The sequence below is a fragment of the Nansenia antarctica genome (genome assembly GCF_963989245.1).
Source record: "Nansenia antarctica genome assembly, chromosome: 17".
NCBI lineage: Eukaryota > Metazoa > Chordata > Actinopteri > Argentiniformes > Microstomatidae > Nansenia > Nansenia antarctica.
In genome coordinates this window covers 1,018,898-1,081,397 of record NC_137687.1, presented here as the reverse complement: position 1 = coordinate 1,081,397, position 62,500 = coordinate 1,018,898, and the positions used below count along the sequence as shown (strand labels likewise).

Here is a 62,500-nt window from a genome sequence, read left to right as displayed (position 1 = left end):
CTAAAATACGTTAGTTAAAAGAAAAATGTGCCAAAAAAATGTGCATCTAGTCTAGAGTTCGTCAATCCAGACCTGCACAAGGTGTGTGTGATAGCGTTTGTTCCAGATCTACACATCACACACACATCACACATCTGATTCAACTGATCACAGACTCATACATCCTCATCATCGATTGGTAGAATCAAGTGTGTTAGTGGTGGGCTGGACCAAAAACTAAGTCTCTAAATATCAGTAGGACCCCATCAATAGGGCCAGGATTGAAGAACCTTGAAATAGTACATCATTATCATCCACAGGAATAGACTAACAACCAGACCCAAACCAGCCTAAATCTGCCACATTAGAACTGTGACGATCAGATGCAAAAGCAGGATGACATTTGAGAGGTGACACCTTGACGTTTTGTGTGGATATTCTCAGATCATAGTTCAGAATGACATACTACATACATATCACAAGGAGATAAAGTCAATCGATAATTAAAATCAATATGTTTAAAAGCAGAATTTGGGACCAATTATGGTGGGTTACTGAGTTACATCGTTACCTAAATATGTTGTTAGGGAATTTCTGTTTTATTGGGATACAGTAGAGATTGACAGGAAGGAAGGGTGGGTGGGTACGTGGGTGAGAGAGAGAGACAGGGAGGGAAGGAGGGGGGAGAGGGAGGGGGGGAAGGAGAGAGGGAGGGGGGGAGGGAGAGAGAGAGAGAGAGAGAGAGGGGGGGGGGGGGATGACATGCAGGATATGTCGTATGTCATAGTGAGCCTCTCCACTTACACACCAGTACGCCAGTAGGTTTTCTCTGTGGCTGGTTGTGCAACAATATCACTATGATATTATGTAAATAAAAACATAGCCACATATTATAGCTATGGTGGGCAATGCATGAGACAAAAAAAGAGTGCATCTATCTCAATGCACGCCTAATAAAACAGCTCTCTGCCTGGCAAGAAAAGCAGGACGCAGGACATAGATACTAGTCATTAGATACTAGTAACATCATATGGTTTCTAGGGTTTAGTTTCAGTCTCGGGTCAGCAGGAATGTGTTGCTTGCAGCATATTCTAGCTTTAGACTTTACAAACCTCGTTGTTGATCAGCATCTCGGCGCGGGGGTCGGTGTGGGAGAGTCTGGGTATGGGTCTGGTCTGGAAGGGATACTTTCGGAGCTGCGACGAGTCCCATGATCCCGGGGGACTGTGGGTGTGGACATCATGTCCCTCCTCTGATCCCGGAGGACTGTGAGTGTGGACATCATGTCCCTCTGAGGACGAGGCGCCGCTGTCTCCTCCCGGCGCGGCAGACGCGTCGCTCTCCGTCTCCACCGTTGCCGCTGCCGCGTCCGCCGCGTCCGTGTCCATGCCGGTCGAAGATAATAGCCCTCCTCCTCCTCCTCCTCCTTGTCCGCTTTCACTCTTGATATTGAATGAATGGTCTTTATTGTCATTAATACAGTACAGGTACCATACAACGGAATTTAGGAGGGGGGGGGGCTCCCCTGGTGCTAGGAAAAAAATACTAAAAACAAGAAGGGAAAAAGAGCTGGTTTACATAAATAAAGGCTATGTACACTATCTACTATACTATACTATACAAATAAAACACTGTGCTGTACTCTATGCTATGCTATAAATATCCTAACATGTCCTATCTCTGAACCTTATGTACCCGAGGGTTGTCATATTGCACATAGTAGTGGTGGGGGGGGACTGTAACTGTTCCTTCTTCGCTCACGACAATGCATCTGTCTGTCTGTCTGTCTGTCTCTCTGTCTGTCTCTCTGTCTGTCTATCCCAATGCATACATACATCCACTGTCTGTCTGTCTGTCTGTCTGTCTGTCCCAATGCATACATACATCCACTGTCTGTCTGTCTGTCTCTCTGTCTCTGTCCCAATGCATACATACATACATCCACTGTCTGTCTGTCTGTCTGTCTCTCTATCCCAATGCATACATCCACTGTCTGTCTGTCTGTCTGTCTCTCTATCCCAATGCATACATCCACTGTCTGTCTGTCTGTCTCTCTGTCTCTCTGTCTGTCTGTCTCTATCCCAATGCATACATCCATCCACTGTCTGTCTGTCTGTCTCTCTCTGTCTCTCTGTCTCTCTGTCTCAATGCATACATACATCCACTGTCTGTCTGTCTGTCTCTCTGTCCCAATGCATACATACATCCACTGTCTGTCTCTCTGTCTCTCTGTCTCAATGCATACATACATCCACTGTCTCTCTGTCCCAATGCATACATACATCCACTGTCTGTCTGTCTGTCTCTCTGTCTCTCTGTCTCTCTGTCTCTGTCCCAATGCATACATACATCCACTGTCTGTCTCTCTGTCTCTCTGTCTCTCTGTCCCAATGCATACATACATCCACTGTCTGTCTCTCTGTCTCTCTGTCTCTCTGTCTCTCTGTCCCAATGCATTCATACATCCACTGTCTGTCTCTGTCTCTCTGTCTCTCTGTCTCTCTGTCTCTGTCTCTCTGTCTCTCTGTCTCTCTGTCTCTCTATCCCAATGCATACATACGTCCACTGTCTCTCTGTCCCAATGCATACATACATCCACTGTCTCTCTGTCCCAATGCATACATACATCCACTGTCTCTCTGTCTCTATCCCAATGCATACATACTGTCTCTCTGTCTCTATCCCAACGCATACATACTGTCTCTCTATCTCTCTGTCTCTCTGTCTCTCTGTCTCTCTATCCCCATGCATACATACATCCACATCCACTGTCTCTCTGTCTCTCTGTCTCTCTGTCTCAATGCATACATACATCCACTGTCTCTCTGTCTCAATGCATACATACATCCACTGTCTCTCTGTCTCAATGCATACATACATCCACTGTCTCTCTATCTCTCTGTCTCTCTATCCCCATACATACATACATCCACTGTCTCTCTGTCTCTATCCCAATGCATACATACATCCACTGTCTCTCTGTCTCAATGCATACATACATCCACTGTCTCTCTGTCTCTATAATGCATACATACATACACTGTCTCTTATGCATGGAGATGTGGAAGGCGCCGCGCAGCTTTCCTCCCGCAGGTGCCGCCTGCCTGCCCAGGGAGTGTGTACACACGGCGTTAGTGACAGGCAGAGAAACTAACGACAGAAAACAAGGAGGGAATTAAAGGGAGGGGATGTTTGCGAGGTTTTAGAAAGAGGAGTGGAAGAACAAGCGACATCTAGTGTACTGAATGACTGTCAGCAGGTCAGGGGAAGTGCTGTAGTTGTAGTTGCACACGTTCCACCAGCAGAGGGCGGCAGTGCACTGTTGTTATTCTTTAATATATCGTGACGTTAGAATTATAAGGTTCTATCTCCATTTTGGTCAAAATTGAGTTTTTTTTTTTACATAATCTGATCCATTAGGTGTTTATTAATGCCTGTGTGGTGTTATTTTTTTAAATGTTGACATGTTTTAGTTAGAAAATAATAATATACAAAGGTTCCATCTCACAAAACATAATGGAATGTAAAAACGTTGACGCTCAATATCTCTGAACTGCCCTAAACGGAGATAGAACCTAAGCTCTAATATTATTATTATTAATTAATAATAATATTATATTATATAATAATATAGATATAGATAGATTCTAAGCTCACGATATGTCACGTCTAAACCGTTTATCGACCTACTACCACCAGACCCTTTCTCAAGAAAAAAAAACGTTTTAATTTTTTGTTTTTTTTACTTTTTTTAAATGTTGAGATGATTAAACATACATAGTGAACATTACAGCAATATACATTACAACCGACCAACACAACAATACAACAGTCGCCATGGCAACACAAATACTCAACACAAAGGCTGCGTTCGTTAATTCACTCTGGAAATCTGATCAGCACTCATGGGAATGCCTCTTGTCCAATCAAATTACTTGGTCCCTTTATGACGTTGAATCCAGTGTGCGCTCCGGTGATCTCAGAGCAGATTTACGAACGCAGCCTTGGATTTCTTTCTTAACCAGTAATAAGAAAGTGAATCGAACTACAGGGTCAGAAATACGATTCTTACAGAACCAAAACAAAGAAAAGAAAGGGTTTGTTTTTCCCTGTAGTTCTGGCCTCTCCATCCCTCCCTCCAATCCCTACTTCCTTCCATCCCTACTTCCATCCCTCCTTCCATCCCTCCTTCCATCCATCCCTCCCTCCCATCCCTACTTCCTTCCATCCCTACTTCCATCCCTCCCTCCCACCCTCCTTCGATCCTTTCATCCCTCCTTCCATCCTTCCATCCTTCCATCCCTCCTTCCTTCCTTCCTTCCATCCCTACTTCCATCCCTCCCTCCCACCATCCTTCCATCCCTCCTTCCATCCTTCCTTCCTTCCTTCCATCCCTCCATCCATCCCTCCTTCCTTCCATCCTTTCATCCCTCCTTCCATCCCTCCTTCCATCCCTCATTCCATCCCTCCTTTCATCCCTCCTTTCATCCCTCCTTCCATCCCTCCTTCCATCCCTCATTCCATCCCTCCTTTCATCCCTCCTTTCATCCTTCCTTCCATCCCTCCTTCCTTCCATCCTTCCATCCTTCCATCCCTCCTTTCATCCCTCCTTCCATCCCTCCTTCCATCCCTCCTTCCATCCCTCCTTCCATCCATCCCTCCTTCCTTCCATCCTTTCATCCCTCCTTCCATCCCTCCTTCCATCCCTCATTCCATCCCTCCTTTCATCCCTCCTTTCATCCTTCCTTCCATCCCTCCTTCCATCCTTCCTTCCTTCCATCCATCCATTAAAATTAATTCCTTCCATCCATCCATCCATTTAAATTATGTTGTACATTTCTTAGTAATGTTTTTTGTTTGTTTTATATTTTGGTTTAATTTCTATTCTGTTTATGACTTATTGTTGGTTCTCTTTTATTCACTCGTTGCTACTGTAAATGAGGGCAACCTCAGTAACGAGTTTAAATAAAGGTTTGAATGAATGAATCCATCCCTCCTTCCTTCCATCCCTCCTTCCATCCCTCCTTCCTTCCTTCCTTCCATCCCTCCTTCCTTTCATCCATCCCTCCTCCCATCCATCCTTCCATCCTTCCATCCTTCCATCCCTCCTTCCTTCCTTCCATCTCTCCTTCCATCCCTCCATCCCTCCTTCCTTCCTTCCATCTCTCCTTCCATCCCTCCTTCCTTCCTTCCTTCCATCCCTCCTTCCTTCCTTCCTTCCATCCCTCCTTCCTTCCTTCCTTCCATCCCTCCTTCCTTCCTTCCATCCTTCCATCCCTCCCTCCTTCCTTCCATCCCTCCTTCCTTCCATCCATCCATCCTTCCTAACCCTGAAACAAGAGGTAGCAGAAAACATAATACAAAGAAAAAACAAATACATAATAGTACTAATAATGGGAAAATAGATATTATATATATACACTAATTCATTCATTATTCTATAAATGATTATTATATTATTTAATATACAATAATAATAATTTACATCCCATTTTTGACAAATAAAGCCACAGACAAATGTAAAACTAAGAGTGTGTGTGTGTGTGTGTGTGTGTGTGTGTGTGTGTGTGTGTGTGTGTGTGTGTGCCTGCCTGCCTGCCTGTATGTCTCTCTCTCTCTCTGTTTGTTGGTCTCTCTCTCTATATATATATATATATATATAGAGAGAGAGAGAGAGACATATATATATATATATATATATATATATATATATATATATATATATATAGAGAGAGAGAGAGAGAGAGAGAGATATATAGATATATTTGTCTGCCTATCTGTCTGTCTCTCTCTCTGCTTATATGACTGTCTGTCTGACTATATGTCTATCTGTCTTTCCGCGAGTGTGTGTTTCTGTGTGTCTGTCTGTCTGTCTGCCTGTCTGCCTGAGCACGTGTTTATCTGCGTGTTTGTCCGTGTCTGTCTGCCTGTCTGCCTGTCTCTCTGTCTCTCTGTTTGTCAGTTGGCGCGTGTGTATCTGTGTCAATATTGAATCAGGGTTACAGTGTCTCCCCCCCCCCCTCTGTGTACAGGGCACGCTCACACTTGAGAGATAGCAGGAGACACGTATAACTCACACTGTTTACTTTACTGAGTGACCTGACCAACTGATCAAGGCTGTCCTCCCCTCCCATCCCATCTCTGTGTGACTCTATGGAACTTTGGCCGGTACTAGCTGTAACTAACTAACCCCACGGCTGTCAGAACTGCAGAGTCACTACCCATCTTCTGTCGTAGACTGACGACCTCCATCTCTTCTGGCTACACCTTAACTGCTCCTCCTGAGACATCTACTGCCCCCCAGCACTGCGTCTCCTGAAGACACCCGCTTTTCCCCTCTACTGTGTCCCCTAAAACTTCTATTGCCCCCCTTGTACTGTTTCTCTGTTTCTCCAGTGTCTATATTAAAAACAATACAAAAATAAAAAGGTTTAGAAGAAGGTGATAGAAAGATAGAGGTTTTTCCTTCTATCACAGAGACTGCCAATGGCCCCCGGGCCTGAGCTAGGTTACTCTTCCTGCTACGACTGGTGGACTGATGATTCACTTGCTTAGTATTCAAATGTATTGATTGTAAGTCTCTTTGGAATAAGGCGTCTGCTAAATGCCAAAAATGTAAAATGTAAATGTAACCACTTACCGTATATCATCTACAGGTATTTAGGGAATTTCTGCGTTATTGGGATAGAGGCAGTAGAGATTGACAGGAAGGATGGGTGAGAGAGAGAGAGAGAGAGAGAGAGAGAGAGAGAGAGAGAGAGAGAGAGAGAGAGAGAGAGAGAGAGAGAGAGAGAGAGAGAGAAGGGGGGGTGACATGCAGGATATGTAGCCGACCAGAACCACCTCAGTGAGCTGCTGCCTGTTGTGGATGTTTAACATCTCACGTTGCTCAAGGTAACACTGACCTTTCCACTGATATTTGCCAAGATCTGTTGATCCTAAAACATCTATGCCAACAATACAGAGTACTTTCTGGTACCTACCTCAATGACTTATACACATACTTCATAGGATTGTGTAATTACTAGTTTTTTTTTACTATTACCTTGAACTAAAGTGTAACAGACTATGCTGATTATTCAGAACTTTTAACTCAATGAATTAACATGAGAACTAGAATCTCGTGACGTTAGAATTATAAGGTTCTATCTAGTTTTTTTTTTTACATAATCTGATCCATTAGGTGTTTATTAAAGCCTGTGTGGTGTGATTTTTAAAATGTTGAATTTTTTTATTTAGTAATTAATAAAATACAAACAAACATAATGGAATGTAAAAACATTGACGCTCAATATCTCAGAACTGCCCTAAACGGAGATAGAACCTTATCATTCTAAACGGAGATAGAACCTTATCATTCTAAACGGAGATAGAACCTTATCATTCTAAACGGAGATAGAACCTTATCATTCTAAACTCACGATCTGACAGACGTAGCTGGAGTAAGAAGGCTTTCGTCTTCTCAGGGAACCCCCAGACGGGCTCAGGGAACCCCCAGACAGGCTGGGATCTGCTGGGCTCTGCTCTGACATCTCTGCTGACCCCAGACCTGGTGGTACTGTGCGTCCGAGACCCTAAGCCACAAATCCTATTAGTCAAGGATTCCTGGAAGCACTGAATGTCATCTTCCTATTCTCCGTCTCCTCGTATCATCACTTGAGATAATTGGAGTCGTTATTTCACCTCTGCCATATCGTGAGGTTAGAATGATAAGGTTCTATCTCCGTTTAGAATGATAAGGTTCTATCTCCGTTTAGAATGATAAGGTTCTATCTCCGTTTAGAATGATAAGGTTCTATCTCAATTTTTGTCAAAATTTAGTTTTTTACATAATCTGATCCATTAGGTGTTTATTAATGCCTGTGTGGTGTTATTTTTAAAATGTATAAAAATAAGGTTCTATCTCCGTTTAGGGCAGTTCAGAGATATTGAGCGTCAACGTTTTTACATTCCATTATGTTTTGTGAGATGGAACCTTTGTATTTTATTAATTACTAACTCACAAATGTCAACATTTTAAAAATAACACCACACAGGCATTAATAAACACCTAATGGATCAGATTATGTAAAAAACTCTGACAATTTTTTTGTTGTTGACAAAAATAGAGATAGAACCTTATAATTCTAACGTCACGACTTGTTATTAATGAGCCTGATTAATCTCTAGGCTCTTCCTCCGCAGTGCCCCCCCCCCCCCCCCCCGCCGCTCCCCGCCACCTCAGCCTCACGCCCCGATGGAGACTGGACCTGTCCCCCCCCCCCCCCTCTGACCCCTAACCCCTCCAGGGTCTGGACATGGGGGAGACGGAAGTTCACCCCCCCAGGTCAGAGGTCATGTGACTCTGTGGCGGGAGGTCCTGGACCCACGGCCCTGCTGGGTGTGTGTGTGTGTGTGTGTGTGTGTGTGTGTGTGAGAGAGAGAGAGGTGTGTGTAGATGTGTGTGAGAGAGAGAGGTGTGTGTAGATGTGTGTGAGAGAGAGAGGTGTGTGTAGATGTGTGTGAGAGAGAGAGGTGTGTGTAGATGTGTGTGAGAGAGAGAGGTGTGCGTAGATGTGTGTGAGAGAGAGAGGTGTGTGTAGATGTGTGTGAGAGAGAGGGGGAGTGTAGGTGTGTGAGGGAAAGTGGGGGGTGTAGGTGTGTGTGTGTGTGTGTGTGAGAGAGAGAGGTGTGTAGATGTGTGTGAGAGAGAGGTGTGTGTAGATGTGTGTGTGTGTGTGTGTGAGAGAGAGGCGTGTGTGTGTGTGTGTGTGTGTGTGTGTGTGTGTGTGTGAGAGAGAGAGGCGTGTGTAGATGTGTGTGAGAGAGAGGTGTGTGTAGATGTGTGTGTGTGTGTGTGTGAGAGAGGTGTGTGTAGATGTGTGTGTGTGTGTGTGTGAGAGAGAGGCGTGTGTGTGTGTGTGTGTGTGTGTGTGTGTGTGAGAGAGAGAGAGGCGTGTGTAGATGTGTGTGAGAGAGAGAGGTCTGTGTAGATGTGTGTGTGTGTAGGTGTGTGTGAGAGAGAGAGGGTGTGTGTAGATGTGTGTGTGTGTGTGTGTAGGTGTGTGCGTGAGAGAGAGGGGGAGTGTAGGTGTGTGTGTGTGTGTGTGAGAGAGAGAGACGTGTGTAGATGTGTGTGTGTGTGTGTGTGTGTGTGTGTGTGTGTGTGTGTGTGTGTGTGTAAGAGAGAGAGAGAGACAGCATTGGACAGTGATTTCCTCTGAGAGTGATCTCCCTCTCATAACGCTCATATCTTTATTGGTGTCATAAAAACAACTGACTCAGATTACATCATCTTTGCTCTGTCAGTTGTGTTGCTTTGTGGGTGTGGGGAGGGACTCAAACCTCTGGTTACATTGACACGTTTTCTGTCATTCAGCAGACGCCTTTATCCAAAGCAACTTACACAACCAATACAATTGTCTAAGTAGGTGAATCATCTATCCATCAGTCATCACAAGAACAAATCTAATTTATGCTCAGGTCAGGGGTCGTCGGCAGTCACAATGCTAGAAGAAGGAAGAATTAAGACTTGGGGGTATACTCAGCAAAGCCCTGGACAGGCTCCAGTACGTGCAGAACTCAGCTGCCAGGGTCCTCACCCACACCAAGCCCTGGCAGCACATCACCCCCACCCTCACTCACCTCCACTGGCTCCCGGTCAAGTCCCGCATCACTTACAAAATCCTCCTCCTCACCTACAAATCCCTCCACGCCTGCGCCCCCCCAATACCTAACTGACCATCTCTCACAAAACATACCCTTCCCGGAACCTGCGGTCCTCAGACATGGGTCTGCTGTCCACCCACCCCCGCACCAACCTACGGACCTTTGGGGACAGAGCCTTCAGTGTGGCAGCCCCCCCCTTTTGAACTTCCTCCCCATAGTGATCCACAACGCTCCCCCGACCCCCCCCACCCCCCGCCCCCCCCACCCTGGACTCCTTCAAATCAGCCCTCAAAACCCATCTGTTCTCCAAGGCCCTTAGGCGCCTAGTCACAGTTTCTGTTTTGTTTTGTTTGTTTTCTGTTTTGTGTGTCTGACCATTTCCTGTAGAATTGTAAAGCATCCTTGGGGCTTTATGAAAGGCGCTGTATAAATCTTTATTATTATTATTATTTCTATTATGATGATCTGGTATGTGAAGGGCCATTCCAACACACAGCACACTGATCCACAGGGTAGAAATAAAGATGGTGATTGTTTTGTTGAGAAGTATCGGGGGTATGTAGCCTCAGCATGCCAGCGCGAGGCCCCGCTACTCAGGGGGGGGCATTCAAAGAGAGGGGAGGGGGGGCAGGGGGGGGGGGGTCGCGCGGATCTTTATTATTTTGTAAATAAGATGTCAACAAGGTGTTTCCTTGACACTTTTGGGTCAACAGAGGAGGGTGCAGGAACGCCTGTCCCCTTCTCTCTCCCCCCGCTCCCGCCCCCCCACCCTCTCCTCAGAAGGACCCTCTAATCTCCTCTTTCACGTCCCATCCCCCTCTCTCCTCCAGAGGGGGCCCCAGGGTCCGCTGGCTTGCCGTGTGCTACTGTTGGGGTCCGTCCCCCCCACCCCCCCTGCCACCCCCTCTCTGCAGGTGGGGTTTGATGGCGGGGGGTATCCTGGCAAGCATTTGTTTATCAACCCCACTTGTTTGGGGCACAATACTTGAACTAACTTCTATTGAGAGAACAGTGTGAATCCGCGCAAAGCCCTTTTCTCAAAGTCCTTTTGAAGGCGGCAGGAGGCTGTTGAGTCGCGGAGGAGAGGAGGAGAGGGGAGAGGGGAGAGGAGGAGAGGAGAGAGGAGAGAAGAGGGAGAGGAGGAGAGGGGGAGAGGAGGAGAGGGGAGAGGGAGGAGAGGAGGAGAGGGGGAGGAGAGGAGGAGAGGAGGAGAGGAGGAGAGGAGGGAGAGGAGAAGAGGGGGAGAGGAGGAAAGGGGGAGAGGGGGAGAGGAGGAGGAGAGGAGGAGAGGAGGAGAGGGGGAGGAGAGGAGGAGAGGAGGAGGAGGAGAGGAGGAGGAGAGGAGGGGGAGAGGAGGAGAGGGGGAGAGGAGGAGAGGGGGAGAGGGGGAGAGGAGGAGAGAGGGAGAGGAGGAGAGGAGGAGAGGAGGAGAGGAGGAGAGGAGGAGAGGAGGGGAGAGGAGGAGAGGAGGAGAGGAGGAGGAGAGGAGGAGAGGAGAGGAGAGGAGGGGGAGAGGAGGAGAGGGGGAGAGGAGGAGAGGAGGAGAGGAGGAGGAGAGAAGGAGAGGGGGAGAGGGGGAGAGGAGGAGGGGGAGGAGGAGAGGAGAGGAGGAGAGGAGGAGAGGAGGAGGAGAGGAGGAGAGGGGGAGAGGGGGAGAGGAGGAGGGGGAGGAGGAGAGGGGGAGAGGGGATTAGCTACCGCGGCTGTGGTGCGGTTTCCAGAGAGCTGATTAGCTCAGCGGTCATTGTTAAATCGAGCAAAGAAAACCCTAGAGGAGAGAAAGGATCCAAATAGGTGGGCCCGGGGATAAAACAGCCACAGGACGCCCTAGTGCAGCAACACCAAGGTTTCCCAACACACCCCCCCCCCCCCCCCCCCCCCCAGACCCCTCATGAGTAGGGGCGGTGTGAAAAAGGAGATTAGCATACACAATTAAGAGGCGGGGTGGTTTTTAAGGGGCCGAATGCTTCATGGCTTCATGTCGACCCCCTACCCCCCCACCCACACCCCCCCACCCCCACCCCCCACCCCTCCTCTTGTCTCGACAAAGTTAATTAAAGCAGAATTAAACAGCGAAGGAACTTCCAAGCACGGGGGAGCGAGAGGGCTCTTTGAGGATTACTGCAAGGATGGAGGGAGGAAGGGAGGGAGGTGTAGAGGAAGGGAGGGATGGATGGAGGGAGAGAGGTTATGTAGAGGAAGAGAGGGATGGAGGGAGGAAGAGGGGTTATGTAGAGGAAGAGAGGTTGTGTAGAGGAAGAGAGGTTATGTAGAGGAAGAAAGGTTATGTAGAGGAAGAGAGGTTATGTAGAGGAAGAAAGGTTATGTAGAGGAAGAGAGGTTATGTAGAGGAAGAAAGGTTATGTAGAGGAAGAGAGGTTATGTAGAGGAAGGGAGGTTATGTAGAGGAAGAGAGGTTATGTAGAGGAAGAGGGGTTATGTAGAGGAAGAGGGGTTATGTAGAGGAAGAGGGGTTATGTAGAGGAAGAGAGGTTATGTAGAGGAAGAGAGGTTATGTAGAGGAAGGGAGGTTATGTAGAGGAAGGGAGGTTATGTAGAGGAAGAGAGGTTATGTAGAGGAAGAGAGGTTATGTAGAGGAAGAGAGGTTATGTAGAGGAAGAGAGGTTATGTAGAGGAAGAGAGGTTATGTAGAGGAAGAGGTTATGTTTAGATGGGTTATGTAGAGGAAGAGGGGTTATGTAGAGGAAGAGGGGTTATGTAGAGGAAGAGGTGTTATGTAGAGGAAGAGAGGTTATGTAGAGGAAGGGAGGTTATGTAGAGGAAGGGAGGTTATGTAGAGGAAGAGAGGTTATGTAGAGGAAGAGAGGTTATGTAGAGGAAGAGAGGTTATGTAGAGGAAGAGGGTTATGTAGAGGAGAGAGGTTATGTAGAGGAAGAGAGGTTATGGAGGTGTAGATGATGTATATGTAGATGAGGTATATGTAAATGAGGTATATGTATATGAGGTGTATGTAGATGAGGTATATGTAGATGTGTTATGAGGTATGCAGATGATATGTAGTGAGGTTAAAGATATGTAGATGAGATATATGTAGATGAGGTATATGTAGATGAGGTATATGTAGATGAGGTATATGCAGATGAGGTATATGTAGATTAGGTATATGTGATGTTGTATATGATGGTTAGGGATGTAGTTGATATGTAGATGAGGTATATGTAGATGAGGTATATGTAGATGCAGATGAGGTATATGTAGATGATATGTAGATGAGGTATATGTAGATGAGGTATATGTAGATGAGGTATATGCAGATGAGGTATATGTAGATGAGGTATATGCAGATGAGGTATATGTAGATGAGGTATATGTAGATGAGGTATATGCAGATGAGGTATATGTAGATTAGGTATATGCAGATGAGGTATATGTAGATTAGGCATATGTAGATGAGGTATATGTAAATGATATGTAGATGATATGTAGATGAGGTATATGTAGATGAGATATATGTAGATGAGGTATATGCAGATGAGGTATATGCAGATGATATGTAGATGAGGCATATGTAGATGAGGTATATGTAGATGAGGTTTATGCAAATGAGGTATATGTAGATGAGGTACATGTAGATGATATGTAGATGAGGCATATGTAAATGAGGTATGTGTATATGAGGTATATGTAGATGAGGTATATGTAGATGAGGTATATGCAGATGAGGTATATGCAGATGAGGTACATGTAGATGATATGTAGATGAGGCGTATGTAGATGATGTATATGCAGATGAGGTATATGTAAATGAGGTATATGTAGATGAGGTATATGTAGATGAGGTATATGCAGATGAGGTATATGTAAATGAGATATATGTAAATGAGGTATATGTAAATTAGGTGTATGTAGATGAGGTATATGCAGATTAGGTATATGCAGATGAGGTGTATGTAGATGAGGTATATGCAGATGAGGTATATGTAGATGAGGTATATGTAGATGAGGTATATGTAAACGAGGTGTATGTAGATGAGGTATATGTAGATTATATGTAGATGAGGTATATGTAGATGAGGTGTATGTAAATGAGGCGTATGTAGATGAGGTATATGTAAATGAGGTATATGCAGATGAGGTATATGCAGATGAGGTGTATGTAGATGAGGTATATGTAGATGAGGTGTATGTAGATGAGGTATATGTAAATGAGGTATATGCAGATGAGGTATATGTAAATGAGGTATATGTAGATTAGGTATATGTAGATGAGGTATATGCCGATGAGGTATATGTAGATGAGGTATATGTAGATTATATGTAGATGATGTATATGTTGATGATGTATATGCAGATGAGGTATATGTAGATGAGGTATATGTAGATGAGGTATATGTAAATGAGGTATATGTTGATGATGTATATGCAGATGAGGTATATGCAGATGAGGTATATGTAGATGAGGTATATGCAGATGAGGTATATGCAGATGAGGTATATGCAGATGAGGTATATGCAGATGAGGTATATGCAGATGAAGAAGAGAACAGGTACCTGTACTCAATATAACAAACAACAGTTTTAGGATCACTAGATATTTATAACTGTGAGTACTGCAGCCCATCAGAGATGCATGTTGCAGGGAACAGGCCTGAGGTCAGGAATGAGAACAACACAATGAATGATGTCAACACCCAGGAGGCTTCTGGATATGTGCTAGTCACTTTTGGCCCGGCACTGTGGAGGGTGAGACAGGTTATGGGTGTAGATACAATGATATATTAGATAGAAGGGATTGTAGATTATACTTCTTTAATTACAAACGTTTTATAGAAAGAAAAAAGATTTAAAAAAGAAGAAGTAACTAGGTAGAAAGCAGAACTAGGATCACCTGTGCAATAAATTAACAATATACAGAACAAAGTGCTTCATTTTATTTACAATTAAATACCTCCTCGGGGCAGGGAAGGAAGGGAGGAAGGGAGGGAGACAATTTCAATGTCCTTTTTTTCTTTTGTCAAACCGTTAATTTGAATCACCTGTTTGAATCACGCGTCAACAAACCACTGTGAAGGGCTTCTCTGTCAGGTACCATGACAACCAGGGTTTGGGTTCAGCTACCATGACGACGAGGGTTTGGGTTCAGATACCATGACGACGAGGGTTTGGGTTGTAATCCTCAGCATGGTGAGAATGACTTGGGCCTTAATCTGGCATCTCAAAAAAGATCACCTGTGTGCACCAACATCAACCCTCTGTTGTAAACGTACAAGTTTAGATGAGCAGAGACTGAACATTCCTTTACTTCTCAGGACTTTTGCCTTTCTGGCAAGAAAGTTTGACAAACTGCCAAATCAGAGATTGGCAGACAGTGTAGCACATTGGTGGAGGAGAATAAATAAGACGTATGGTGTGTATGTTTCATGTGCTTTACTTTACCTGCCCAACCGTGAGCTTAGAATGATAAGGTTCTATCTCCGTTTAGAATGATAAGGTTCTATCTCCGTTTAGAATGATAAGGTTCTATCTCCGTTTAGAATGATAAGGTTCTTTCTCCGTTTAGAATGATAAGGTTCTATCTCCGTTTAGAATGATAAGGTTCTATCTCCGTTTAGAATGATAAGGTTCTATCTCCGTTTAGGGTGGTTCAGAGATATTGAGCGTCAAAGTTTTTACATTCCATTATGTTTTGTGAGATGGAACCTTTGTAATTTATGGATTACTAACTCAAAAATGTCAACATTTAAAAAGATAACACCACACAGGCATTAATAAACACCTAATGGATCAGATTATGTAAAAAAACTCAATTTTGAAAAAAAATGGAGATAGAACCTTATAATTCTAACGTCACGCAATGACCTTTTCCGAAATATATTTGAAACAAATGTACAAAAATATACCTTTAAATATATTTATATACCGTCATTTCTACACAACTCTAACACTACATCCTCTACCTCTATGGCCTAGTCTCATGATGTCACATGACTCACACCCGTCTCCACCAACTAACAGTTTGACAGGATAACAAAGAACTGACCTTATCCAATACAACATGACTCTCTGTGTCCAATCGGATCTTCATAACATAAGCGTAGTAGGCAGGCTGGGGAAACACTTTTGTGGGGGGGGGGGGGGGCTGGGTGGGGGGGGGGGGGGGGCTGGCTGTTGAGATGACACCCCCAGCTGGCTGATAGACAAAGGAAGTGACAGTGATGATGCTGCTCCTGCTGCTGCTGATGACGATGATGATGACGATAGTTCAAGAAGAGGAAGAGTCGGAAGGAAAAGAAAAAACACGACCGAAAACTGCCAACCGGGAGAGAAAAAAAAACGACGACCAACTGCCACCTCAGTGCTTCTTCCTCACCCTGAGGTTCTTCCTGCGTCCCCCTCCTCCTCCTCCTCCTCCTCCTCCTCCTCCTCCTCCGCCTCCTCCGCCGTTCTCCCCCTTCCCCCCCCCCCTCTGGCCCACCCCTCCCCCTCCACCCCCCTTCTTCTTCACGCAGTAATACTTGGTCACCGTCTTGCGACACTGGTCGCACTTCACCGCGCAGCACCAGTGGAACTTGCAGTTGCAGCTAGACACTAACTCCTCGCGCCGCTCCTCCACCGCCAGACCGCACTCCCCGCACAGACGCTTGCAGCTCCGCTTCTCCCACCGACTCAGACCCCCCTTGTTACCCCCTCCTCCCCCTCCCCCTCCTCCTCCACCCCCTCCACCTCCTCCTAACCCTTTCCTGAGGCACTCCCTCCCCTCCGTCCCCGCTAGGCCCAGCGTACGGTTCTCCAGGCAGTAGTCGGGCGAGTCCTCCAGGTGGACCAGCTCCTTGCGGCTCATGGAGCTGAAGGTGTCGGCGATGGTGTCGCCCCGGCTGGCCGCGCTGTTCCCGGCGCCCCGGAGCAGGTCCACTTTGAGCGCCCGGTGGTACTTCTCCTTCAGGTAGTTGCCCACCTCGCGGAAGTCCGGCAGCTGCAGCCAGCAGGTCTGCGTGGTGCAGCTGCCCGAGACGCCGTGACACTTGCACGTCCGCTGCATGGTCCCTCTGACGGCCTGGGTGGTGGGGAGGAGGGCGGGGGGGGAGGAGGGCGGGGGGGGAGAGGAGGGAGGGAGGGAGGGAAGGAGGGAGGGTGGGAGAGAGGGAGGGAAGGAGAGAGGGTGGGAGGGAGAGAGGGAGAGAGGGAGGGAGGGAGGGAGGGAGGGAAGGAGGGAGGGGGGAGGGAGGGAGAGAGAGAGGGAGGGAGAGAGGGAGGGAGGGAGGGAGGGAGAGGGAGGGGGGGAGGGAGAGAGGGAGGGAGGGAGAGAGGGAGGGAGGAGGGGAGAGGGAGGGAGGAGGGAGGGAGGAGGGAGGGAGGGAGGGAGGAGGGAGGGAGTGAGGGAGGGAGGGAGAGAGGTAGGGAGGGGGGAGGGAGAGAGGAGAGGAGAGCGAGAGGCTTTGGTTACACAATAATGCAATAATGCTCAATACTAGAAGGTCTCCATCACATGGTGTGTGTGTGTAGACACCAGGCTGACACAGGACTGCAACATCACCCCGAGGCTTGTTTTTGTTTTACAAACATGGTGCACACACATGGGCCGCGTTGGTAAATTGGCCAGAGTGTTGAACACTGGGTTCAACGTCATAACGGGACCGAGTCATCTGATTGGACGAGAGGCAGTCACGTGGACGCTCTCCGGCGCTCTCAGAGCTCATCCACGAACGCGGCCTGTACTGTATGGATGATATTCATCCATCCTCTGATTTTATCTTAAGGAAACCCTTGTGTGTGTGTGTGTGTGTGTGTGTGTGTGTGTGTGTGTGTGTGTGTGTGTGTGTGTGTGTGCGTGTGCATGTGCATTTGTGCCGTGCGTTCATGCCGTGCCTGTGTGTGTGGTTGTGTGTGTGTGTGTGTGTGTGTGTGTGTGTGTGTGTGTGTGTGTGGTTTAGTGCTGTCCCAAACGACTATTTTTCTAACGATTAATCTAGCGATTATTTTATCGATTATTCGATTAGTCTAACGACTAATATATCGATAAGTCTAACGATAATTCTTGTACTGTAAAAAAAAAAAAAAAAAACTTTTTTGTCTCCACCTCACTGCTATGTTTAGCCAACTTGAATGCCAACATGGCCATTTAGAAGTCTGTCCATCACCACAACACATAGCTAGCTAACGTTACTCTCGCTGCTATGTTATGATTAGCTAAATTGATGCTAACGTAGCATGCGAGCTACGAGCTAGATAACGTACAGTAGGTGCTCGCACCACAATGACAATAGGCTACCGTAGCTAGCCAGCTACATAGCTAACGTTACTAACACCAGAAGACAAGACATACGAACTGTGGTGAGCTACATTGCTTGTGTAACATTAGCTAGTAGCTATCCATTTTCACTCATACACTTAATTGTCTCGCCTGGTAAAATAAAGGTAAAAAAAAAAAAAAAACTTTTTTTTTATTTGCGACTAACCGACGCATATTACGCTAACCGACGTATTGACGTAGTCGGTGACGTCGACGACGTCGAATAATCGTAACAGCCCTAGTGTGGTTGTGTGTGTGTGCATGCATGCGTTCGTGCGTTTGTGCCGTGTGTGTGCGTGTGCGTGCCGTGCGTTCATGCCGTGTGTGTGTGTGTGTGTTCATGCTGCGCATGTGTGTGTGTGTGTGTGTGCGTGTGAGTGCGCACCGTGCGTTCATGCCGTGTGTGTGTGTGTGTTCATGCTGCGCATGTGTGTGTGTGTGTATGTGTGTGTGTGTGTGTGTGTGTGCGTGTGTGTGTGTGTGTGCGCTCAGGCTCATGCTGTGTGCCAAAGACATCTCATTGCTTCTTGATTGACGTGTCGTCAAAATAACCAATTGTGCGCTGGTGCCCTTCCACTCCACCAGAGGAGGATGGGGGGGGGCAGGGGGGGTCTCAGGGGGGCAGGGTGGGTTCAGGGGGACAAGGGGGGGTCCAGGGGGTTTCAGGGGTCCACCCCGGAGCTCGGGGCAGGTTCAGGGGTTCACCCCCTGAGGCTTTGTCCGTCATTGTACCCCTCTCAATATTTCCTGACTTCACCCGACAACAACCAGCTGTCGGTTGAAAAGGAACATTTATTTTCGGGTGGTGGGGGGGGAGCGCGTTGTCTGGAGGTGTGAGAGACCGAGTTACACATTGAGTGGTATTGTCCCTGCAAGTGGAAAAGGGAAAAGGGGCTATTCTGTTTAGCGAGCCACCGTCTATTGACCATGTGTGTTCTTCTGCCGCAAGGAACGATAAATGGGAGTGGAGGAATCTTTAAAAAGGAGGTTTTCTTCTTCTTCTTCTTCTTTTTCTATCACAAAGTTTTTTGATTTCAGTTACAATGATGCCCCAGGTGTCTCTGGGAGCGCGGGGGTGGCGGGGGTGGCAGGGAGCGGGGGGGGGGGGGGGCGTACCGAGAGGGTAAACAAAGACCACTTCAGTTGGACGCCCGCGGGGCTCCTTCCCGCCTCGGACAAAGCCCAAACATAAATGTAGGATCCTTGATAAAGCCAGAATAAAACAATAAAACAAAACACTTATTTTTTCTTCATTTTTTTAAAAAGCAGGCATAAAAACAGGGACCTCTGTGGTAGTGTCTGGCTCCCCAGGACCTCTAATTAAAGCCCGCCGGCGTCTGAGCCGAGATCTGCTTGCTGAAGGACATTCAGGCCTCTGGGTAAATAGGACCCTTCTGCTACAGCGAACTCACTGTTATCGTTGGGGGTACGAGTGGCACCTCACTTACGGGGGGACGGGGACGTGAAAGGGACACTTGGGTGGTACGGTCGCTGACATTCTGAGGTAGAAAAGAGGGGAAAGAAATGATTCAAAAGGTACTTTACATCGGGCGGGGGGGGGACGGGGGGGACGACCCCCCATGGTAACATCCTACCGACTATGACAGTCTTACTGATTCAGTCCTCCAAGCTCAACTGTGTTCTCCTCAGAGTTTGTGGAGAAGAAGAAACAGAAAGAAACAGAAAGAACTGAGCCTGAATTCTGTATTCAAAATGGTTTGTGTGTGTGTGTGTGCGTGTGTGTGTGTGTGTGCGTGTGTGCGTGTGTGCGTGTGTGTGCGTGTGTGTTGGTATTCAGCGCATTTCATATATAGGTATCAACACGTCTTTAGATTGTGCCTCACACCAACCACCACCAACATACATCCACCTAGCCACAACATCGCCATTTTGTGTCAAAGATGCTCACAGTGTCACCATTTTGTGTCAGTGGTACTGTAGTGGCACCGTACCTTCCGCCCGGCCTCGTTGTTGTGCAGGTTCATGGCGGCCCGCGCGTCCTGGCCCGTCTCCAGGGCGTCCACGAACTGTTTGGAGATGGCCTCCCCGAAGCCCACGTTGTCACTGCAGCCCCCCCACAGCCAGCCCTGGCCCCCTGGGGAGACAAGACCACCGTCAGACTGGCTGTGTGTATCTGTGTGTATGCTACGGTACATGTGGGAATACGGTACATGTGGGAATACGGTACATGTGGGAATACGGTACATGTGGGAAAACTAGGGTTAGGGTTAGGTGCTAGGGTGACTTGGTACATGAGGGCATGTCTAACCCTAACCCTAACCCTAACCCTAGTACCCTAGCACCTAACCCTAGTATTCCCACATGTACCGTAACATATATACCAAAATAGTGAAAATACCACCACTCATCCGTTATCAGGCTTAAACCCTGGTACACACATAAAGATAATCTGGCCGATTTCGGGCCCGATTTCCCCCCTTCCGACCAAGGACAGCAAACGCCCGATTATCGGACGGCTCTAAAGATTATCCTACCAGATTATCCTGTGGTGTGAGGTGTCTTAAGAGTCAATCAGAGACTCCAGACTGTCGTAGATCAGATCTTTATGCATGTGTGGTGTGCTGTATTGGGAATATCGGAGCACACCACACACAATACGATCAAAACTGTTCAATCCATGATGTTTTATCTTTATGTGTGGGGTCTCTCTCAGATGAAAAAATCTGTTAAGATTTAGAAAATGTTCATGTGTGTACCAGCCTTTAGCTGAGGTGCTGGAACTGAAGAGGACCAAATAGAGTGAGAAAAAGCAGCATCTGCACACTCAAATCTGTGCAGAAGTTTTATTGCGAGCTTTCGGTCATGGACCTTCTTCAGGCGTCTATGTGTATACCTACTACCTAGTACCTACTGTACTAATCATACAGTACTTATCATCTATAACTGGTATTTAAAAACTATACTTATTCTACTTATAATCATGTCTTTGCACTATAGCCTTTCACTATTTGCACTCCTGGTTAGATGCTAAACTGCATTTCGTTGTCTGGTACTCTGCAACGACAATAAAGTTGAATCTAAACTAATCTAAACTAATGTAATCTAATCTGCCAGGTCACATAACAACACGGATTCTCTGACTCTCACAAGTCCTGAGGAAAGCTGTGATGTTTCTTTGTGTGTGTCAAAACAGACTGCTTATCCCCACAGTTGTGTGTGTGTGTGAGTGTGTGTGTGTGTGTGTGTGTGTGTGTGTGTGTGTGACCACGGAACACACTGAATGGAAGCGTTAAATGAAAACATTTATTTCCAAAGTGGTTCTCAATGGTTCACGGTCGAAATCACAAACACAGGAGGACACACTGGTGAGTGCTGATTTGTAAATAATTAAATGCTGAATATGCTACAAACGACACATTTTCAGATTATAAAACAACTCAAGTCATATAGAATCTGTGATTGACATTTCCTCTAGCCTACCCTAAACAGACGGTCTATCCACAACACTCACTCTCTTTTAATTACATTTCAATTTAACAGGCTTTACTGCCAAATCAAGTGTGAAAAAAAATAACATTCTTTCTCTCTCTCTCTCTCTCTCTCTCTCTCTCTCTCTCTCTCTCTCTCTCTCTCTCTCTATGCCCTCCCTCCCTCCCTTTCTCTCTCTCTCTCTCAATCTCTCTATGCCCTCCCTCCCTCTCCCTTTCTCTCTCTCTCGACATTCAATACTTTTGGGGCTGTCAATCTTTTCTTTGTTTTTGTTTAATTGAATGTTGAATGGAACTTTTATAATATAATAATAACCATCATAATAATAATAATCCATTGCGTTAATAATCACCCAATCCATTGCGTTGTTGTAGTATTTTGGCTCGACTAGAGAGTTTGTGTTGTGATTCTCAACAACGTTGGAAACGTGAGTTCCGTGTTTCAAAAGAAAAGTCAGAACATTTTGATTGGTTGCCGACATGAGGACCGAATGATCAGACGGTGTCACATGTGTGTGTGTCCTCCTGTGTGTGTGTGTGTGTGTGTGTGTGTGTGTGTGTCCTCCTGTGTGTGTGTCCTCCTGTGTGTGTTTGTGTGTGTCCTCCTGTGTGTGTACGTGTGTCCTCCTGTGTGTGTTTGTGTGTGTGTTTGTGTGTGTCCTCCTGTGTGTGTGTGTGTGTGTATGTGTGTGTGTGTGTGTGTGTGTGTGTGTGTGAAGTCCTCCTACCCCGCTGGCCGTTCCTGGTGTCATCACAGCCACAGTTGTCAAAGTCCCCCAGACTGCAGTTCCTCGTCAGGGTGTACATCACCCCTGCCGAACTGATGGCATGGACGAACGCTGTCTCCCGATTGGCTGTGGAGGAAAACAGAAAAAGTTAAAAAAGATAGATATATAATAAAATTAAAATAATTTCAGATCACCCATTTTACAGCTCTATGAACGGAGGGAAAAAGGAGGAACAGTATTTGGGGGGTTATAGAAACAAAAACAAAAAGGAAACCCCGTCTGTTAGACTGCTACGTATCACCCTTACAGTGTTACAGTACGACTGTCTGAGTCTCTGTTCTCCTCTGGGACTGGTGGAAGACCTTGAGTAGGCGTGGACTGCCACTACGCCTTTACCCCTCCACATTATACCTCCTTGTGAAGCCGGGGGCTCCTCTCCTCTGAATGGAGCTGCTCTGGTGACCCCCCACCCTCCTCCCCAGACCCCCACCCTCCTCCCCAGACCCCCACCCTCCCCTCCACCTCACCCCACCCTCTCCACAGAAGCTTCTATTTCAGCCACTCTCCCTGCCTCACAATATCCTTTTATCTGACGTTCCTGTGCCGGTAATTAACACATTGTGTCTAATTGCCTTGGGAATGCCATGTTTTCACAAGGCTTGAGTGGGAGGGGGGGTGGAGGGGGGAGGGGGGAGGGGAGGGGAGGGGAGGGGAGGGGGGGGTAGGATGTTGTGAATTGGATTAGTGTGTTTGTTTTAGAGCAGGGTGACCATGACCACTATAGCAAACCTTTAGAATGATGAATCTCTTCTGACTAAACAAACTCAGGCTCACTCTCTATCTCTCTACCCCCCCGCAACCCCTCCTCCCTATAGACAGATAGATAGATAGATAGATAGATAGATAGATAGATAGATAGATAGATAGATAGATAGGTAGATAGATAGATAGATAGATAGATAGATAGATAGATAGATAGATAGATAGATAGATAGATAGATAGGTAGATAGATAGGTAGGTAGGTAGATAGATAGATAGATAGATAGATAGATAGATAGATAGATAGATAGATAGATAGATAGGTAGATAGATAGATAGATAGATAGATAGATAGGTAGATAGATAGGTAGGTAGGTAGATAGATAGATAGATAGATAGATAGATAGATAGATGGATAGATATGTACCTACAGTAGGTAGGTAGGTAGGACCCTGACCCTGACCCTAAAACCCACTCAGACCCATCAGCCTCATCTTATGTGTCAAATCAAATCAAACTTTATTTGTCATGTACAGCGCATATAGCCGTGAATTAATCATAATAATTAATAATAATAATAATAATAATAATAAGGTAGTAATATCTTAGTAATAATAATAATAATAACAATAATTGTTTTATTGCCATGCAATCAACTTGTCAGTCAATTGTTGGAATTTGGTATTTTATGCTCTAGGCACAGGGTCAGCCATAGATGGCGACCCTGGACCAATTAGGGTTTCAGTGCCTTGCTCAAAGACACCTCAGCGGTTTGACCTGCCGATGTGCCGACCTTGTGATTATCAGACGCCGGCTCGACCGCTGAGCCACACCCACCCCAGGGAACACACACAGTGAAATGCTTGGAGATCTGAGAGCTCCTAGATCAACCATTTTGTAAACGTTGTGTATCTGTGCTGGTGTGCTTCCTTGGCCAGGTCTCCCTCAAAACAAGAGATTTTAATCTCAAGGGCCCTCCTGGTTAAATAAAAGTTAAAAAGGATAATAAGTGGCCTGGGGTGGTCCAGTGGTCTAGCACCGTGGCCTGGGGTGGTCCAGTGGTCTAGCACCATGGTCTGGGGTGGTCCAGTGGTCTAGCACCATGGCCTGGGGTGGTCCAGTGGTCTAGCACCATGGTCTGGGGTGGTCCAGTAGTCTAGCACCATGGCCTGGGGTGGTCCAGTGGTCTAGCACCATGACCTGGGGTGGTCCAGTGGTCTAGCACCATGGCCTGGGGTGGTCCAGTGGTCTAGCACCATGGCCTGGGGTGGTCCAGTGGTCTAGCACCATGGCCTGGGGTGGTCCAGTGGTCTAGCACCATGGCCTGGGGTGGTCCAGTGGTCTAGCACCATGGCCTGGGGTGGTCCAGTGGTCTAGCACCATGGCCTGGAGTGGTCCAGTGGTCTAGCACCATGACCTGGGGTGGTCCAGTGGTCTAGCACCATGGCCTGGGGTGGTCCAGTGGTCTGTCTTCACTATCTCTGTCCAGTGGAATGGAGTGTGAGTGGGTTTTTATAAAGAAATTATAAAAAGTTAAATCATAAAAGAAAGTAAACGGACTGCACTTATATAGCGCCTTTATCCAAAGCGCTTTACAACGGCCTCTCATTCACCCATTCACACACACATTCACACACCAATGGCGGCCAAGCTGCCATGCAAGGCGCCGGCCGGCCCGCTCATCGGGATCAACTTGGTGTTCAGTGTCTTGCCCGAGGACACCTCGACATGTGGCCAGCCGGGGCTCGACTCGAACCGCCTATCTGCCGACCTTGTGATCATTAGACGCCAGCTCCTCTACCTCCTGAGCCACAGCCGCCAGGTATCCCTCGAAAAAGAGAGAGACTACCTCCTGGTTAAATCAAAGTTAAATGAAGGTTAACTGTTAACTTAGATTCAACTGTCACTTTCAAATTTGAAATAAGATTTGACAGTTGGTGATGTGGTGTTCTAGTGTTCAAAAGCACATCCACAGAGAGTAAAAACGGTGTGTTGGCATTCAGCCGTTGGGTCCAGACTGTGACGACTCCTTCCCTCAGCAGCCCAGTCACCCAACACACACACACACACACACACACACACACACACACACACACACACACACACACACACACGCACACACACACACACACACACACACACACACACACATCCAACACACACACACACACACACACACACATCCAACACACACACACACACACACACACACACACATACACACAGTTATAGTAAAGGTGAAGGTAGTAGTGAGGGTACCGCTGCGCAGGCCGCTGTGCGTGGACAGCTGCAGGGCTCTCTCAGGGCAGTTCCAGCGGTCCCAGAGGAACTGGTGCTTACACTCCTCGATGCCGCTCTGCGCCCCCGCCGCCACACTGCTGCTGTAGATCAGGTAGGCCTGGGGGAGACACACACGCAGGGCTGCGCTCAGAAACACGCTCTGGAAATCTGATTAGCACTGCTGGTAGTCTGAGTCACTAAAGAGAGACCAGACACACACAGCAGGGCTGCGTTCGTAAATACGCTCTGGAAATCTGATCGACAGCACCACTCATGGAATGCCTCTTGTCGTCCAAATTCAAAATCAAATTACTTGGTTGTCCTTTTATAACGTAGTTGAACCCAGTGTGCGCTCTGGCGCTCTCAGAGCGTATTTACGAACGCAGCCATAATCAGAATCAGAATCAATTATTTTTATTGCATAGTATATAAAGTATATTCGCAAATTGACTTGGTGTGGTTGGTGCATAAGACATAAACAAGATACAAACAACAATATAATAAACAACTATAACAATGTAATAAACAACACTATACAGTATATATGTTACGGTACATGTGGGAAAACTAGGGTTAGGGTTAGGTGCTACGTCGACTTGGTACATGCTGGCATGTCTAACCCTAACCCTAACCCTAACCTTAACCATAGCACCCTAGCACCTAACCCTAGTTTTCCCACATGTACCGTGTTCCCACATGTACCATAACATATACGCAAACTAGTTTAAAGAGACAATGACAGGGCAGTAGAACAGTAATGATGTGTAGGCTTGTTTGTGAGGCCCACCGCCACGGGGGAGAGACTGTACAACATTATAATGCTGTTACTCACTTTACTTATCTGACTAAGTCTATTATTGTGATTTCCCATTTTGCTGCAATGTTGAAGAACCTAAGCCGAAGAGTTTTATTCTTGTGTACTTGTACATTGGATGTAATCAAATAAATTCTGATTTAGATTCTAATTCTGATTCTATTTGGAACACTATGTACAACAAGGTCTAAATGGACTAAATAATGTTTATTTTCAATAGAAAATCTCCATTGGCGGTGTATTAGTCTGAGACTATAGGCTTAATATGTGTCTGGGAAACTGTCCTGAAAGGGTTTGAAGGATAAAGGATAGCACGACTCTGAAGCTCTTCTCACTATGTATCAAAGCACTTTAGATTTTTTTGTAGCAGCAACAGAGTTTTTCTAATGACGGATAATCAAATTTAATAAGACACGTATCAATCATTGGTTTAGACCAGTTTCCGTTTCATCACTTGCAGTTCTAACAGCCATCAAAACCTGTCAATAACAAGAACCGACAAGCAAGGTTTACATTGGAAGGGTTCATCACCTTTGGTTGGTGGGCAGCACACCAACGTGCAATGGAGACGTAACAGTTTCACTCACTACCCACAAAACCTTTCCTCTGAGGCACAGAAAGTGAGACTGAAGACCTCCATCTCTTCAGACTACACCTAAACTGTCCCTCCTGAAGACCTCCATCTCTTCAGACTACATCTTAACTGTCCCTCCTAAAGACCTCCATCTCTTCAGGCTACACCTTAACTGTCCCTCCTGAAGACCTCCATCTCTTCAGACTACATCTTAACTGTCCCTCCTAAAGACCTCCATCTCTTCAGGCTACACCTTAACTGTCCCTCCTGAAGACCTCCATCTCTTCAGGCTACACCTTAACTGTCCCTCCTAAAGACCTCCATCTCTTCAGACTACATCTTAACTGTCCCTCCTAAAGACCTCCATCTCTTCAGGCTACATCTTAACTGTCCCTCCTGAAGACCTCCATCTCTTCAGACTACATCTTAACTGTCCCTCCTAAAGACCTCCATCTCTTCAGGCTACATCTTGACTGTCCCTCCTAAAGACCACCATCTCTTCAGGCTACACCTTAACTGTCCCTCCTGAAGACCTCCATCTCTTCAGGCTACACCTTAACTGTCCCTCCTGAAGACCTCCATCTCTTCAGGCTACACCTTAACTGTCCGTCCTGAAGACCCCCATCTCTTCAGGCTACACCTTAACTGTCCCTCCTAAAGACCTCCATCTCTTCAGACTACATCTTAACTGTCCCTCCTGAAGACCCCCATCTCTTCAGACTACACCTTAACTGTCCCTCCTAAAGACCTCCATCTCTTCAGACTACACCTTAATTAACTGTCCCTCCTGAAGACCTCCATCTCTTCAGACTACACCTTAATTAACTGTCCCTCCTGAAGACCTCCATCTCTTCAGGCTACATCTTAACTGTCCCTCCTGAAACCTCTCCATCCCCCTGTTCACTTTGTCTATACTGAAAAGAATGAATTAAAAAATCTTCCTTCTTCAAGGATTATGTTTGCCAATGGCCCCTGGCCAATTACTTTGTCTAATGATGACTGATGGATAGATGATTCACTTACTTAGACAAACGTATTTGTTATAAGTCACTCTGGATAAAGGCGTCTGCTAAATACCCAAAATGTAATGTCAATTAGCGTGGGCTAAAAGTATAGGCTATCACCCTCGACGTTTGGGGTTAGTTACTAAATGATGAGATGTCGAGACAATACTGATCCAGCCAACCTTGCGTGGACTAGCCTACTACACCAAGCACAGGCTAGTTAAATCAGCTCTGAGCGCATTAGCCAGAACACTCTCTGTTCCACTCTCTGAACCTGATCCACCAAGCCGGGTGTCCAAATCCCAAAGACCCTCTCTCTCTCTCCTCTTCACAAGTTCACTCTGTCCACTTGGCTTTCGCCTGGCTGGTGCTCGTTCAGACTGTGTGAATGATACATAATATGTCTCAAGTGGTCTTTGAGAGAGACGGAGCTACCACCTCTCCCTCACGCTGGGGGCCCACGGCTGCACTAATGATGACCACCCACTCACCACCGCGCTCTCTGCCTCTCTCCTCCTCTCCTCCTCTCCTCTATACAGACTCAACCGTGTCCCTCCAACAATTCACGGCCTCTGAAGAGGGGGTCAAGTGTGTGAGAGATTGAGAACATTTTCCCAAAAGAACAGAACATACAGCAACTGATTTAGGGGTTAGTTAGTTGTTAGGACTTTGTGAATCGTCCCACAGGTGTTAAAATGATAAGGATAGGATATTTGTTTTAACTCTAGGAGCTGCTGGATGATGTCATAAAGGATACTAGCTACTGGACAAGATCTCTGGTCACCCTTTCAGATCATCTATCTCCTCCTATCATTTGCATCTGTTTGGGACCCTTTTAAGATATCCTGCAGCCACACTTCATTCAGTGAAAAGAGGAGATCTATAGGGGTGAGAAGAGATAGCGATCATGTCCTCTCAGACCCGGTGGTTTGTGTTTGACATCCTCAAAGGAGGCTCTTTTTTTTTGCTCTCTTTTTCTTTTTTGGGGGGAAGGAGGAATCTGGATAAAAAGATCAAAAGGATGTTGGCTTACCTTGGGTCCAGTCATCAGGAAATTATTCACTGACCTGGAAGAAGAGACGGCTTATTAACTCTGAGAGACTAAGTGTCCTTCACAGGGCGGAGGGAATTCCTCCGCTCTCTCACCCCTGCCCCCCCCCCCCCCCCCCCCCCAACCTCCACACATCTGTCATTATAATACCTAATAACACTTAATAACCGGCGTTTTAGATCTTAATATTAACAGTCATCGACGGTCATCGTAGGCTACGTGTTTCCCAGAGGACACCCAGGGTGCTGGTTAACAAGCACGCTGTTACAGTGTTACAGTGACCTTTCTTGAGAAAGTTCTGGAAAGACCAAGAACACACATTTGTACGTTTTTGTGAGAAAAAAAAACACCTAGATATTTTTTGGTTTTTATTTAATCTGTAGCCTAAACAGTCAAAATGCTGCTACTTAAATGAATCATGCTCCAAAAGAGGCAATGTAAAAGAGTGAGTTGCGAGATGAAGAACATTTAATTTAAAAACGGAGAACTCATTATTATTATTAAGAATATTACCAAAAAATCTCTCTTTTTCATCAAATTTCTCATGGATACATTCTCCTAAAGGACCAGCGGCCCACAGTCCAGACACACAATGACGTAAGAGGGCAAATAAACAATAAACAATCCTCAAATGATTGATTACATTAAATACAAAATAAACTAAATTATCATTATCAATTGGATAAATAATTTCCCTATTCCAGTTAATAACAAAAACAAAAACAAAAAAGCTATCCAGCCATCCAAATCCATTGACTTGGGGGGGGGTAGACCCAATTGACCGCAGGATCAACATTCAACAAAGTTCAAACTCACCAGCTGCAGCAAGTCCTCATATTAGCCATCAAAACGAACACGTAATAGAAGACCTCCACATGCATGAACATCCTGACAGGGAGGGGAGAAGGATGGCAGGCAGGCGATCACCTCTATGTTGCAAAGCAGCAAAGCCACAGTGGCTGGTGGGTCTGGGCAGGAGAGAGAGGACAGGGGGCTACCTACACACACACAGAACCCGACTCAGGCCGCTGAGAGTCTCATGTGGGATTGGAGGGGGGCTCTGAAAATGGAGCCACTCTCATCTCAACAAGAATTATCTGCTTAATTAAAGATTTTCCCCCCTGTCTTGCTCTCGGCCAATCAGAGCATAGTGCAGCAAAGAGAGATTGAAATGATCAAAAGGGCGCCTGGCTGCATGGGCCTTCTGGGGAAGAGATCCCCTCTCTCTCTCTCTCTCTCTCTCTCTCTCTCTCTCTCTCTCTCTCTCTCTCTCTCTGTCTCTCTCTCTCTCTCTCTGTCTCTCTCTCTCTCTCCCTCTGACTCTCTCTCTCCCTCTCTCTCTCTCCCTCTCTCTCTCTCTCTCCCTCTCTCTCTCTCTCTCTCTCTCCCTCTCTCTCCCTCTCTCTGACTCTCTCTCTCTCTCTCTCTCTCTCTCTCTCTCTCTCTCTCTCTCTCTCTCTCTCTCTCTCTCTCCTCTCTCCTCTCTCTCCCTCTCTCTCTCTCTCTCTCTCTCTCCCTCTCTCTCTCTCTCTCTCTCCCTCTCTCTCTCCCTCTCTCTGACTCTCTCTCTCTCTCTCTCTCTCTCTCTCTCTCTCTCTCTCTCTCTCTCTCTCTCTCTCTCTCTCTCTCTCTCTCTCTCTCTCTCTCTCTCTCTCTCTCTCTCTCCCCCTTGGCCTGCCGACGAAAAAGCTGGAGTAAATTAATATAAAAACAGGAACGGGCCGATTGATCTCCTGAAGTTTGAAGAGTTTGATACAGTGATCAGGCGGATTAGTTGGGCCATTATCTCCTGGGACTGGGAGTAAACATGAAATGTTGTTAAGGATCTTCGGTGTGTGTTTTGAGGAAATTACCGCCTGGTTTAACAGATTGAATCAATAGTTGATCCCTTAACACACTAAATCCTGACGTTTGAAAGACGAGCGCGTTTGGCTTTTCCATAGGCGTGTGAAACAGGCTATGGCGAAATACTCTCAACTGGTTTTGGATAAATAAATAAATATGGGAAATTAAATGAAATTGTTGACACGTCACGTACTAACACCTAAACAATCTAAAAATAAGATGCAGCTTTTTCTTTTCACATTGATAATTGTAATGCTGTCAGAGAATTAACGGTTTAATTGTTTGGGGGGATTTGATCCCTTTCACAATGAAGACACATTACTCGAAAATGAGTTGATAAACGGCGAAGAGATGTGATAATTCACACAAATAGATTTGGGAATAAACAAGGAAAGGAAAAGTGCCTAAATCTAAACCCATGTAAGTTATAAAGTCTTATTTGGCTACAACTAAATGCGCATCAGTGTGTCGTTTTTCCATCGGCTATATATAGCTTTTTAAATTAAACGTTTAACAAACCCTATACATAATAAGGCACGTTTGATTAAATCTCTTTTTTATTTTATTGATTTCGTGATCAAAAGCAACTAGTGATGTCATTATTTCACATGTTAAACATTATAATTCACGTAGCAGTATAATAAACATTCTTGAAATTATGAAATTACACCATTAATAAGAATGCTTAACGCTACAAAACGAATTTTTCGATCTACATTATTCTACGTTTTGAAGACAAGATGTTATTGTTGTTGTTGACTAAAGTCTAAAATACAACTTGACGTGACGATAGTGTCGCATTAGACCTTGCCTATCTAAACAGGGATAGCCTATGGCGCATTTCCATAGAATGAGATCTGACATTTTAACATATCAGAAAATAAAAGGTTGGGGGGATCTGAGCAGATTAAAGGCAGATTAAAGGCCAGATTAAAGGCCTGGCCTATTGATAAACTGGCTATTTGCATCGCTAATCCAGACGGTCGGGTTCTACTCCCCTGTGACCCCGTCTGACCTTTCCAACCAGGGCCCTGCTCCTTTGCTCCTTTGACGTTCTCGCATCTTCTTGTGTGCAAATTAGGATTAGGGAGAAAGTGATTTGGGGGGTTCCTTACTGGGATGTTTTTGGATTACGTTTTAAGAGGATTTCCCCCCAATCAATCAAAAATACCAAGCGTAGTTTCGGCCTTATTTAGGCTACTAAAACTTGTAAATATAACGTGGGCTAATGTAATTACTGGACTACAATTATACATCTTTCAATTACTAATGTATTATGGTAAAGGGAAATGATTAATTCACCATTCATCAGTTGTTTTGAAATAATATCTACAATAAACAAGCCGTTAGATAAACGAGGCCTAACGACCTACATTATTATATCCTACCACAGGAACGGAGGCCAAGTGAAACATCACCCCTCCAACGGCACAAGATAATAATACATAATAATTCATTATATTAAAGCTTTTCCGGGGCTCAAAGACGCGACAATATGGAAAAAACAGAAACACAGAAACAACAAGCAACAGATAACATAGAACACAGAGTTAAATGATCAGGCACAGGGAACAATTAACACAGCCATGTCCATGGGAGGGAGGAGGTTAGGGGAGAGGGTTAGGGGAGATGGTTAGGGGTAGGGGAGGTTGTATGCATGTCCAGGGGGGGTGGCAGGGTTAGGGGAGATGGTTAGGGGGTAGGGAAGGTTGCATGCGTGGGAGAACAGGTAGGTTTTGAGGTGGGATTTAAAAGTGGAGAGTGAGGGTGAGTCTCTGAGTGGATGCCCATCTAAACACACTGAAGGTGGCTAAATTACTATACAGTATAAAGATCCAATCATTACTAATATATGGAATGGCTAGAACACACACACAATAGTACAATAAATGCAATGTAAAATAAACATCTGGAAGAAACTCTTCAAAATATATATATTTTTAAATGCTCTTATATATATATACATATATATATATATATATATATATATATATATATATGTTACGGTACATGTGGGAATACGGTACATGTGGGAAAACTAGGGTTAGGGTTAGGTGCTAGGGTGACTTGGTACATGCTGGCATGTCTAACCCTAACCTTAACCCTAACCCTAACCCTAACCCTAACCGTAGCACCCAAGCACCTAACCCTAACCCTAGTTTTCCCACATGTACTGTAACATATACACACACACACACACACACACACACACACACACTCACTGAACATTTTATTAGGAACACCTGTCAACAGTCCAAGTGGGTGGAGGTGGTGTAATGGTGTGGGGAAAGTTTTCTTGGCACACTTTGGGCCCGTTAATATTGATCAACCATGGCCTGAACGTCCCAGCCTAGTTGAGTGTTGTTGCTGACCATGTCCCTTCATGGCCACAATGTACCCGTCTTCTAACGGCTGCTTCCAGCATGATAATGCACCAAGTCAGAAAGCAAAAGTCGTCTCAAACTGGTTTCATGAACATGACAGAGTTCAGTGTTCTTCAGTGGCCTTCCCAGTCACCGGACCTGAATCCACTAGAACACCTTTGGGATGTGGCAGAACGGGAGATTCACAGCTTGAAAGTGCACCTGAAAAATCTCTCTGCAGGAATTGTGTGATGCGATCGTGTCATCATGGACCAGAATCTCAAAGGGATGTTTCCAACAGCTTGTGGAATCAATGCCACGAAGAATTGAGAGTTTTAAGAGCAAAGGGAGGCCCTAGTACCCAGTATTAGCATAGTGTTCCTAATAAAGTGTTCAGTGAGTGTATCTTGTGGAATCAATGGCACAAAGAATTGAGAGTTTTGAGAGCAAAGGGAGGTCTTACCTAGTATTAGTGTTCGTATAGTGTTCCCAATGAAGTATTCAGTGAGTATATATATATCACTGCTAGGTTTAGACCAGCCCTGTCAAAATCTGAACACTATTATCAAACTATATATCTATATATATATCTTATATATTTTTTAAATATTTTTATATTTACTGACTTTCTTACACTATACATACCTATATATATATATATATATATATATATATAAATATATTTTCCAAAAAGTGATGTTTGTGGTGCTGGTGGAAAGCCAGTGAGAAGTACAGAAAGACTGTGTAAGGTAGGGAGATGAAAGGGATATGGAAAGTTAGATCTTTACCTTTTCTTTTGACTGTTTTCCCCTGCTTTTATATTCATTCTATGCTTGTATATGTTTTTATATATGTTTTTATATTCACTTTATGTTCTTATTCCTGTTGTAAAGCACTTTGAGCTGGCTTTCTTGTATGAAAGGTGCTATATAAATAAAGCTTTACTTCCTTACTTACTAAAGGCCTATATACTGTATATATATTTACTGACTTTCTTACACTATACATACCTATATATATATATATATATAGATATATCTATATATTTTTTAAAATATATTTTAAAAATATTTTCATATTTACTGACTTTCTAACACTATACATACCTATCTATATATATATATATATAAATATATATAGATATAGATATAATATAGATATAGATATATAGATATAGATATAATATAGATATAATATATATATATATATATAAATAGATATATATAGTGTTCAGGTTTTGACATGGCTGGTCTAAAGCTAGCAGCAGGGTGAGTGTGGCCACTCCAGTACTACACGCAGTGGAATGGTCTGACAGCAGGCAGCCAATGGGGAGAGGGGTGATGTCACTGTTAGGCTAACAGAGATCAGGAGCTCCGAGCCGCCAGTGGTGAGACCACTGCAACTGGACACACTCTGTGTGTTCGCCGGGCTCGGCCCCCCCTGACCCAGAGCTGGGGGATTTCTGCATCTTCTTGGCAGATATCAAGCGTTTTTTGCAATAGCCAGACATTTCAGTCCCAATACCCAAAAGTTTATTGCACTTTATTTCACAAGAAGTAGAGGGATAATAATTGTCAGTGTTTTTCCTTTTTTGTTTTTTCTGTCCCTGCGACTTCAGACTTTGTCCAGTAGAGGGTGCAGATGAGCGTGTTAATGACCAACAACTGGAGACAGTGTTCAGAGACTGACTCACCCCTTCATTCACCTGACTGGAACAGCTATTCAGGGTGGTATTCCATCAATGTCGCTAAAGGAAAATCCAGGCTTATTCTGATAAATCTCAGCCAGAGTTATCAGAAAACATTGTCCTTTAGCCACGTTGATGGAACACCCCCCTGATCTGTCTATAGAGAACAGATGGAAAACCTTTCCTCGAAAGGCAGGAGTGAAGTAGCCTAACTTGTTGTGACATGTTTGTAACACCAGCCAGCCTTCAGTCGTCATATCAAGCTGGTATTAATGAATGGAACATAGGAAACGGCTAACGGAACAAACACTTCTAGGGAGTACCAGACTGACACACGTTGCACTGAGTCCATCCCCTGACTCTGGGATCAGATCAAAACAACAACACAACAGTCCTGTTGCTAGGAGACGCTAAGCTAACCTGCACAGCGTAGCCTACACATCACACGGGAATCAAGAGACAACGTGAGACTTGTAGCCAACTTATTTCATCTATAATAACAGATTCTACATTTTCTACTAAATTCTAATTCTAATTCTAATAATCTACTACGTTTTCGAGAGTAAAGCTTTAAGTTTCTTCTCTTCTATAGCCCCATCATATCAGTAAGATGTGATGGGGTAGGTGTCATAACACTACCATATCAGTAAGAAGTGATGGGGTAGGTGTCATAACACGACCATATCAGTAAGATGTGATGGGGTAGAGGTCAGATAACGTCATTTCATGAGAAGTGCAGATTCTTTTTGGTTTTGTTTATTTAAACGTCTACATTTAGGCATTGGAGCATTTCCAGTGACAACAACGTGTCACTTGGGAGAGCGGTCAGTAAAAAGACATGGATGCAGGGATAGTTACAGTAAAGGTTCAGACAATCCATTGTCCTTTTATTCAGCTTAGGAATGGGGAGCTTATTACAGAATTACAACAAAACTGACAGCTAAACATATCTTCCAACACGTAGAAAATTTGGTTTATTTACGGTACATACAGTGGGTAAAACATTCCTTGAAAAAATGCGGCAGTTTTTCTTTTCTTTTTTTAAGGCATTCAAACTTCAAGAAGTTAACACTGTACAAAATAATTGCACTGGAAAAGGTAGAGCAAAACTGACAAGTATTATTACAATATCATTAATGAGTTCAAAACTAATCTGAATCGATCGTAGCCAAACACATGTTTGTTTAACTATCATGTAAAGTTGATTCTTTTATCCCTCCCCAATAGAATCATGATACTTGAATATCCAAAGGACACAATGTCACTCATTTGTTCCCTTCAAGTTAAATAAGGGCTTTCAGATCCCCTCTCTCTCTCTCTCGCGCTCTCTCTCTCTCCTATAGATTTTATAGTCATTAAATAACACAATGACAAAAGACGGTACCAAAGTAAATATTCCATTCCTATGATAAATCTTCCTGGGTCACTCTAAGAGTGATTAATAATTAATTTTAGTTGGACATCATCGATTATTAACTCTACAAGACCTGGTTCCTTCTGACACCGGCGTTCATCTTCCAGTAGACACGTGTGCCTAAGATGTGTTACAAGCAAAGTACATTACCCCCATAAGGCATTTGGGCGAAAAGTTCTTGACTGACATATTTTTAGATATCGAGAGACGACGAGTGCGTAAATGCGTCTGCTCTTCTACGAGCTCCCCCGTCGTTCCACCTCCCTGTCTGAAGACAGACAGGACACAGGAAACAAACTGTCCCCCATACCCGTCTAATTTCATCTGCAGTTAAGCGTAAAAAACGAAAAATTACAAACAATGACTTCTTTGTATAACTAAAGACTGGGGAGTCTGGTTCAGTGGCGCAGAGCTGTCTCAGTGAAGGGGAAGGGGGGGGTTGAGGGGGGGGGAACAGGCTTCTACCACCAAACTGGACTCCCCAGTCACCCTCGCCACCTCTCCAGAGGTATAAATGGTGTTAGACAGAAATTACAAGACCTAGGGAAACTTCCTTCAACTTCTAAGAGGAAGACAGCTCCTTCCATTTTAAGAGCACCTTGGACATGACAACTAAACTGGTGTAGCCGAAACCCCAATCGTAACTAACCGCACGCAAACGTCGTCTGGCTGTTATGATGAGTGGTGACAGCTCAACAGCACATTAACCTCTGACCTCAGAGCCGTGGAACACAGCAGCTTACAGGGTGAATAAGACTGAAGGTGATTGGTTGGTTGCTTTTTTTTGTTTTTGTTTTGTTTTTTGTAAATACAAAATAAAATAACAATTTTGTAAAATAAAACATTTACAAAAGTTTATGGAAGGAATGTCTGCTAAGCACTACGACTTTTAGCTCCTGACACGTCGCTAATAGATAAAGCCCGAATTGAACAAAAGACGCATGATCAAATCTCGCCTGTTTTTTTTTGGCCTATAACTTGTGAAGAAGTCCTCACAACTAAAACTCTTTTTTTCACTGAACAAATAATTTGTCAAAGTGCCAACAGAAGGGTTATTAATAGCACGTGAATAAATAAATAAGAGGTCAATGTACTCCCACACCGTTCTGTCACACGGTTTCAAACGCTGGTCGGTCGGTTGGTATTATCAATATCGCCCATTATGCTGTCTCCAAAAACGTCACGCGAGGTTCTTTCTCCGGTTTTTGTGGCAGTATAGGAGACTGTGCTTAAACATACCTAGCCAAGCTATTAGCCATGGCTAACCACCCGACTATCACATTTCAAAAACATGACAAAAAAAAAAGAAGAAAAAAGATAACGGAAAAAAAAACACACTGAAAGGTCTAGGACCGTTTTTTTTTTTAAAGCCAATATTAGTCTGAGGAACTCAGGTATGGGTTGAACTCATCATAAACAGAAGCGGAGACATGAATCATGGTCGTCACTACTGACTCCAGCACTACTACACCCCGCCAGATATGCTGCGATTAACTGTAGCTACGTTCTTTCCTGGTTGGGCCTTGGGTTGGGTTCTGTCGTAGGTATCTGCAGTCGCTAACGGTAACGTCACTCAGCCACTCTTGTGGCTCCCGTCACCTGTTCTCTGGGCGCGAGCCAAGGCCATGTCCTTGGTCACCTTCTTGCAGTCTTTAGCCAGTCCCAGGAAGCACATGGTGTCTATGAAGGCGGTGGTGAGGTTCAGCTTGACGCCGAACTCGCTGGTGGCGTAGTCGAAGGGGAACGTGTGGTGGTAGTTGTGGTAACCTTCACCTGGAACGACACGACAGGAGGAGAGAGGGGTATGAGGCAGCGTTGGAGGCGGACACGGACATGAACACAACAGGCATCTCGTGACGTTAGAATTATAAGGTTCTATCTCCAATTAGGGCAGTTCAGAGATATTGTGCATCAAAGTTTTTACATTCCATTATGTTCGGTGAGATGGAACCTTTGTATTTTATTAATTACTAACTCAAAAATGTCAACATTTAAAAAATAACACCACACAGGCATTAATAAACACCTAATGGATCAGATTATGTAAAAAACTCAATTTTGACAAGAATTGAGATAGAATCTAACGTCACGATCTGTTGAAATATGTGACACGTTCTAATGCTTTGGTCCTCATACTTTGGTCCTCATATCGGGATATCTGATGTAATGTTCAGACTTTTCTTTAGAAAAAATAGTGAATACTATTTTCGCGTTGTTGAAAATCAACGACACACATCGCTAACACAGCTTGTTTTGTGAGCCTGCTAACAATGTAGAGTAGTGTTCTAGTTAACTAGGTAGCAGTGGGGATTACTCATTGCGAGTTTGTGTTGCGATTCTCAACAACGTCGAAAAACGTTAGTTCCGTGTTTCAAAAGAAAAGTTCCAAAAACATTTCGATTGGTTGCTGACATGCGGACCAAAAGACTAGCACGTGTCACATAGCCTATATTACACTTCGTAAGAAGTAAACTTCAAAAGGGGTGGGGGTGTTGGTTGGGGGGGCCCAGTCAAGGCAGTACCTCCAGTCACTCACCTACTGCGCTGAAAGCCACAAATCTGTTCTCCCTGGGGTTGATGCCCCCGTCGTACGGCCTGTTGCCCCACATGTGAGCGGCGCTGTTGACCAGCCAGGTGGCGTTGAGCACCAGGGCGTACCTCAGCAGGCCGGGCACGAAGTAGCCCACCACCAGGGACTCCCCCCACAGGTACCACGGCACCAGCATGGGCACCAGGAAACACAGCAGCAACACAGAGAGCTTGTAGTGCCTGCAGGGAGGGGGAGGGGGGAGGGGGGGACAGACAGACATCTGTGAGGTTAGGTTGCGTGTGTGTGGTGGTGTGATGTTGAGCAAACAGGATGGCTGTGTGTGTAGCAAACGCCAGGGTGATCTGTTCACATGTGGCACAGAGTAACATCACACCGTTTGTTTGTTTTGTACATTGACGAGATGCAGCCATGAACCCCATGAAACACATCTTAGCATTGTTACAGGGTTCTATTTGCTTACATAATGCATACGTAATCACCAATGTAAACACGACTGGCGTGGTGGACAAGCCTCACCCGTTATGACAAAGAATCGCTGGTTGCTAAAGTTAACCAATAAACATAAACTAAACTCTCTTACAGGGCCGTGCGATGATCAGAACAGGGTATGTGTTATTGTGGAGATCTGGGGGGTATTCCATCAACGTTGCTAAAAGAAAATCCAGGCTTATTTTGATAAATCTCGCAAGATTTACACAAAAAAGAATCCAGCCTTATTCAAATAACGCCTGGATTTTCTTTAGCAAAGTTGATGGAATACCCCTCCTGAACTTGGTCACAAGTATATACAGGAATATATATATATATCCTGTATAATACAGGAATCTGGAGGTTAATTTCAATGCCTTTCTAAGACTTTTTAAAGACCTTGTCAATATTTTTCCAGACCTTCACCGCCACTTCGAGCTGTAACCGTTTACATCAGTGACACCTTTAACTTAACAATTTGAGTTTGCAATAGACTAGACCACTATCATACAACATAATTCCGGTTCATCTTTGTTTTTTAATAAAACTAATAAATTCACGAACTTTTACTAAAAGTTTTTAGGACTCAAATTCTTTGGACAGAGTCTAATTCAGAAAAATACCTACAAAATTCAAGACCTCATAAAATCGTGATAAGACTTTTTAATACTTAAGGGTCTTGATTTATCAACTTTGAATACTTTTCAAGACACCGTGGATACCCTGCAACCACCAGCCTTTTTGAAAAACATGTTTGAAGATGCCGTGCTTTGCCAGATGGCAGGGGTGACAGGTTTGTGGGGCATTGCGTGTGTGGCATTCAGACGAGGAGGGGGGGAAATGACTCTAACCAATTGTTTAGCCACAGACATTAGTCAGAATAGTACAAAGAAATATATAAGGAAGTGAAACACTAAAAACTCCCACTCTGTTCAACTTTAACATCAACTCGTGATCTTAGAATCATAAGGTTCTATCTTAGAATGATACGGTTCTATCTCCGTTTAGAATGATAAGGTTCCATCTCCGTCTAGGGTAGTTCAGAGATATTGAGCGTCAAAGTTTTTACATTCCATTATGTTTTGTGAGATGGAACCTTTGTATTTTATTAATTACTAACTCAAAAATGTCAACATTTTAAAAATAACACCACACAGGCATTAATAAACACCTAATGGATCAGATTATGTAAAAAACAAAATTGACCAAAACGGAGATAGAACCTTATAATTCTAACGTCACAAACCGTCTTAAATCCATCACCCACCACCCAGCGTTCAGATTCAGCAGTTCACCGAAAAAAACATGTTTTGACGAGATCTTCTAATCAGTTCTCAGTATCAGCATTCGGTGAATGTTAATCCCCCCCCCCCTCCCCCTCCCCTCGATGCAAAATTGGGATCGCCGCCAAAAGAGCAGACCCGGTCGACCAATGGCTGGTCACAGTCCTGCGTGCGGGTATGGGCTGATCAGGCCTGGCAGAGATGGGAGTTCTTATCAGTGGATCACTGGAGCGCTGTCAGGGCCACCCTGACCCAGACTACCACTTCCTGTGGTCTGAGCTAGAAGGAGGAAATGACTTCCACCCAACAGCATGTGTGTATACACACACACACACACACACACACGTGCATGGTGTGATACTGTTACTTCTGCTGATGTCACAGACACACATGCACAACCTCCACCATCTACATGGACTAGACTCACTTTTTTGTTGCAATCATCTGATCTGATCTAATCTAATCTCCTCTACTAGTCTCAAGTATTGTCGTCTGTACTTTAATAGCTGATAGGGAAATTCCAGCACCGCAACCTCTCTACAAGTCTACATACATTACACTAACAAAGTAGGTGAAAGGTGGCCGTCGTGACGCAGACAAACACTTCCTCTCCTTAAATGGGCAGATGCAAATGCTAAAATGCAAATTGCGAGGGTTGGCACCAATGCATCAGCCATGCAGCCAAGAACATTGTGGGTCGTATCATCAGTTCCTCTAACAACATTCTAGAATCTAGAGTACCGTACTTCCACAACAAACCCTGTATTAGGCCCACCGGTAATGGATTGGATGAATATGATAGATAGATAACTCTGAAGAGGAGGCAGTGAAAGTGAAGCAACACTTTGCACAACAACATTTCCTCAAAGCTAATACACACAAAGGCATTGACATCTTTCAGAGGGGATGGTGCATATAGCAAGGAAATTCCCCTTCTAAAGATGAACATTTTAATAAGCCTGAGACAGACAATGGTACTGGAAGGTATTCAACCACTTTAAAAGCAGTCCCCCCCGCCCCCCCAATTCCAGATTCCAGATTCCAGCCAACCTTCCAGCTCGATAACCCCGGGCAGAACCATACGTTCATAAGCGGTCAGGTCAGTGTACTGGTCACTTCGGGGTAGTGGTGGTCTAGTGGATAGTGAGTTGGACTTGTGATCGGAAGGTTGTGAGTTCAAATCCCGCCTGAAACCACACCACTACTAGTGTGCCCTTGAGTAAGACACTTAGCACTCAGTTACTCCAGGGGGAATGTCCCTGTAATTCGTAAATGTAAGTCGCTTTGGATTAAAAGCGTCTGGCTAAATGGCAAAACGATAAACTAAAACTTCTGTTCCCTTACCGTCTCTGGAACATGACGACCTTATCCGCCTTCAGGTCCGTGAGCTCCAGCTTCCGGCCCTTCTCGATGACGTCGGGGTGCTTGCGGACCAGCAGCCAGCCGATGTGGGCGAAGAAGAACCCGCGGATGGCGTTGTGGGGGTCCGCGTCCGTCTCCGAGAACTTGTGGTGGACCCGGTGGTCCCTGGCCCATTCGAAGATGTCGTTCTGTAAGAAAAAAACAAACGATAAAACGACACATTTTGCAAACTGCTCCCACGGCTACAATTGTATGTCTATATTCACAATCTTTACATGGAAACGTAGAGCAACTCTTACTGTCACTTCAAATATCAACATATAAGCCCAAACATGAATAGTTTTTACGTTTCAGACGTTTGTTTGAGAGCTGGCCAAAGACGAAAGCAGGTCTGGTCAGAGCACGTTGCCGTAGCAACCACCAACTGTCACTTAACTCTTGCAGGTGTCCCTCTGATCGAACTTGCAACCTCTAGGCTGGCAGAGACCAGTTATATTTGACCCTTTTAGCAAATGACAATTCGAGATTACACGGACAGTCTCCCTGGAGTAACTGAAGGCTAAGTGCCTCACTCTAGGGCACACTAGTGGTGGTGTTCCACAGGTGGGATTTTAACTCATCACCTGTCCATCTCACTATCCACTAGGCCACCACCACTACCCCCGGTACCACATGACCGAGCCTTGAACTCGCAACCTCTGGCTTGCCGATACATGAGACCCCCCCCCCCCCCTGATGTTAACCAGCTACAGTGAGGTCTACCATCTCAACTCTGTTACACTGACACATAAGGATTAGGATTACTAAAAGAGTCAAGAAAATACCCAGCAGAGAGTTCTAGCTCCATAGACAAAGAGGTCAGGTGACCCACTGATCAGCTGATCAAGGCGGAGCATCAGCAAAGAAAATACATTCCGAATGGCCAAATCACAGATTAGATTAAACACATTTTCATTAAATCCAGAGGGAACATCGGACAAACATAATCCAACACACAATCAAAACCATGTATGCCTGGGTCACGGGTGGGTTGGATGTCCGATAGCTTTTTATCATCGTTAAACCCTCAACACCTGGGGGGTATTCCATCAACGTCGCTAAAGGAAAAATCCAGGCTGATTTTTGATAACTCGTTAACTCGATAACTTCCAGGCTTGTTTTTATAAGTCTCACGAGACTTAAATCAGAATAAACCTGAATTTTTCTTTGACAACGTTCAAGGAACACCCCCCCCCCCCCTACTTGCAGGTAGTCGTGTCGTCCTGTTTTACCTGGAAAGCCATGGAGTTGGCGAGGGCGAGGAAGACTCTCAGAGGCGCGGAGGCCTTGTAGGACCTGTGGCTCCAGAGGCGGTGAGCTCCTGCAGTCACACCCAGGGCACTGATGATGAAGCACACCACACCTGGAGGGACAGGGGGGGGGGGACATGTTTGGTTACTTCTATGAAGAGAGGCAAACATACTTGGCACACACAGATGTTTACTGTTCCCACAGAGAGAGAGAGAGAGAGAGAGAGAGAGAGAGAGAGAGAGAGAGAGGGGGGGAGGGAGAGAGAGAGAAAAGAGACAAAGAGAGAGAGAGAGAGAGAGAGAGACGGACAGAGAGAGAGAGGCGCCTTTTAGACCCCATGATGCGGGAGTCACAGGACCCAGGGCAGGACATCATGTTGTTCTGCCCATCGTCAGTCGGTCGGTCTGTCATGGCAGAGTTATTAACGTTGGCAGGCAAGCCGTGGGAGTACGTAGCCTATGCATGTCTGCTCACTCTCTCACACACACTTGTTGTTTTCGCGAAAACTACTGAATGTGTTTCTATGTCAAGCCAGCACAAGGCCTGCTAAGGATGTTCAGGATTCAGGGCCTCCAACCCAGCAAAGAAGGACATTCTGTTGTGGTGCCATCCTGCGCACAATGGAATGTCTATTGGGACGGGCAATTGTTCTTTGTCTGGACCAGTGAAATAATATGCAGTTCAGCATTGCGAAGAGAGGGATAGAGGGGGGCGGGGAGGGTACAAAAAGATAGCAACAGCAGATACAAAGTTTGGGCTGTTCGGTAATCCAAGTCATGCTTTCGGTCCTGTCTCTCTAATCTATCAGCAGATAAACAACAAGTCAGAAAGCCCCCCCCAAATGCACAGTTTTAACAACTGTGAAACAATCACCGGATGCTAGTTTTTAGTAGGGTATTTTCCTGAGAAACATCTTGTGAACAGGCCCCGCTATGCCTTACAGCCATACATTCCAGATGTATCTGACAATTGGCACACACACACAATAAACCTCTGCAGCTTATTGGTGGAGTCAGTGCATTTCTAGGATGTTTTATTGGTGGAGAATGTGTCACCTCACACCGGCGTGCCCAGGAATAGCTTCCCCTACCCACATCCAACAACAATCACTCTTACAGCGGGACTGACTGTCGCTGTAACGTCACCGACACTGCGTGCACCTACTTTACAAATGCATCACACTTTGCTCAGCACATTCTGTTCTCTCGGTGGATCAGGGATCACCAGGGATCACGCTATTCTATTTATCAACTTCTTACAGTAACAAGCGTGGAAATGGAAAACAACAAGAGAGGAGCAACAGCCAGTGGAGGGAGGGAGGGGGGTAAACAAATCAATAAAAAACAATAAACAAAACACAAAATGGCACAAATAAATAAACACGGCTGTAATAATAGATATCAATAAACAAAACACAATAAACAAAATGGCACAAATAAATAAACAAACACGGCTGTAGGCCTAATAGACAGTGATAGATGTAGTGATGTAAGTCTTTACTTACTCCAAGCCAGGGTGAGGAGCGAGGTGGACGGGACGAAGGTCAGGCCGTACAGCGCCCCGCCGTGTAGCAGGACCATCAGGATGATGTTCCTCCAGACGTACCGGGTCGCGGGCTTCGGGCCCTCTTTCTCTTTATAGGTCACATCAAACACATCGTCTCGACTGGACTCCGAGGCCACCGAGGACACATCTCCATTCTGCGTCTGAGCGGTACCATTCTGCTGGCCCGGATGGGTCTGGTTCACGGTCCTCGTCTCCGTTTCAGTCATTTTTGGTTCACCAATTATTCACCAAATAATAATAATACTATAATTTAACAGAGGAGACCTAGAAGAGAGAGAGAGAGAGAGAGACAGAGAGAGAGAGAGAAAACTAATTCATTCCAAATGGTGGGAATAAAAAAAAACGCGCTTCTAAAAAAACGCGCTGGTTCTATCTATCCGACCAGGAACTAAAGCCTCTCTGTAAAGCACTAAAGCACTGTTCCACTAACACACAGCAAACAGTGAAGGGTGGGTCTGTCTCTGCCTGCCTACTTGGCCAAACGAGGCCAGCAAGCAGCAATGCTCCAGCACACCGGCAGGCTGACACACGTAAGCTCGTATCATAATTCATCATCATATTCATCCTCACATCAGATCAAAGAGCAGTGATGATCGGAAACATTGTTACCGTGTGTGCGTAAATTACGCGCGTCTTCAAAGCGCGTCTTCCAACAAGCGGATTAAGAGAAGGGATGTGATGGATCCATGGATCGTCAAATGTTTGCTGGTGATGTTGGGTTCCCTCTCTGTCTGATATCCCGTTTCAGACGTCGTTTTTAAAAGACTGCCAATTGGTCGAGGCCAGTTCGATGCCACCTTACGCCCGACGGTCTCATTGGTCGTCTGCTTATCTGATGTTTCACGTTTTTATGTTTTACAATCCGGGGTGAAAGTCATCATGCAGATTTTCTCTTTTTTTTCTTTTTTCTAAGTCATGTAATGCATGCTCATTTGTTTGATCATATCGTTGATGGTTGTTGTGGGAGTTACGCAACTTCTCTGTGTCAACATGGGAAAGATCGCCTGGTTTGTGTTTTAGTAGGCGTTGTCCATCCGTCCCCTTTCCCTTTCCCCTGTCACTCAGAGAGAGTCTGGTGCCCTGCAGTCACACTTAAAGTAGGTCACCGCAATTAGGAAACACTTGATTGCTCTGCTCTGGATGCATGTGAGAGGCTACCAGGGGAGTCTGTCCGTTACCCTAGAGACTGTATAAGGATGGTAACGGTACCTACACAACCACACACACATAAGTATTTTTATTCAAAAGTTACACAATACAATATGATTAAACATGTTGATTTTCTTTTCTTTTTTTTTTACAAATTTCTGCCCACCCCCCCACCCAACCCCAAACATTTCCTGCAGGGCCCTAAAGTTACATTAGCATAGTAATAACATTAAACAAAGAAAATAGATTAAAATACATTTTCACACTGGACAATAATAATGCTGTTGTATCACAGCTGCAACCAGGTAACTACCACGACAGTACATATAGGATGTAGATCTACAGAGACACGTAAGGATCTTAAAGCATACTTGTCACGCGTCACTTTCAAGTGATGGACATGTTGTTCCAATTACATTTAGTTATTAAACTATCAGGGGGGTATTACATCAACGTCGCTAAAGGAAAATCCAGGCTTATTTTAAAATAAACCTGGATTTTTTCCTTTAGCGACTTTGATGGAATACCCACCCCCAGAATGTGCATGTTGTTCAACTGCATCTCTCAGTAGTGTGGTGTTAGTTAGTTAAACTAGTTGTGCAGTAGTGTGGTCAGTGGTATATCAACTACATTAAAATCGTACTGTCGTAGTCTCTGGTAGTTCTCGTGGCCATATAGTGGTGTAGGAAGATACTGTCACTACTCACTAACATTTTTCCACCGGAAAACAAAAACACAAAATATAATATTTAATATTGCATCCTTCATCGCCTCCCCCCCCCCCCGACACACACACACACACACACACACACACACACACACACACACACACTTTACTCTAAGTAGACAAGGCTTAAATCTAGTCAAGATTCAAGATTCAAGATTGCAGATAGCTTTATTGTGTCACACAGTGACAGAAATTGTCCTTCGACAGGCAGAAGTGCAGCTCAAGAACACATTTTCCACATTAAAAACACACATAGGTCACATACATTAATACATACAATAAAAACAGACAGACATAGCAGTGTTTATACAATGTAGTGCCTATTTAAAAAGTCCAGTCATTAAAAAATAATAGTAAAAAACAGTGTTATGCCATGGTTTAAAAAGCTAAAATGTTGTGGTTTAAAAAGAAAAACAATGCGCTTTCTATTTGAAAATGTTCCTCTTCCCTTGTAAAGTCATTGGTAGTCTAGTTAAATTACATTTTCAGAGTAGCTTCTTCCCCCCGACACTGTCTGTCACGTTCATACAACGTTGATACGTTCATACAACAGGTTGTTTTTTTTCCTTTTCTACCAGACGTTTACGTACGGTTTCATAATGGGCCACGACACAGACACAGACGACTGCACTTTACATACAGTAAGTATATAATGATCTGGAATGACTGATCCTGTTGCCTCATAAGCACATGACTGAGCTGGTAGAGGCCGCCACACGCCACGACTCGTCTGTCCACTTTTAGGGCTGACAGGATGAGTCAACCAGCCTTATTGTTGATCTTCTTAATCATTCCAGATACAGATATATAGTCCGTTTCATTGCTGGTAGTAAAAATGAAGTATGTTGTTGGAGTGGTAGATTATCTTGTCTTCTACCTGCTGGGGGTTTTCCCTTTTCCTTTGACCTTTGACCTTTGATCTTTGATCTTTCCTTGACATGACCTCATGTGTGTGTTACGGTACATGTGGGAAAACTAGGGTTAGGGTTAGGTGCTATGGTGACTTGGTACATGCTGGCATGTCTAACCCTAACCCTAACTCTAACTCTACCCCTAACCCTATCCCTAACCTTAACCGTAACCGTAGCACCCTAGCACCTAACCCTAACCCTAGTTTCCCCACATGTACCGTTTTCCCACATGTACTGTAACATATTCACTTGCAAAAGCTAGACCCTGAGAAAAGTAATTACGTAATGTAAGTTGATGCAGGCTGTTCTGTATGTGGTGGAAACATCACGTTAGCCTGCGTAGCCTCAGTGATGCAGGCAGCTGCACGGGACGCCCCGTATGGATGGAAGGCCATAAGCGCAAATAAACGTCTAGACACATCGTGTCCACACGTAGACACGGTCCAGTGTTTTGATCCGCATGTGCGGCAACCGATCACAATGTTTTTTACTTTTGACTTTTATTTTGAAACACGGAACTACGTTTCAACGTTGTTGAGAATCACAACACAAACTCGCTAGTCGAGCCCAAATACTGCAACAACGCAATGGATTGGGTGAGTAATCGCCCCACTGCTACCTAGTTAACTAGAACACTACTTTACATTGTTACCTAGTTAACTAGAACACTACTTTACATTGTTAGAAATTGTATTGATGTATTGCTCCATATCCTGTCTGCGTGGGACACCAGAGCACCAACAGACTGAAGAACAGCGTTAACTAGAACACTACTTTACATTGTTAGAAATTGTATTGATGTATTGCTCCATATCCTGTCTGCGTGGGACACCAGAGCACCAACAGACTGAAGAACAGCGTTTTCCCCAGGCCATAAGACTGCTAAATAAATAACACACACACACACACACACACACACACACACACACACACAGATACACACATAGACACGACCCCTCCCCCCCAATGCGTGCGCCCGCACACCACACATAGAAGTACACCACACACAAACACACACAAAGTGTACTATCCAACCTGTGCAAAATTGTTTGTATATTAAATTTTGTCTTGCCTTAAATGTATATATATATAGTTCGATAATTATAATTTTTTGGGCTTCTCATATTTTGTTATTATATTCTATTCGTCTCTATATGTACCCTCAATGAAGCCCCCCGCCCCCCCCCCCCCCCCCTCCCCTCTCCCGCCGAGAGTATCTCACTCGATTGAACTCGCATAACCGGAGTGACGAATCCACATCATAATCTTTAATCTCAATCTTAATCTTGGTGGGACTCCTAACATTGCATTCTGCTGTGTGATGAGTAGGAATTATAAGATAAAAGATAAGATCCAACTTTATTGTCATTGATTAGAGCGCAAGTACTGAGACAACAAGATGTAGTTGGTGCACACGGCCCCCCAACCCCCCCCCGCCCCCCAGAGTAACAGAGCTCTGGCCTCGGGGTCAGCCATCTTCAGAGCAGTTAGGGGTTAAATGCCTTGCTCAAGGGCACAATGGCAGTGGTTAGGCACCTTCCATATGCTGCCAGCGACCCTCCAGTCACTAGCTCACATCCGGCTCCTTACCTGGGGTGGAGATGGAACCAGAGACCCAGAGACCGCTGGCCTCCTGGCTAAATGGTAAATGGACTGACTTACATATCGCCTTATTCCAAAGCGCTTTACAACGGCCTCTCATTCACCCATTCACACACCAATGGCGGCAAGCTACCATGCAAGGCGCCGGCCGGCCCGCTCACTGGGAGCAATTTGGGGTTCAGTGTCTTGCCCAAGGACACTTCGACATGTGGCCAGCCGGGGCTCGAACCGCCGATCTGCCGACCTTGTGATCATTAGACGGCGGCTCTACCTCCTGCGCCACAGCCTCTACCTCCTGAGACACAGCCTCTACCTCCTGAGACACAGCCTCCACCTCCTGAGACACAACCTCTACCTCCTGAGACACAACCTCTACCTCCTGCGCCACAGCCTCTACCTCCTGAGACACAGCCTCTACCTCCTGAGACACAGCCTCTACCTCCTGAGACACAGCCTCTACCTCCTGAGACACAGCCTCTACCTCCTGAGACACAGCCTCTACCTCCTGAGACACAGCCTCTACCTCCTGAGACACAGCCTCTACCTCCTGAGACACAGCCTCTACCTCCTGAGACACAGCCTCTACCTCCTGAGACACAGCCTCTACCTCCTGAGACACAGCCTCTACCTCCTGAGACACAGCCTCTACCTCCTGAGACACAGCCTCTACCTCCTGAGACACAGCCTCTACCTCCTGAGACACGGCCTCTACCTCCTGAGACACAGCCTCTACCTCCTGCGCCACAGCCTCTACCTCCTGAGACACGGCCTCTACCTCCTGAGACACAGCCTCTACCTCCTGAGACACAGCCTCTACCTCCTGAGACACAGCCTCTACCTCCACCAGCCTCTACCTCCTGAGACACAGCCTCTACCTCCTGAGAGACAGCCTCTACCTCCTGAGACACAGCCTCTACCTCCTGAGACACAGCCTCTACCTCCTGAGACACAGCCTCTACCTCCTGAGACACAGCCTCTACCTCCTGAGACACAGCTTCTACCTCCTGAGACACAGCCTCTACCTCCTGAGACACAGCCTCTACCTCCTGAGACACAGCCTCTACCTCCTGAGACACAGCCTCTACCTCCTGAGACACAGCCTCTACCTCCTGAGACACAGCTCCTGAGATCTGCCGACCTTGTGATCATTAGACGGCGGCTCTACCTCCTGAGACACAGCCTCTACCTCCTTGTGATCATTAGACGGCGGCTCTACCTCCTGAGACACAGCCTCTACCTCCTGCGACACAGCCTCTACCTCCTGAGACACAGCCTCTACCTCCTGAGACACAGCCTCTACCTCCTGAGACACAGCCTCTACCTCCTGAGACACAGCCTCTACCTCCTGAGACACAGCCTCTACCTCCTGAGACACAGCCTCTACCTCCTGAGACACAGCCTCTACCTCCTGCGACACAGCCTCTACCTCCTGAGACACAGCCTCCACCTCCTGAGACACAGCCTCTACCTCCTGAGACACAGCCTCTACCTCCTGAGACACAGCCTCTACCTCCTGAGACACAGCCTCTACCTCCTGAGACACAGCCTCTACCTCCTGAGACACAGCCTCTACCTCCTGAGACACAGCCTCTACCTCCTGAGACACAGCCTCTACCTCCTGAGACACAGCCTCTACCTCCTGAGACACAGCCTCTACCTCCTGAGACACAGACGCCCCATGTACTGCAGTTGAAGTCTGAAGTTCAACAGATTGTTTTGCTCATGTCACTCTGCTTACGTCACATTATGTCATATATCACAGGTCAGACAGTGGGTCAGATGTTTACATACACAAAGTTGACTGTGCCGTTAAACAGCTTGGGGAATTCCAGAAAATTATGTCATGGCTTCAGAAGCTTCTGGCTAATTGACATCATGTGAGTCAATTTATAAGACATCATATTGACATCATCATATGAGTCAATTGGAGGCGTACCTGTGGATGTATTTTAAGGCCTACTTTCAAATCTTCTGCCCCCCAGCACTGCGTCTCCTGAGGACACCCGCTTTTCCCCTCTACTGTCACTGTGTCCCTAAGAACTTCTATTGCCCCCCTTGTACTGTTTCTCTGTTTCTCCAGTTTCCTTCTACCAATGGCCCCGGGCCTGAGCTGGATTACTCTTCCTGCTACGACTGGTGGATTGATGATTCACTTGCTTAGTATTCAAATGTATGGATTGTAAGTCGCTTTGGAATAAGGCGTCTGCTAAATGCCAAAAATGTCAAATGTAAATGCCTCTTTGCTTGACAGCATGGGAAAATCTAAAGAAATCGGCCAAGACCTCAGAAAAAGAATTGTGGACCTCCACACGTTTGGTTCATCCTTGGGAGCGATTTCCAAACACCTCGAGGTACCAATGTCACCTGGTACAAACAATAGTGCACACGTATATAAACACCATGGGACCACACAGTCATCATACCACTCAGGAAAGAGACGCGTTCTGTCTCCTAGAGATGAAACGTACTTTGGTACTTTGGTGCGAAAAATCTAAATCGATCCCAGATCAAAGCCAAGGACGTTGTGAAGATGCTGGAGGAAACAGGCACCAGAGTATCGACATCCACAGTTAAACAAGTCGTGAGTTTAGAATGATAAGGTTCTATCTCCGTTTAGGGCAGTTCAGAGATATTGAGCGTCAAAGTTTTTACATTCCATTATGTTTTGTGAGATGGAACCTTTGTATTTTATTAATTACTAACTCAAAAATGTCAACATTTTAAAAATAACACCACACAGGCATTAATAAACACCTGATGGATCAGATTATGTAAAAAACTAAATTTGGACAAAAATGGAGATAGAACCTTATAATTCTAACGTCACGAACTGTCACTAACCGTCTCCCCTGACGACCGTAACCAACGCTGTCCCCTGTGTTAAAGTTAAACAGGCCCTCTATCGACACAACCTGAAAGGCTTCTCAGTAAGGAAGAAGGAAGAACCCGCTGCTCCAAAAGCGTAAAAAAAAAAGAATAAAAAGCCAGACTACGGTTGGCAACAGTAAATGAGGACAAAGATCTGTACTTTTTGGGGGGAAATGTCCTCTGGTCTGATGAAAGATTGTACTGTTTGGCCATAATGACCATAGTTACTGTGTTTTTGTTTAGACCATAGTGTTATTGTTTAGAGGAAAAATGTTTCACTTTAAATGAATGTGCAATAACACTATGTGCAATATGACAACCCTACCTATAAGGTTGCAGAGAAATAGGAAATGTTAGAATAGGTATAGCATAGCATAGAGTACAGCACAGTGTTTTATCTGTACAGTATAGTATAGTGGATAGTGTACATAGCCTTTATTTATGTAAACCAGCTCTTTTCCCTTCTTGTTTTTAGTCTTTTTTCCTAGCACCAGGGGAGCCCCCCCTACTAAATTTCGTTGTTTTGTACCTGTACTATATCAATGACAATAAAGACCATTCATTCATTCATTCATTCATTCATTCAAAAAGGGGGAGGCTTGCAAGAAGAACACCATCCCAACCGTGAAGCACAGGGGGGGGGCAGCATCATGTTGTGGGGGGGCTTTGCTGCAGGAGGGACTTTATTTTATTTTATTTATTTATTTACCAGGGACAGTGCACATTAATCAACAAATCAGTTTCCACATCAATGTAAATGTGCCAGAGTTAGCTCATGAGCTAATTCCCATCTGTAGTCCCTGAGCAGGCTATTACAAAATGAATGGTGTAGTGTCATTAAAAACATCCGCAAGCACAACAAAGCGACACAACAGGCAACTATACACTACATGACAATACAAGACAAAGCAAGACAATACAAGATAAGCAGGCACAGCAAAATGCATTACATTGCAATACAGTACAAAAAGAGATAATACACAGATACATGACAAAGTGACGAATATAATTAAAAACAGTGTTTACGAGGAGTGCCTGAAATGACTGGTGCACTTCACAAAATAGATGGAATCATGAGAAAGGAAAATGATGGAAGCAAAATGGCTCAAGTACAACACTGTCAAGGTGTGGGTGTGGCCGTCACAAAGCCCTGACCTCAATCCTATACAACCTTTGTGGGCAGAACTGAAAAGGTGTGTGCGAGCAAGGAGGCCTCCGAACCTGACTCAGTTACACCAGTTCTGTCAGGAGGAGGAATGGGCCAAAATTCCACCGACTTATTGTGGGAATCTTGTGGAAGGCTTACCCGACACCTTTGATCCAAGTTAAACAATTGAAAAGGCGACGCTACCACATACCAACTAAGTATGTAAACGTCTGACCCACCGGGAATGTGATGAATAGATATATTTGAAGGCTTCGAATGCTTTTAATTTTTAGAGGTCTTAACATTTTATTAAATCTGATCTTGCTCAGGTTCAGCCTCCTGTGCATCACAGGGGAATACCTCCACCTGTGACGTAACAAGAAGAACATTTCTGCAACAGTCTGTTGCAACTGACTGATGCTGATCTGTAATCTGCCGCCAATATTTGTTAACTCACCCTAAAACATGTGCAATAGGGTGACACTGGCACTTACCGAGGCCAGTGAGTCATGGTAATAAAGATAGGCGATGCAATCCCCAGGGCACATGAACCTGGGGCATCTAATCTCTTCCATCTCCACGGGGGGGGGGGGGGGGGGGGTGCCCGGTGCTCTGCCCTGGCACGGCGAGGAGCCTGGTGATGACCATGACCAACAGGATGGATCAGGTCTGGTCCAGGTCTGGTCTGGGGGTGCGACATCGTCTCCCTCTGACCTTTTGCGAGACTGAGAAGAGAACACTTACCCTGTTATGCAAGGACACTCGCTGCAACATGTGACGACACACAGCCGGCGGTGCTGTTTCCAAGCACAGAGACCGTAGGCACATATTAACTGCGAGTCTGCAAGAGCAAGCAAACACTTGGTGAACTGCAGTGAACTTTGATTGGTCTTGATCTTATATTAGATGTCGTTATATATCTACAGTAATGCACAAGAGTTGCAGCTTTGCGACCTATAACCAGTGAGGTTGATTAATACTTTTAAGACTAATGCTGATTTAGTTACATGGAGGGATCGTCATGGTTATTAGAATAATATGATATATTGAACAGAGCTTAGTGTTCATATTCATTAGTATTTTATTATGTGGAATGAATGGTCAGTTGGTTTCCTGATTCATGTCAGGTTAATTTACTAATTTAATATGTTGTTTTTGACTATCCGAATATCCAAATGTGATTATTTGAACAGTGAAATCATTTAAAACGCCCGTCCCTAGACAGATGCTGTACATTTATGTCAATGTTAAAATAAGGCCAATGAAGAAAGGTTCTTATTAAAGCTACAAATCATTCGATCAATTATCTTAACCACATTAGCAATTATTATGAGGCTTTACATTAATAACCACATTAATGCTAATCAAATATCACACACTCTTTTTGAACCATGGTTATTGAGAGATGCAAAACAATTCAAATCATTTTCAACCTAAAATAGACGCAGGTTACATAACGTTTAGTGTAGGAGTCCTCTATATACCAGCACTAATGTGTCTCCATCCAAATCCTCACAGGGAAGTCCGACCTTCGCACGTACCATTTATTTTGCACATTGCACATACCTCCTTTGATATAGCCACTACTTATGAATCTGCACATAGCTTACAATATATAGCTGCATTAAATGTACATATCTACCTTAACTGTACATATCTACCTTAACTGTACATGTCTACCTTAACTGTACATATCTACCTTAACTGTACATATCTACCTTAACTGTACATAGCTACCTTAACTGTACATAGCTACCTTAACTGTACATGTCTACCATAACTGTACATATCTACCTTAACTGTACATATCTACCTTAACTGTACATATCTACCTTAACTCTACATATCTACCTTAACTGTACATATCTACCTTAACTGTACATATCTACCTTAACTGTACATATCTACCATAACTGTACATATCTACCTTAACTGTACATAGCTACCTTAACTGTACATATCTACCTTAACTGTACATATCTACCTTAACTGTACATATCTACCATAACTGTTCATAGCTACCTTAACTGTACATATCTACCTTAACTCTACATATCTACCTTAACTGTACATATCTACCTTAACTGTACATAGCTACCTTAACTGTACATAGCTACCTTAACTGTACATATCTAACTTAACTGTACATATCTACCTTAACTGTACATATCTACCTTAACTGTACATATCTACCTTAACTGTACATAGCTCATAACTGTATATACCTTTAACTACCATACTTGCATACATACTGTACCTAAGTCTATGATGTTGTTTTATATCACTATTTGCACTTCTGGTTAGATGCTGAATTGCATTTCGTTGTCTGGTACTTGTACTCTGTAATGACAATAAAGTTGATGACAATGACAATCTAATAGTCATATATAACAAATAGTTTCTAGTTAATAATATTTCTATACTTACACTGAGGAAGTTGATAGGCAAGCAGTTTGGCGCCATCTAGTGTACATATGGAGAAAAATAATGTGATGTAACAAGTGTAAATATGAAGCTGTTGCTCCGGTGTTGCAGACAGAACTGTTACCTCACCAAACAGAGTCAGGCCAGGCTTTTATAACTGATTGACTTGTTTTTATTTATTTATTTTTAAAAACCTGAACATTTTAAATTGTTACTGTGTCTTACTTTGTTTGTTCCGGCTTTTAATTGTATTGAATGTTATATGAGGACCCATTTAAAATGTTCACTTTTTAATTTATAATTACATTATAATTAATAATCATGTTTTTATGTAAAGCACTATGAGTCTACATTAATTTTGTATGAATATGTGCTATAATAATAATAATAATAAATTTTTTAGTCTTGACTTGAACATATGTGCTGACGTTGCATCTCTAATGTAAACTGCCAGTGCATTCCACAATCTGGAGCATAAAATGAGAATGCAGCCTCACTAAATCTCTTCTTTTGAGAAAACCAGCGTCAGAAGACCTGAGAGCTCTATTGGGCTGATATGCTAGCAGAAGACCTGAGAGCTCTATTGGGCTGATATGCTAGCAGAAGACCTGAGAGCTCTGTGCCAGTGAGTGAGAGCTTTATAAACAAGCAGAAGGATCTTGAAATCTATTCTGAACTTAACAGGAAGCCAGTGTCGCGTCTCTAAAACAGGAGGAATATGTGCTATAAAAATACATACATGTGCCTTGCCTTGCTGTATGGTAGTATTAAATCAATCGAGATTCAAACTTTGGTAAGTCCATCCCTCTGACAGTTGATGTATAGTGCCCAAATCACAACTGTTTCTTTTCAACAACACCTTGATTATAAATAACTCCATATAACTCATCATCATTTATGAATTCATTTATTGTGATTCCTCACTGCCATCGCTATAGAAACAGCTGGTCCATATCTGCAACACTCTCCATCGAGAGGTTCTTGGAATCAGCTCTCTCTCTCTCTCCCTCTCCCTCCCTCTCTCTCCCCCCCACTCCCTCTCTCCCTCCCCCTCTCTCCCTCCCTCTCTCCCTCCCACTCCCTCTCTCCCTCCCTACCCCTCTCTCTCTCTCTCCCTCCCTCCCTCTCTCTCTCTCCCTCTCTCTCTCTCCCTGTCTCCCTCTCTCTCTCCCCCCCACTCCCTCTCTCCCTCCCTCTCTCTCTCTCTCCCCCCCACTCCCTCTGTCCCTCTGTCCCTCTCTCCCTCCCTCCCCCCCCCACTCCCTCTCTCCCTCCCACCCTCTCTCTCCCCCTCCCCCCACTCCCTCCCTCTCTCCCCCCCCCACTCCCTCTCCCTCTATCTCTCGAAAACAAGCACCAGTTCGCAGTGTGCCGTGTGTGGGAACATGTCCACAGGCACAGCCACCGTGGGGCTGAAGGCGTCCCCTGTGAGCCCCCTCCTCCCCCCTGGGTCTGGGACGCAGCACAGCTCCATGAAGTTCCTCATGGCCTCCCCCTCCGGCTTGCAGGAGACGTACACCAGCCTCCGTATGGAGGGGTGGTTCCTCAGGGCCCGCACCACGCGGTAGTGCAGGCCGGAGCGGGAGGGGTTCACCACCGCCGTGAGCCCGGCTGAGGAGGGGGAGGGGGGGCCCAGCTGGGCCAGCAGCCCGGGGAGGACCACCTCGGCCTTGCCCGGGTGGAACTCACAGTTCAGGAGGCCGTTGAGGCGGGCGTTGTGCCTGGCGTCCTCCACCGCCTGCTGGACCAGCTCCACGCCCACCACCCGCTCCGCCCTGGGGGACATGACGATGCCCATGGCACCGGTCCCGCAGCACACGTCCAAGAGCGTACCTCCACCTCCTCCACCACCTCCTCCCTCTCCCCCTCCCCCTCCTCCCCCTCTGTCCGTTCTCCCTCCCTCCTCCGGGAGGCCCATCTCTCTCACGGTTCGGTACAGGACCTCCGCTGCTCCCTGGTTCACCTGGAAGAAGGCGTCAGCTGAGATGCGGAAGTTGAACCCCAGCAGCTGTGGACGACAGGGATGAAAACATGAAAACACTTTACTGAGGAGTAGAGTGGGGGTCTCTCATAATCATTTGACATTGTTACATAATCCCATCCCAAAAGGCCATTCGGGGAAAGTGTCAAGTGACTTTCCCTCTTGTGTAGTAACAAAAACATATTTCTGGCAGTCGATGAAAACATTACAAAATGTTTCCTGATGTGGAAATCATATCATTTGTAGCCTTTAGCAATTTAGCTGGTCAGAGATTTTCTAAACATGAAAGCCAAAGTGGTGCTTTCCTAAACAATGAGTGGAGTGTACATGGTCCTTTAACACAACCATGGAATGGCCTCCAAATCAAAAGTGTCATTTCTATTAATGAAGCTTCCATTAAGCTTCCTTGAAGTTTCAAGTTTATTGTCACATCCCATTATACAAGTATGAGAGAGTAACATACTTAGGCTTCAGTTCCTTGACTTTGCAGCGACAAGATAAACAAAGTGGCAGTAGTTATAAAAGCAAATAAGGTAACATCTCTTCTACATCTCTTCTACATCTCTTCTACATCTCTTGATGTATCTGTCTGTCTGATATGGGGCGGCTATGGCGCAGGACGGAGAGCTGCTGTCTAATGATGGCAAGGTTGGCAGATCGGCGGTCCGAGCCCCGGCTGGCCGGCTGGCCAGCCCCTTGCATGGCAGCTTGGCCGCCATTGGTGTGTGAATGAATGGGTGAATGAGAGGCCGTTGTAAAGTGCTTTGGTTAAAGGTGCTATATAAGTGCAGTCCATTCCATTATGTCTTGTTAACTTGGCTACTCTAGAGTAGCTTTAAGTTATTGTCCTTGGGTCTAAAAGCCTTAGTTGAGTCATCTGTACAGTCCTACAATTGTTCTGGGCGGTCCAGTGGTCTAGCACCGCAATATACAGCCTACAGCACACAGACACAGTGCCAGTTTGAATCCGGCCCATATCCTGCTGACACGCCCTCTCCTCCTTCCTTTCCTGTCTGTCTTCACTACGGTATCTATCCAATAACAAACAACAGTGGGACTGCCCACCGAAAAAACGAAGTCACTTAAATGTTACCAAAGTAGTCTAGACTACGTTACAACATCACACTGCACCCGTCCATCTCCATGCCTCGAAACATCTCACCACATCTGAGTCAGAAAATATTTTCTAGTGGTACTAGCCTAAATAGTGTCACACTGTTATTTAGCTAGTTGTTGTCTTTACTGTGTTTTTTTGATAGGCCTAATTAATGATATCTATTGTTTTATTATGTTGTCTAATTTGTGAGCGCTTTAGCATGGCGCCATAGTGTTTATATAACCTATGTGTGTGTGTGTGTGTGTGTGTGTGTGTGCGTACGTGCGTGCGTGCGTGTGTGTGTGTGTGTGCGTATAGGAAGTTGAAACTTGTAATGGGAGGATTGGGAACCCCCCAAACCCAGGCTCCTGGTACAGAGCAGTGCGTTCAGTATTCACCTTCTCATGCAGGTGTGTCTGGCCGTGGAGGAGCTGGTAGGGAGACTCCTCGTGGCTGCAGCGGGTCATGGAGCTCTCCTGGAAGTACAGCGAGTCCAGCTGACACACAGACCCAGGACCCTGGGTGAAGTAGTCCACCAGCGCGGCCTTGTGGACGCCCACCTCCCCCGGGGTGAGCCCCTGCGGGTGGAAGTACACCACCGCCATGGCGCGGCCCTCGGCGTTGGTCCTCACCGTGACCTCCCGCCAGTGACCCCCGCCGTTGAACAGGAGGCAGGGCGCCAGCGGAGAGAGGCGGAGGAAGTCCTGGTAGCACCTGCAGGGTATACAGGAATCTTGAGGTTGATTTGAAAGTGACAGTTGGATCTAAGTGACAGTTGGATCTAAGTGACAGTTGGATCTAAGTGACAGTTGACACTAGAACAGCCGTGTCTATGTTACCTGGCCACCAGCTTGTGTCTCTCGGGCATGTTGAGGAGGTGGTCCCCGTTCACGCAGACGATGTTCCCTGCCTTGCCGGTGCCCACGTAGAACCCCACGGTCTTGGGGTTGCCGTCGGCCCCGACGTTGACGGAGAAGGTGGATTTGTTACGGTAACCGTCTCGTAGCGGGGACGGTAGGATGGGGAGGAGAGGGAAGCTCAGCGTATCCCTCCTGGGTGGTGGTGGGTGTGGGTGTGGGCGTGTTGTCGAGACCTGTTGAGACGACGGGTCTGCCAGGTAGTCAGAGAGTTGGAGCAGAATCCTCTCCTGCTCTCTCTGCTTAAGCTGCAGTTGCTCGTCGTAGCTCAGCCGCCATAGAGGCGTGACGGCATCCGCCAGTCTCTCCTCCCAGGTGAGATCTTCGTCAAACGCAGGCGGCTTCTTGAATCTTCTCCACTTCTTCTTCTTGGCTGGTGGTTTCCCTGGGTGGGTCTCCAGGGAGATGATGGCCCCCGTGGCTCCTGGTGGTTTCCCTGGGTGGTTCTCCAGGGAGATGATGGCCCCCGTGGCTCCTGGTGGTTTCCCTGGGTGGTCCTCCAGGGGGATGATGGCCCCCGTGGCTCCTGGTGGTTTCCCTGGGTGGTTCTCCAGGGAGATGATGGCCCCCGTGGCTCCTGGTGGTTTCCCTGGGTGGTCCTCCAGGGAGATGATGGCCCCCGTGGCTCCTGGTGGTTTCCCTGGGTGGGTCTCCAGGGAGATGATGGCCCCCGTGGCTCCTGGTGGTTTCCCTGGGTGGGTCTCCAGGGAGATGATGGCCCCCGTGGCTCCTGTGCACAGGTGTGACCTCACCTGGGAACAACTCTCTGCTACTGTCAAACGACGTAGGCCCAGATATAGAGCTGACCTGAAGCCAGCAGCCATCACCATCATGGTACAGGATATTTAATTGCTGTATAATAATAACATAGGCTTGTGGGAGTCAAACAATGAGACGACAGACGTAGGCTGGAGTCGAGGTTGTTTACTTCTCCTCACTTTTAGATACATCAAAACATACACTCAGTAAGTAACAACAGTAACCATGGTAACAATACTAGTATATCCCGGAACCGGAAACCATAGCCCCTTTAACACCCACTCTTAAAGGTACAAGCTCTCCTTGGTGAATGTCTAAATCACCACAGGCTAATCATAATAATAACCTTGGTTTGTACAGCACCTTTCCCTGCAAACTGTTTCAGTTAAAACTTACAATGTAGTTAAACAGTATCCATGTAAGTATGTAAGTATGTAAGTATGTCCACATCAGATATAAACCGGTGCTCCCTGCACATGGAGGTTGTCATTGAACTGACGTTTTATTTACGTTCCGGCTGAACTCACGTCATCATAGCGCGTCCATACAGAAACGCCACTTTTTTTTTCCAACATCATCATTGCGCGACCCAGAAACCCCACTGGCTGTGTTCGGAATAGCGTACTAGCATACTGCATACTACCTACTAAATATAATTATATAATATAATAAATATAATAATAATATAATATAATAATAATAAATATATAAAAAATAAATATAATAAATAATAGAAATGCATTTAGGGAAATAGGAGACGAGATAGTGTCCATCAAAACCGACTTAAATTTTACCGGAAGTAACTGCTCGCCTACTAAATTTCTCGCATACTCAAATCTCGCATACTGTACGTTCGGAACGTACTACATACTCAAAATCTACGTCATATCTAGTATGAGTAGTATGCTAGTACGCTATTCCGAACACAGCCCAACTTTCTTCTTTTTCTGTAAACGTCATCAACAGCGCGACCCAGAGAAAACAGAGTAAACGTCATCAACAGCGCGACCAGACAGAGAAACAGAGTAAACAGTTCCGGCTGTTCGTCGCGATGGAGTCAAACAAGGAGGAGGCCGCGCGGTGCGTCAACATCTCTCTGGTGGCCCTCAGCCTCGGAGGCCAGGAGGACAAGGCCCGGAGGTTCCTGCAGAAGGCCATGCGGCTGTTCCCCACGGAGCAGGCCAGACGTAGGTCGTGTGTGTGTGTGTGTGTGTGTGTGGTGTGTGTGTGTGTGTCTGTGATCTGTCATGTCTGTCACTGTGTCACTGCTGGTCAGATCTGCCATGGCTGCAGGAAGGTGCGGGGGTACCTGGGACTTGTAGTCCTGTACTTGTAGTCCTACTTGTAGTCCTGTAACTATTATGAAATACCAACCGGACATTGTGTTGTATGATAGTGGTCTAGTCTGTTGCAAACTCAAACTGTTAAGTTAAAAGGTGTCACTGATGTAAACGGTTACAGCTCCAAGTGGCAGTGAAGGTCTGGAAAAATATTGACAAGGTCTTTAAAAAGTCTTAGAAAGGTATTGAAATTAACCTCAAGATTCCTGTATATACCCTGAGTAGGTAACATAGACACGGCTGTTCTAGTGTCAACTGTCACTTAGATCCAACTGTCACTTAGATCCAACTGTCACTTAGATCCAACTGTCACTTAGATTCAACTGTCACTTAGATCCAACTGTCACTTTCAAATGAACCTCCAGATTCCTGTATATACCCTGCTAACCCTGGTATCCTTGTCCCCCCAGATCTACTAGAGACCCTCGAACAGAACGGGAAACCTCCTGACGAGACCGCCGACAGCCCCGTGAACGGGGAGGACTCTGGCGTGAAACACCGTAACCATGGGAACACTTCAGCGCCGAGCGGTGCGGACCCCGCCGCGAAACCGTACACCGCCGATCAGCTGGAGGCCGTCAAAAAGTGAGTCGCGTACCCCTTTTAGGGGCGGCTGTGGCGCAGGAGGTAGAGTCGGCATCTAATGATCACAATGTTGGCAGATCGGCGGTTCGAGTCCCGGCTGGTCACATGTCGAAGTGTCCTTGGGCAAGACACTGAACCCCAAATTGCTCCCAGTGAGCGGGCCGGCCGGCGCCTTGCATGGTAGCTTGCCGCCATTGGTGTGTGAATGTGTGTGTGAATGGGTGAATGAGAGGCCGTTGTAAAGCGCTCTGGAATAAGGCGCTCAATAAGTCAGTCCATTTACCATCTTTCAATGGGTTCATCAGAGAGAAAACTCCAGACCGACAGGAGAGGGTCAGATATTTTCTTTGGTAACTAAAATGGTAAATGGATAGATGTATTTGTTGTAAGTCGCTTTGGATAAAGGCGTCTGCTAAATGCCAAAAAAAAGTAAATCTAAATCTAACTGTCTCTGGTTGCCCTCTGTGTGTCTGCAGAATTAAGAGTTGTAAAAACTACTATGAGATCCTGGCCGTGGAGAAGGAGGCCTCCGAAGAGGACCTGAAGAAGTCCTACAGGAAGCTGGCCCTCCGGTTCCACCCAGACAAGAACCAGGCGCCAGGGGCCACCGAGGCCTTTAAAGGTG

The 62,500-nt window shown here is 45.5% G+C and overlaps 5 protein-coding genes across 5 annotated transcripts in view; 1 reads left to right on the top strand and 4 right to left on the bottom strand.

The window, feature by feature from the left end:
- hif1an (hypoxia inducible factor 1 subunit alpha inhibitor) overlaps positions 1-1,367 on the bottom strand; it is a gene marked incomplete at its 5' end in the record, with an annotated part of 19,124 nt that extends 17,757 nt beyond the window's left edge. Inside the window, one exon of the mRNA XM_080547706.1 lies at positions 1,092-1,367. Within this exon, the coding sequence (XP_080403832.1) occupies positions 1,092-1,367 (276 nt within the window). The remainder of the gene's footprint in view (positions 1-1,091) is intronic.
- A 12,534-nt stretch (positions 1,368-13,901) lies between these two features.
- Positions 13,902-29,427, bottom strand: wnt8b (wingless-type MMTV integration site family, member 8b; the record flags this gene model as incomplete). The annotated part of the gene is made up of 8 exons (XM_080547704.1): positions 13,902-14,141; positions 16,066-16,262; positions 16,314-16,644; positions 19,833-19,975; positions 22,058-22,183; positions 25,077-25,215; positions 28,523-28,556; positions 29,357-29,427. 8 exons carry the CDS (start codon positions 29,425-29,427, stop codon positions 13,902-13,904), a joined length of 1,281 nt encoding a protein of 426 aa, XP_080403830.1.
- A 5,862-nt stretch (positions 29,428-35,289) lies between these two features.
- Positions 35,290-45,164, bottom strand: scdb (stearoyl-CoA desaturase b). The gene is made up of 6 exons (XM_080547669.1): positions 44,979-45,164; positions 44,308-44,633; positions 42,785-42,915; positions 41,496-41,701; positions 38,386-38,618; positions 35,290-37,622 (listed from the first exon to the last, which is right to left on the bottom strand). The coding sequence occupies exons 2-6, from the start codon at positions 44,573-44,575 to the stop codon at positions 37,423-37,425; spliced, it is 1,038 nt and encodes a 345-aa protein (XP_080403795.1). The 5' UTR covers positions 44,576-44,633; positions 44,979-45,164; the 3' UTR covers positions 35,290-37,422.
- An 11,369-nt stretch (positions 45,165-56,533) lies between these two features.
- Positions 56,534-60,021, bottom strand: trmt2b (tRNA methyltransferase 2 homolog B; the record flags this gene model as incomplete). The annotated part of the gene is made up of 3 exons (XM_080547703.1): positions 56,534-57,205; positions 58,673-58,988; positions 59,114-60,021. 3 exons carry the CDS (start codon positions 60,019-60,021, stop codon positions 56,534-56,536), a joined length of 1,896 nt encoding a protein of 631 aa, XP_080403829.1.
- A 950-nt stretch (positions 60,022-60,971) lies between these two features.
- Positions 60,972-62,500, top strand: part of dnajb12a (DnaJ heat shock protein family (Hsp40) member B12a) — a 19,302-nt gene continuing 17,773 nt past the window's right edge. The window contains exons 1-3 of the mRNA XM_080547668.1: positions 60,972-61,137; positions 61,701-61,875; positions 62,352-62,497. Of these exons, the coding sequence (XP_080403794.1) occupies positions 61,002-61,137; positions 61,701-61,875; positions 62,352-62,497 (457 nt within the window). The 5' untranslated portion in view covers positions 60,972-61,001. The remainder of the gene's footprint in view (positions 61,138-61,700; positions 61,876-62,351; positions 62,498-62,500) is intronic.

What these genes read in the sequence shown, in the direction of transcription:
- scdb (XM_080547669.1), bottom strand. Translation starts at nt 44,575, where the DNA reads ATGACTGAAACGGAGACGAGGACCGTGAACCAGACCCATCCGGGCCAG. An exon ending in CCAACTCCATGGCTTTCCAG is followed by an intron (nt 41,702 to 42,784) that starts GTAAAACAGGAC and finishes TTTTTCTTACAG; the next exon opens with AACGACATCTTCGAATGGGC. An exon ending in TGTGGCTTTCAGCGCAGTAG is followed by an intron (nt 37,623 to 38,385) that starts GTGAGTGACTGG and finishes GTGTCGTTCCAG; the next exon opens with GTGAAGGTTACCACAACTAC.